Here is a 72,089-nt window from a genome sequence, read left to right as displayed (position 1 = left end):
GTTGTAAAAAAAATTAGTTTCATCTGGGCTAAAAAAAGTATGCAATTTTATTTCATCTAGTACCACTGTGTCAAGTAGCCTTGTGCTTGGAACATGTATGGGGTACCTGTAAAAAAAAGTACTCAAATTTTGTGCGGAACTAGGGTAGTCATAGACGCTACCCGTTATCTCAGAAATGAGCAGCTTAACACCCACTTTTTTGTGATTCACTTTAAGGGTGAGAGGTATTTATATCCGTGGCGTCTATGTCGATTGATACGTTCCAGGTAGGAGTTTTAGCCACATATGCTACTATTGTCGTCTATGGGATTTGATTTGGTAGTATACACCCTTTTGGGAAATAAAATAAAATGGTTTCCAGCAATATGTTTGGGAATCAGTTAGTAGGTCTACTTCTTTAATCTTAATTTAAAATGTGTTTCGGTGTCATTAAATACAATTTAATATTCCTTTCCTTTCCATCCATATATTAGATCATAGTAGTAGTAGTTAAACAAAGGAGTCGGTTATAGAACTTCGACTGCCGCTGGCGGACAGCAAGATGCTGAATGGCCATTAATTTACCATTAAACTGGAAACGCCTGGGATCAGAGTGGCGGGGACAGAACGGGATCTGTACGCACACTTCCGCTTACGTTGATTAATAGAAGATTAGTATCTGCATAAAGACAATAAATTACCCACACTATATGGAAAGACAGACAAGATAATGCCGTCTCCTGTCTGTATTTCATTTATTGCGACTAAAGGCGACTTATCACTGTGTGTTGTTAAATCCCTTCATCACAGCATTTATATCTTTATTCCCTGTGGAAAGTGCTGGTGGTGGCGGTCACTCGTTGGTGGCTTCATCAAGTTGAGTTAGAGGGTGCAGACGAACTCACTTTAGAAAATGTCCCCCCCCCCCCCCCCGACTCCCCCCAGTCCATTGCTTTAAAACATTACAGCATGCACGGGCGTTCGGGCCCTGGTTGGAGTGAACTAGGTGCTTGATTGGTACCAGTCGATGGAACACTCATGCACGCTTCATTGCTCGCTAAGATTCCTCTGTTACATCGTCAACCTCGTCAAATAACCACGATATCAAACCGTAGTAACCTGATATTCTTTATATACTAGTATCTGCATGGTTTATTATTATTATTATATATATATATATATATATATTATATATATATATATATATATATATATATATATATATATATATATATATATATATATATAAACATTAAATGATTCATTTAACTGTTCATTAACAGTTGTTTTTATTAATTTTAAACAATACAGAAAACAGCTAAACCGATCTACTAGTTTCTTAGCATTGCCGAAAAGTTAAAAGTTTGTTTTCTTTAACGACACAACTAAAGCACATTGTTTTATTAATCATCGGCTCGTGGATGTCAAACATTTAGTTATTTTGACATAATCTTAGAGAGGGGACCTTCTACATTTTTCGATTGGTAGCAAGGGATCTTTTATAAGCACCATCCCACAGATAGGATAGTACATACCACGGCCCTTGTTACATCAGTTGTGGAGCACTAGTTGGAACGAGAAATAGCCCAAATGGACCCATCGACTAGGATCGACCCTGCAGCGACCGCGCATCAAGCGCCGCTTTTACAATTTGGTCTACATCTTGCCCGTTGCCGAAAGTAGTGCAACACTGAGATTTATGCAGTCGTGAACGTCGGTTTTGTAAATCATGTTATATGACCTGTGGTGAGTCTAGACTGGCGAATGATGTTTCTAGGGAATGCTCCCCGAAAACAAATTAGTTTTAAAAAAAAAAGTTGATGTGAGCAGGTGGTTCGATACCTGATACCCCCCCCCCCCCACACACACACACACACTGCACACGTGCCTGCGAACATCTAGGGCATTATCAGTAATACAATGGTAATATAATATAACACAGATCCTATTCAAAACTGACAAATATCCGTAAAACATACTCTGAGCTAAACTGACATAATTAAGTTACATACAAATAAGACAATTGGGCAAATACAGAGATCTACGAGGTAAAATTAAAAAAAAGAAGAAGCATGTATATAAATTTCACGCCGCTCATGCCTGGCACTTCAAGTTGCGAAATTTATACTCACCCCTTATTTTCCAGGTTAGATAGTGCTCGATTTTCTATAAAGTAGTAAACCATGATGGAAAACACACAAAACCCCCAGTAATTATCATTCAATCTATCAGTTCATCAGTTTCACAATTTCGTGGTTGGCCAATTCCATTGGCAGAGAGCATCGTCTGTTGTTGCCGCCGTATTCTGACGCGGAAGCATATGGCCATCATATAGTATATATCATATGGCTATTATATAGTATATATCATATTACCATCATATAGTATATATCATATGATTATCATATAGTATATATCATATGACCATCATATGGTATATATTATGATTGATATGACTATCATATAGTATATATCGTATGACCATCATACATCATATGACCATCATTTCTATGATTACAGTTCGTTTTCTGCAGATAGCGATACATAGTTAAACAATAACAATAACATCAATAAACAAAAAACAAAACAAAAAAACCCCGCACCAAGCACTTGTGATAAATATATGTATGATGTCATATATACCCGTACTATCGTTTCAAAAACGAAACTCGTAATAATACATAAATAACACAATCATTGGAGAGGCTAATTTAACTTGTATTTTTTCTAATATTATACCGATGGAACGGAATAAGGAATTTCACCAACACTAACAGGAAAAGACAAACTACTAGCAATAAACCTCATATATAATACCGATCAAGAAAAACCACATACAAATTTGTAAACTGAATATTACTCAAATGGTGGGTGAATCTTGGCGGTTGAATCGACCGGCTGCACCATTAGTGTGGCGGTGGTAGAGACAAAGCAGTCTTCTCTCGACTCCCCCGCGTGACTATCAAGTGGATTTACGCTTCAAGAATATCTACAAGAATACTGATGGTAGTATTATAGTTAATAATTACTGGCCAGGGATAACCGGGCGGATATAAAATTGTGATGTAAGTAATGGAGAATGTACAACGGGGTGTAGATCCGTGAAAAATAATTATTTCGCACCGTAGGGCCGAGTAAAATTATTTTTCATAAATCTACACTTTCAAGTGCAATCTCCAAGTTAATCCATAATTCATTCAATCAAATTACATGATTGCTAAATTAACTTCTATTTTTTTTAAAATGAAAATATTGGTTAAAATGGCAAAGGATATTTACAAAACTAATAACCCAAAACGTTAGAATCCTTTCGGATCTAACCTGAACGATTCGGTCACGAAATCATCAGCAGTGTAATATTTGATTTTCGATTTAGTTTCCAACAATCTTCGCAGTGTTCCGCCAGAATATATTACTGTCATTTGTATCAGCTTTATAAGGCTTACATTACAGATTCATTTGAAGATGCAGATGTTTGGTCGCGTAGGCTAAAGCGTTGAACGGCGCTGGACTTCTTTTGCGTTCATACCTCGATAAACCGAAAAAAAGAAGACATGCCTCCTACCCCCTCTACCGCACTACCTTTCTGCAAGTAGCTTGATAATTCAGGCTACTATGTTTACACTGCGAATTTCAGGAAAACTCACGTGCACAACTTAACAATAAAATTGACATATAGTTTTACAAGCTTGTATACTAAGTTTAATGATAAATTTATGGGACAATGCGTAACAGCGTAACCCCCCCCCCCCCCAATTTACAGTGACTTAAAAAAAGTCGTCTGCTTTTGGTACAGCGACAGCGAAATACATAAATGCTGACCCAACGTAGGGATATTTCTGCATTGGAGAAACATTACTCTTAGGTTTTAGTTTATGTTCGTTTTAACTGAACTCTAATGCAACTTAATTACTTACTGTGATTAGTTCTCATTTATAAAGGTGTTGATGCCACTCATAGTTATCATTGGATCTCTGTATTCCTATGCAACATGGGTATCAATGAAACTTACGCAAACAATATTACAAAGATATTAATTGCTTCAAATTATATTTAAAAACATCATATTAATAAAATATGTAATGAAATTTAATTATAAGAATTGACCGCAATTATTTTTTGGCTCATGCAAGTACATGTATGACCCCACAAAACCCCCGCCCACAAAAAAACAAAAAACAACAACAACAAAAAAAAACAGAAAAAAAAAAGATAATGTGCACACTTTTGTCTGACGGTGTTTTTCGGTTCATACTTGCGTGAGCCAAAAAATACTTGAGGTCAGTTCTTAATTGTTTTGCAATTGTTAATTCTTGAAAAATAATCTACACCTAGAACAATAGTGTGACGTCACAGGTATGGATTAAAATGGTGATACTATATGACTAGTTCTGTCGTAATATGATGATATGGTTGTTATTTAATAAATAGTTAGATTTAAATTGTTCTGTTGTAATATGACTGCTGTTATACTTGTATATTGTTAACCATGAGACTGAACCAAAATCAAAATAATCCCAAACTGTTTTCATTCTGTATTTTATAACAATCAGCAGATTAATAAAGACTTGAAGATGGAAAACATCATTTAATCATGTATTCTCAGGCTGAAATTACACTTTTGGTTTATTTTACATGAGTATCATTCTCTGTTACTCATTTTGCAAATAACACGTCAACACCGTAACGCCGGTCAGCAAAGACAGCCTATGCTGTTTAATGATAAACCAAAACAGTGTTACATGATTCGTTCCAAGTAGAGGAAACCACAATCTTTTCAAATGATATTAACGAAAAATGCCGTCAATTTCAGTTTTCTGCAAATGATCAGGCAAAAAAGGAATAGGTCACTGCGTATGTTTATTCTCTGTCAACACCGTAACGGGCATAATTAATATATTCATGTATTAAATGAATATGATTCATTCAGAGATAATCATAAATACATGCTTCGAAGATAGCTTGGAAGTTCAATATAGCTAATCGACAATAATGAGATGAAAATTTGTCTTTTTGTTAAATTTTGTCAACACCATAACTGTCAACATCGTAACATTCTGACGTTGCGATTTTGCTCAAGTGTCTAAATAACCACATGTTCAACATGAAATAGCTTTAACATGTCTGAGGTGTCGCTAAACCAATATTCCTTTACATTCCTATTGTTTTGGCCATTTAATTGTGTGAACATGCAATAATTGCGTCCAATATTCTGTTTTTGTGGCAATTGGACGTTTTCTCAGTGTTCCTTGTTAAAACAAATGAAATATGTTCATGCTATTTTGCTCTTTGATGAGCTACTCAAGAATATAAATCAGTAATTTTCATCACGTATAAAATATTTCGATTTTTTATTAAAATAAAACAAAGTATGTCAACACCGTAACATGGCAGCCATTGCTATCAGACCCTGTTTTAAAAAACAATATTTTTTTTTACAAAGGTACTACTGTGCAAAGTGACACCTTCTGTGAGAATGGCCCATGAATTGAGAAATGAATATTAGTAATATAAATAAGAATATTAAAATATGTTAAAGGGACATTCCTGAGTTTGCTGCATTGTAAGATGTTTCCGACTAATAAAATACTTCTACGATTAAACTTACACATTAAATATATTTTCTTGTTTAGAATATCAGTGTCTGTACATTCACAGTGTTTCTGGTCGTCTTAATATTTGTAAGGAGCCCAAACTGGATTCTGTTTTCAAATAATTTCGTACGTACGAAACAAATAATATTTTAGGAAATAAAATTAAATTTAACTTAGTAAAAATAGTAGAACCATCAGAAACACGTTTAATATACAGCCACTAATATTTTATGCAGAAAAATATATTTGAGCTGTAGTTACAATCGTTAAAAAGGCTCTGTTAGTCGATAACATCTTAAACATTGCAGCAAACTCAGGAATATCCCTTTAAAGGAGACACTTGTTATGTTTTATTATTCATGGTCTGTAATAAATAACACGACCATTGGAGAAGCCAACGTGTTTTATTCCATTATTATACGGATGGAACGAAATAATGCATCACACCGACATTAACAGGAAGGACTAACTAAAGGCATAATGCTAAACCAGTGCCAGCAGGTTAACCATGTTACTGACATCCAATCTCACATTACTGACATCCAATTTAACACCACTGACAATCAATCTCATATTACTGACATCCAATCTCACATTACTGACATCCAATTTAACATTACTGACACCAAGTATCAAATTACTGACATCCAATCTCACATTACTTACAATCAATCCCATATTACTGACATCCAGTCACACATTACTTACATCCAATCTCACATTACTGACATTCAATCTAACACAACTGACATTCAATCACACATTACTGACATTCAATCTCACATTACTGACATCCAATCTCACATTACTGACATCCAATCTCAATCTCACATTACTGACATCCAGTCACACATTACTAACATCCAATCTCACATTACTGACATCCAGTCACACATTACTGACATTCAATCTCACATTACTGACATCCAATCACACATTACTGACATCCAATCTCACATTACTGACATCCAATCTCACATTACAATCTCACATTACTGACATCCAACCTCACATTACTGATATTCAATCTCACACAACTGACATTCAATCACACATTACCTCTTACACGCGTGCAACTACATACATTTACCATGCTCAAACACCTGTTTACGTCTTACACGCGTGCAACTACATATATTTACAATGCTTAAAACATCTGTTTACGTCTTACACGCGTGCAACTACATACATTTACAATGCTTAAACACCTGTTTACGTCTTACACGCGTACAACTACACACATTTACAATGCTTAAACACCTGTTTACGTCTTACACGCGTCTAACTACATACATTTACAATGCTTAAACACCTGTTTACGTCTTACACGCGTGTAACTTAAAACACTTACAATGCTTAAACACCTGTTTACGTCTTACACGCGTGTAACTACATACATTTACAATGCTTAAACACCTGTTTACGTCTTACACGCGTGTAACTACATTCATTTACAATGCTTAAACACCTGTTTACGCGTTACACGCGTGTAACTACATACATTTACAATGCTTAAACACCTGCTTACGTCTTACACGCGTGCAACTACCTACATTTACAATGCTTAAACACCTGCTTACGTCTTACACGCGTGCAACTACCTACATTTACAATGCTTAAACACCGTGCTTACGTCTTACACGCGTCAAACTACCTACATTTACAATGCTCAAACACCTGCTTATGTCTTACACGCGTGCAACTACATTCATTTCCAATGCTTAAACAGCTGCTTACGTCTTATACGCGTGTAACTACATACATTTGCAATGCTTAAACACCTGTGTACGTCTTACACGCGTGTAACTACATACATTTACAATGCTTAAACACCTGTGTACGTCTTACACGCGTGTAACTACATTCATTTACAATGCTTAAACACGTGTTTATTGATTCCTTTAAAATATAAAGTTAAATGTCTTTTCCAAAAATGCATTTACGGTACCTGCGCTTGTTGTTAACTTATGCACCACAATACCAACCATGACGACTGGACTAAACCCTAGTCTGATATTATGTTGTTCAGACTGATCCGGCTTCTCAAGATCTGTATTTTTGCACAACACTAGATCTACACCTTCCACATCTAATGACTGTCACTCCAGGGGTTTTCTTGACGGGATGCAATATATCTCGTCCCTACAAGCTGTGCACTTTAACGGCCTTAACGAGGCCACACACATGGACATATAGATCGGACTTTAAACTTTTGGACCGTTCGTTCACAATTTTATGTCAAAATTACCCTTTTTCTATATTATTAAATAGTCCGATCCTCTCTTCTTTCTCTCATTTATTTTTGGACTGTTCTTCTAAAATGCTCCAAATTATATAAATATTCGGCGCAGCAGTCAATTCCTTTTTAATTTTGGCTAGTTAACTTTATAATTAAAAAAAAGAAGGTTTTTTCCCCCACTAATTGCTATTCCAAAGTTCTGTCCATTCCAATTCACCCCCCCCCCCCCCCCCCCTTCTGTCCCGGACCCAGTCACTGGCTAAGTTAGATATTGTACCCGGGAGAGACGTGCTTGAACTTTTATTTGTATATAGACACGTTAATATGTTATCCAATCCAATCCTATGCGTCACATAAATGTATAGATCACAGAGTAATCGATTTATTGGATGGTATTACCTTCTATTGGGTGATATTACTGTAGTTACCGGGTCATCACTTAGGTGAAGCCAACTGTATGTCTTTAAAGCGAGAACGCACAATGTGATTTGTGCTATTACTGTGTGGCATAACGCATGGTGTTTTCACCAATGGGTGTGTAAGAAATTATTGTTATTATCAACGCAAGGCATGTTAAACCATTAAGCCGACTTTTTATTATGATGTAACAGACATAATATACTCTTCAAAAAAAGAAACGCAAAAGGGTACAAATGGGTTATAACTCCGATTTTATGTTTCCTACCGGTTCATGCTTTGTGAATATAAGGTCATTGCATGTCCCAAACACATTCCCACGGTTACATTCGATAAAACGCAGCTACTGTACAATAAAGTTCCAAAATGTGAATATTCGCAAAAACGCAGCCACGTGCAAACCATGTCACCACTGCACGTGCGTTGTCTGCATGTGCAACATGAACACCGACAGTATAAAAGTGCAGGGTGTTCGCTTGCCTGGCCTCTGTATCTGGCCGACAGTTGACAATCCAGGACATGCCACGTCTCAGTGAACCGCAGAGAAACAATGCCATCGGCCGACTAGACGCAGGCGAATCCAGAACGGCCGTTGCCAGGGCATTCCATGTGTCCCCAAGCACCATCTCCAGACTGTGGGACCGTTACCAGCAACATGGATCAACACGTGACCTCCCTAGATCCGGTCGACCACGGGTCACTACCCCCGGGCAGGACCGCTACATCCGGGTACGCCACCTTCGGGAACGATTGACTACTGCCACCTCCACAGCCGCAGCAATACCAGGTTTGCGCAGGATATCCGACCAGACCGTACGGAACCGCCTACGTGAAGTAGGAATTCGTGCCAGACGTCCGGTTCGAGGTGTCATCTTAACACCACAACACCGTCGACTCCGACTGCAGTGGTGCCAGATTCATCGACAATGGCCTCAACTGCGATGGAGACAGGTGTGGTTCAGTGACGAGTCCCGATTTCTGCTCCGACGTCATGATGGAAGATGTCGCGTGTATAGGCGTCGTGGTGAACGTTATGCGGCAAACTGCGTGCAGGAAGTGGACAGATTCGGCGGGGGTAGTGTCATGGTGTGGGCAGCCATCTCACACACTGGCAGAACTGACCTGGTCCACGTGCAGGGCAACCTGAATGCACAGGGCTACATTGACCAGATCCTCCGGCCACACATCGTTCCAGTTATGGCCAACGCCAACGCAGTGTTCCAACATGACAACGCCAGGCCTCACACAGCACGTCTCACAACGGCTTTCCTACAGAACAACAACATTAATGTCCTTCCTTGGCCATCGATATCACCGGATTTGAACCCAATTGAGCATCTATGGGACGAGTTGGACCGACGCCTCCGACAGCCCCAGACCCTGCCCGAGCTGGCAGCAGCCTTGCAGGCCGAGTGGGCCACCATCCCCCGGGACGTCATCCGTACTCTGGTTGCTTCAATGGGCAGGCGGTGCCAGGCAGTTGTCAACACACGCGGAGGCCACACCCGGTATTGACTCCAGATGACCTTGACCTTGGTGGTGTGTCCTATCACTTACTCACAATGGACTAGAGTGAATTGTGAACAATCCTGCAACATTTGGTAATTATCGGACTCACCATTCAATAATTAAATCAATTCTCCAAATGTTACGACAATGTGGTTTTGCGTTTCTTCTTTTGAAGAGTATATATATATATATGTGTTTTCCCATCCACCTGAATGTGGCAGCGAAGATTTGCGAGTTGTAATATTGGCCAATATTGGTTTCAAGTTGGCTGCCAATTAATTTCGATCGTCTTGACACAGCAACCAAGATCTGCACACATCTCAATAATTTTCATGCAGATGGCTGACGCGGACCTGGGCTATGGTTGTTTTATGTGCTGGAGTGTGCAATGATTATGATTTCAACAGACATGTTAACAGAAAGCACGCCCGCATTGTCGACATTGATTTGGTGATAATGTGTTTAATTCTAGATCTGTTTCATGGGAACATGCCGCCATGACCTTGTGTACAAGGCGGGATGTAACTCAGGCTTAGGGCCAACACCTGAGGTGCTACATAGTTTAATAAAACGGGGCTAGACGTGGGTCATTGTTGGCGTGCTTGTATCAGAAAACAATTCAAACACTTCTGCCGTGGGTATAGCCGATAAGTTCGCTAGAATTCTGTCATCGACAGGCAAACAGGGTTCTGATTAGCAGTCGACCTCCCCAAATCAGATTTGAAGGGCATAATATTTTAAAACACCGACACTAGCTATTAGTGTAAAACATACTGTTTAAAATAAGTAGGAGATATTTAAATATAGCATTAAATTATGCAGATTTTTCATTATATACTTTAATAGGAATTATTAGAAAATCACAAGGGGTTATTAGACAAAATATTAGCGTGAAATGTTCATGTCTCGGTAATTTGGCATAGCCAGATGAAACACAAATTGATGCCAAAGGTAGAACGTATCAATTTCACGTGTTTGCTTCAGGGGTTAATTAGAGATGAAAAACCCGCAATTCCTCAAACATGCACGAATCCGGCGAGGCACGCTCCGTATCAATAATCGAATCTGATGTTTGGGATATCGTGGCCAACACCCAACTCGACCTAAGTGATCGACTGATGTTCACGTTGTCTAAGGCGTCGCTCAATGATGTCGGGGCTGAGAGCTGACTAAGGACGTGTGTTGATGTTTTGCTGTTGCATGGATGTTGTTTCTAGACCACTATGATAAGCATTTCTTCATTAACAAAATGTTGACCAGCGTGACTCGCGGAGTGGGTGCGATGATATTGTCTCAATATTACTTGCCTACGACCCTCCCTTGAACAATAGGCCTATGAAGTCAAACCCGGTCATTACGATCATGAAAGTCTAAAAGTGTACCTGGATTCGTCCGAAAACCTAACTCTGGCTCAGCGACGTGCCCCCATTGTGTCTCGCCGTCCAAGAGGTTGTGACGTAAGAACAGCGCGCGGCGAGTTCATGTACAAGTAGACCGTTTCGAATTGTCTGACCCGAGACTCCACCTCCAGCTGTAAAATGGAGGAGGTTGGCTATGTCAAATGCAGGTTGGCCTCGATTCCTCAAAGTGTAGGTTCTGAGGAGGCGACTTTGAACTGGAGTTGTGGCCCACGTTTTGAGTCATTCGATGTCGGGTCCACACACACGACAAATGAACGACTAAGACACGTTGAGTGTTTGGGCAACAATTCGCTGTGTTGTTGTCTATGTCAAACACAAGCGAGGATACTGGCACAGTGCGTGCAGAATGTACGCAAACACGATTCGGAGTGCTCACGTGATTCACGTTTGTATGAACGGCTGCGTTTGGGGGATGCATTGAGTTAAAACGTTGTCCTGCATAATGCATATTTATATTGATATCTTATTTTTTTTAATATTAGTAATTATCAAAAATAGATTTCAAATATCCCTTACTTATTTTGAACAGAACATATTTGGCCGTGTACAGCTTTTTACCGTTTAATTACACTTAAGTTCAATTTCTTGCTTAAATTATCAGCTTTGGTAAATCCCAAAATCCCAATACAAAATATGGTCGTCCTGGTGAATTTAGGAGCAATTGAAAAGGTACGAGCATACGATTTGGTATATTGCGCATTGAACTCAATACATCTAGTATATAAGCTTGACAATTTTATGGCTTGTTTTGCTCTTGGTTTCTAATCTCAGTAATAATGTTAAACTGAAGTCGCATCGTGGAAATACCGCATTTCGTAGAGCAATGTTACAATCATTGCGAAAGTAGGCTCTGAAAAAGAAAGAAAGAAAGAAAGAAGTGTTTTATTTAACAACGCACTCAACTCATTTTCATTGCGGTTATAATTAGAGATAATTAGATAGGAAACCCGCTACCTCATTCCATGGGCTACTCTTTTCAATTAAGGGATCTTTAATATGCATCATTCCACAGATAGGATAGTACATATCACGGACTTTGTTATACCATTGTGGAACGAGAAATAATCTAAATGGGTCCATCGACGGGGATCGACCCTAGACCGACCGCGCAGCAGGTGAGCGCTTCGGACCATGTCCCATCCCTTCAGGCTCTGAAGACGATAGTAGTGATCGTGAACCGGCAGCCAAGTCGATACAACATACTATAATAACCTACTATAATAGAACGTGTGGCTGTCGCCAAGATGGAACAACCGAGAAAACAGAAATGGTCTCATGCCACACTTGTTGATATCTAGTTATGATTAACGTGAAATGCGACATGTTGCCTTGTGGGATGTAGGCAGAGTGAACCAGAAATATATCATTCGTACAGTCTGCAGATTACTCACCACTTTTTGCAGTTGTACAATCCGCGCTTCAACTGTGCAGTGGTAGAATGTAAGTAGTTACTGAGTTCGTGCAGTGGTAGAATGTAAGTAGTTACTGAGTTCGTACAGTGATGTAAGTAGTTACTGACTTCGTGCAGTGATGTAAGTAGTTACTGAGTTCGTGCAGTGGAAGAATGTAAGTAGTTACGGAGTTCGTGCAGTGGTAGAATGTAAGTAGTTACTGAGTTCGTACAGTGGTAGAATGTAAGTAGTTACTGAGTTCGTGCAGTGATGTAAGTAGTTACTGAGTTCGTGCAGTGATGTAAGTTGTTACTGAGTTCGTGCAGTGGTGGAATGTAAGTAGTTACTGAGTTCGTGCAGTGGTGGAATGTAAGTACTTACTGAGTTCCTGCAGTGATGTAAGTTGTTACTGAGTTCGTGCAGTGGTAGAATGTAAGTAGTTACTGAGTTCGTACAGTGGTGGAATGTAAGTACTTACTGAGTTCGTGCAGTGATGTAAGTTGTTACTGAGTTCGTGCAGTGGTAGAATGTAAGTAGTTACTGAGTTCGTACAGTGGTGGAATGTAAGTACTTACTGAGTTCGTGCAGTGATGTAAGTAGTTACTGAGTTCGTGCAGTGATGTAAGTAGTTACTGAGTTCGTGCAGTGGTGGAATGTAAGTAGTTACTGAGTTCGTGCAGTGGTAGAATGTAAGTAGTTACTGAGTTCGTGCAGTGATGTAAGTAGTTACTGAGTTCGTGCAGTGGTGGAATGTAAGTAGTTACTGAGTTCGTGCACTGGTAGAATGTAAGTAGTTACTGAGTTCGTGCAGGGGTAGAATGTAAGAAGTTACTGAGTTCGTGCAGTGGTAGAATGTAAGTAGTTACTGAGTTCGTGCAGTGGTAGAATGTAAGTAGTTACTGAGTTCGAGCAGTGATGTAAGAAGTTACTGAATTCGTGCAGTGGTAGAATGTAAGTAGTTACTGAGTTCGTGCAGTGGTAGAATGTAAGTAGTTACTGAGTTCGTGCAGTGGTAGAATGTAAGTAGTTACTGAGTTCGTACAGTGATGTAAGTAGTTACTGAGTTCGTGCAGTGATGTAAGTAGTTACTGAGTTCGTGCAGTGGTAGAATGTAAGTAGTTACTGAGTTCGTGCAGTGGTAGAATGTAAGTAGTTACTGAGTTCGTGCAGTGGTAGAATGTAAGTAGTTACTGAGTTCGTGCAGTGATGTAAGTAGTTACAGAGTTCGTGCAGTGATGTAAGTAGTTACTGAGTTCGTGCAGTGAGGGAAGTAGTTACTGAGTTCGTGCAGTGATGTAAGTAGTTACTGAGTTCGTGCAGTGGTAGAATGTAAGTAGTTACTGAGTTCGTGCAGTGATAGAATGTAAGTAGTTACTGAGTTCGTGCAGTGGTGGAATGTAAGTAGTTACTGAGTTTGTGCAGTGGTAGAATGTAAGTAGTTACTGAGTTCGTGCAGTGGTGGAATGTAAGTAGTTACTGAGTTTGTGCAGTGGTAGAATGTAAGTAGTTACTGAGTTCGTGCACTGATGTAAGTAGTTACTGAGTTCGTGCAGTGGTAGAATGTAAGTAGTTACTGATTTCATGCAGTGATGTAAGTAGTTACAGAGTTCGTGCAGTGATGTAAGTAGTTACAGAGTTCGTGCAGTGATGTAAGTAGTTACTGAGTTCGTGCAGTGGTAGAATGTAAGTAGTTACTGAGTTCGTGCAGTGGTAGAATGTAAGTAGTTACTGAATTCGTGCAGTGATGTAAGTTGTTACTGAGTTCGTGCAATGATGTAAGTAGTTACAGAGTTCGTGCAGTGGTAGAATGTAAGTAGTTACTGAGTTCGTGCAGTGATGTAAGTTGTTACTGAGTTTGTGCAGTGGTAGAATGTAAGTAGTTACTGAGTTCGTGCAGTGATGTAAGTAGTTACAGAGTTCGTGCAGTGATGTAAGTAGTTACTGAGTTCGTGCAGTGATGTAAGTAGTTACTGAGTTAGTGCAGTGGTAGAATATAAGTAGTTACTGAGTTCGTGCAGTGATGTAAGTAGTTACTGAATTCGTGCAGTGATGTAAGTTGTTACTGAGTTCGTGCAGTGATGTAAGTAGTTACTGAGTTCGTGCAGTGGTAGAATGTAAGTAGTTACTGAGTTCGTGCAGTGGTAGAATGTAAGTAGTTACTGAGTTCGTGCAGTGATGTAAGTTGTTAATGAGTTCGTACAGTGATGTAAGTAGTTACTGAGTTCGTGCAGTGGTAGAATGTAAGTAGTTACTGAGTTCGTGCAGTGATGTAAGTAGTTACTGAGTTTGTGCAGTGGTGGAATGTAAGTAGTTACTGAGTTCGTGCAGTGATGTAAGTAGTTACTGAGTTCGTGCAGTGGTAGAATGTAAGTAGTTACTGAGTTCGTGCAGTGGTAGAATGTAAGTAGTTACTGAGTTCGTGCAGTGATGTAAGTTGTTACTGAGTTCGTGCAGTGATGTAAGTAGTTACTGTGTTCGTGCAGTGGTAGAATGTAAGTAGTTACTGAGTTCGTGCAGTGATGTAAGTAGTTACGGAGATCGTGCAGTGATAGAATGTAAGTAGTTACTGAGTTCGTGCAGTGGTAGAAAGTAAGTAGTTACTGAGTTCATGCAATGATGTAAGTAGTTACTGAGTTCGTGCAGTGGTAGAATGTAAGTAGTTACTGAGTTCGTGCAGTGATGTAAGTAGTTACTGAGTTCGTGCATTGGTAGAATGCAAGTAGTTACTGAGTTCGTACAGTGATGTAAGTAGTTACTGAGTTCGTGCAGTGATGTAAGTAGTTACTGAGTTCGTGCAGTGGTAGAATGTAAGTAGTTACTGAGTTCGTGCAGTGGTAGAATGTAAGTAGTTACTGAGTTCGTGCAGTGGTAGAATGTAAGTAGTTACTGAGTTCGTGCAGTGATGTAAGTAGTTACAGAGTTCGTGCAGTGATGTAAGTAGTTACTGAGTTCGTGCAGTGAGGGAAGTAGTTACTGAGTTCGAGCAGTGATGTAAGAAGTTACTGAATTCGTGCAGTGGTAGAATGTAAGTAGTTACTGAGTTCGTGCAGTGATAGAATGTAAGTAGTTACTGAGTTCGTGCAGTGGTGGAATGTAAGTAGTTACTGAGTTTGTGCAGTGGTAGAATGTAAGTAGTTACTGAGTTCGTGCAGTGGTGGAATGTAAGTAGTTACTGAGTTTGTGCAGTGGTAGAATGTAAGTAGTTACTGAGTTCGTGCACTGATGTAAGTAGTTACTGAGTTCGTGCAGTGGTAGAATGTAAGTAGTTACTGAGTTCGTGCAGTGGTAGAATGTAAGTAGTTACTGATTTCATGCAGTGATGTAAGTAGTTACAGAGTTCGTGCAGTGATGTAAGTAGTTACAGAGTTCGTGCAGTGATGTAAGTAGTTACTGAGTTCGTGCAGTGATGTAAGTAGTTACTGAGTTCGTGCAGTGGTAGAATGTAAGTAGTTACTGAGTTCGTGCAGTGGTAGAATGTAAGTAGTTACTGAATTCGTGCAGTGATGTAAGTTGTTACTGAGTTCGTGCAATGATGTAAGTAGTTACAGAGTTCGTGCAGTGGTAGAATGTAAGTAGTTACTGAGTTCGTGCAGTGATGTAAGTTGTTACTGAGTTTGTGCAGTGGTAGAATGTAAGTAGTTACTGAGTTCGTGCAGTGATGTAAGTAGTTACAGAGTTCGTGCAGTGATGTAAGTAGTTACTGAGTTCGTGCAGTGATGTAAGTAGTTACTGAGTTAGTGCAGTGGTAGAATATAAGTAGTTACTGAGTTCGTGCAGTGATGTAAGTAGTTACTGAATTCGTGCAGTGATGTAAGTTGTTACTGAGTTCGTGCAGTGGTAGAATGTAAGTAGTTACTGAGTTCGTGCAGTGATGTAAGTTGTTAATGAGTTCGTACAGTGATGTAAGTAGTTACTGAGTTCGTGCAGTGGTAGAATGTAAGTAGTTACTGAGTTCGTGCAGTGATGTAAGTAGTTACTGAGTTTGTGCAGTGGTGGAATGTAAGTAGTTACTGAGTTCGTGCAGTGATGTAAGTAGTTACTGAGTTCGTGCAGTGGTAGAATGTAAGTAGTTACTGAGTTCGTGCAGTGGTAGAATGTAAGTAGTTACTGAGTTCGTGCAGTGATGTAAGTTGTTACTGAGTTCGTGCAGTGATGTAAGTAGTTACTGTGTTCGTGCAGTGGTAGAATGTAAGTAGTTACTGAGTTCGTGCAGTGATGTAAGTAGTTACGGAGATCGTGCAGTGATAGAATGTAAGTAGTTACTGAGTTCGTGCAGTGGTAGAAAGTAAGTAGTTACTGAGTTCATGCAATGATGTAAGTAGTTACTGAGTTCGTGCAGTGGTAGAATGTAAGTAGTTACTGAGTTCGTGCAGTGATGTAAGTAGTTACTGAGTTCGTGCAGTGGTAGAATGCAAGTAGTTACTGTGTTCGTGCAGTGATGTGAGTTGTTACTGAGTTCGTGCAGTGATGTAAGTAGTTACTGAGTTCGTGCATTGGTAGAATGCAAGTAGTTACTGAGTTCGTGCAGTGATGTAAGTAGTTACTGAGTTCGTGCAGTGGTAGAATGTAAGTAGTTACTGAGTTCGTGCAGTGATGTAAGTTGTTACTGAGTTCGTGCAGTCATGTAAGTAGTTACTGAGTTCGTGCAGTGGTAGAATGTAAGTAGTTACTGGGTTCGTGCAGTGATGTAAGTTGTTACTGAGTTCGTGCAGTGATGTAAGTAGTTACTGAGTTTGTGCAGTGGTGGAATGTAAGTAGTTACTGAGTTAGTGCAGTGATGTAAGTAGTTACTGAGTTCGTGCAGTGGTAGAATGTAAGTAGTTACTGAGTTCGTGCAGTGATGTAAGTTGTTACTGAGTTCGTGCAATGATGTAAGTAGTTACTGTGTTCGTGCAGTGGTAGAATGTAAGTAGTTACTGAGTTGGTGTGGTGATGTAAGTAGTTACTGAGTTCGTGCAGTGATGTAAGTAGTTACGGAGTTCGTGCAGTGGTAGAATGTAAGTAGTTACTGAGTTCGTGCAGTGGTAGAAAGTATGTAGTTACTGAGTTCATGCAATGATATAAGTAGTTACTGAGTTCGTGCAGTGGTAGAATGTAAGTAGTTACTGAGTTCGTGCAGTGATGTAAGTAGTTACTGTGTTCGTGCAGTGGTAGAATGCAAGTAGTTACTGTGTTCGTGCAGTGATGTAAGTTGTTACTGAGTTCGTGCAGTGATGTAAGTAGTTACTGAGTTCGTGCATTGGTAGAATGCAAGTAGTTACTGAGTTCGTGCAGTGATGTAAGTAGTTACTGAGTTCGTGCAGTGGTGGAATGTAAGTAGTTACTGAGTTCGTGCAGTGATGTAAGTAGTTACTGAGTTCGTACAGTGGTAGAATGTAAGTAGTTACTGAGTTCGTGCAGTGATGTAAGTTGTTACTGAGTTCGTTCAGTGATGTAAGTTGTTACTGAGTTCGTGCAGTGGTAGAATGTAAGTAGTTACTGAGTTCGTGCAGTGATGTAAGTAGTTACTGAGTTCGTGCAGTGAGGGAAGTAGTTACTGAGTTCGTGCAGTGATGTAAGTAGTCACTGAGTCCGTGCAGTGGTAGAATGTAAGTAGTTACTGAGTTCGTGCAGTGATGTAAGTTGTTAATGAGTTCGTACAGTGATGTAAGTAGTTACTGAGTTCGTGCAGTGGTAGAATGTAAGTAGTTACTGAGTTCGTGCAGTGATGTAAGTAGTTACTGAGTTTGTGCAGTGGTGGAATGTAAGTAGTTACTGAGTTCGTGCAGTGATGTAAGTAGTTACTGAGTTCGTGCAGTGGTAGAATGTAAGTAGTTACTGAGTTCGTGCAGTGGTAGAATGTAAGTAGTTACTGAGTTCGTGCAGTGGTAGAATGTAAGTAGTTACTGAGTTCGTGCAGTGATGTAAGTAGTTACTGTGTTCGTGCAGTGGTAGAATGTAAGTAGTTACTGAGTTCGTGCAGTGATGTAAGTAGTTACGGAGATCGTGCAGTGGTAGAATGTAAGTAGTTACTGAGTTCGTGCAGTGGTAGAAAGTAAGTAGTTACTGAGTTCGTGCAGTGATGTAAGTAGTTACTGAGTTCGTGCAGTGGTAGAATGCAAGTAGTTACTGTGTTCGTGCAGTGATGAGAGTTGTTACTGAGTTCGTGCAGTGATGTAAGTAGTTACTGAGTTCGTGCAGTGGTAGAATGTAAGTAGTTACTGGGTTCGTGCAGTGATGTAAGTTGTTACTGAGTTCGTGCAGTGATGTAAGTAGTTACTGAGTTTGTGCAGTGGTGGAATGTAAGTAGTTACTGAGTTCGTGCAGTGATGTAAGTAGTTACTGAGTTCGTGCAGTGGTAGAATGTAAGTAGTTACTGAGTTCGTGCAGTGGTAGAATGTAAGTAGTTACTGAGTTCGTGCAGTGGTAGAATGTAAGTAGTTACTGAGTTCGTGCAGTGATGTAAGTTGTTACTGAGTTCGTGCAGTGATGTAAGTAGTTACTGTGTTCGTGCAGTGGTAGAATGTAAGTAGTTACTGAGTTCGTGCAGTGATGTAAGTAGTTACTGAGTTCGTGCAGTGGTAGAATGCAAGTAGTTACTGTGTTCGTGCAGTGATGAGAGTTGTTACTGAGTTCGTGCAGTGATGTAAGTAGTTACTGAGTTCGTGCATTGGTAGAATGCAAGTAGTTACTGAGTTCGTGCAGTGATGTAAGTAGTTACTGAGTTCGTGCAGTGGTAGAATGTAAGTAGTTGCAGTGATGTAAGTTGTTACTGAGTTCGTGCAGTGATGTAAGTAGTTACTGAGTTCGTGCAGTGGTAGAATGTAAGTAGTTACTGGGTTCGTGCAGTGATGTAAGTTGTTACTGAGTTCGTGCAGTGATGTAAGTAGTTACTGAGTTTGTGCAGTGGTGGAATGTAAGTAGTTACTGAGTTCGTGCAGTGATGTAAGTAGTTACTGAGTTCGTGCAGTGGTAGAATGTAAGTAGTTACTGAGTTCGTGCAGTGATAGAATGTAAGTAGTTACTGAGTTCGTGCAGTGGTGGAATGTAAGTAGTTACTGAGTTTGTGCAGTGGTAGAATGTAAGTAGTTACTGAGTTCGTGCAGTGGTGGAATGTAAGTAGTTACTGAGTTTGTGCAGTGGTAGAATGTAAGTAGTTACTGAGTTCGTGCACTGATGTAAGTAGTTACTGAGTTCGTGCAGTGGTAGAATGTAAGTAGTTACTGAGTTCGTGCAGTGGTATGTAAGTAGTTACTGATTTCATGCAGTGATGTAAGTAGTTACAGAGTTCGTGCAGTGATGTAAGTAGTTACAGAGTTCGTGCAGTGATGTAAGTAGTTACTGAGTTCGTGCAGTGATGTAAGTAGTTACTGAGTTCGTGCAGTGGTAGAATGTAAGTAGTTACTGAGTTCGTGCAGTGGTAGAATGTAAGTAGTTACTGAGTTCGTGCAGTGATGTAAGTTGTTACTGAGTTCGTACAGTGATGTAAGTAGTTACTGAGTTCGTGCAGTGGTAGAATGTAAGTAGTTACTGAGTTCGTGCAGTGATGTAAGTAGTTACTGAGTTTGTGCAGTGGTGGAATGTAAGTAGTTACTGAGTTCGTGCAGTGATGTAAGTAGTTACTGAGTTCGTGCAGTGGTAGAATGTAAGTAGTTACTGAGTTCGTGCAGTGGTAGAATGTAAGTAGTTACTGAGTTCGTGCAGTGATGTAAGTTGTTACTGAGTTCGTGCAGTGATGTAAGTAGTTACTGTGTTCGTGCAGTGGTAGAATGTAAGTAGTTACTGAGTTCGTGCAGTGATGTAAGTAGTTACGGAGATCGTGCAGTGATAGAATGTAAGTAGTTACTGAGTTCGTGCAGTGGTAGAAAGTAAGTAGTTACTGAGTTCATGCAATGATGTAAGTAGTTACTGAGTTCGTGCAGTGGTAGAATGTAAGTAGTTACTGAGTTCGTGCAGTGATGTAAGTAGTTACTGAGTTCGTGCAGTGGTAGAATGCAAGTAGTTACTGTGTTCGTGCAGTGATGTGAGTTGTTACTGAGTTCGTGCAGTGATGTAAGTAGTTACTGAGTTCGTGCATTGGTAGAATGCAAGTAGTTACTGAGTTCGTGCAGTGATGTAAGTAGTTACTGAGTTCGTGCAGTGGTAGAATGTAAGTAGTTACTGAGTTCGTGCAGTGATGTAAGTTGTTACTGAGTTCGTGCAGTCATGTAAGTAGTTACTGAGTTCGTGCAGTGGTAGAATGTAAGTAGTTACTGGGTTCGTGCAGTGATGTAAGTTGTTACTGAGTTCGTGCAGTGATGTAAGTAGTTACTGAGTTTGTGCAGTGGTGGAATGTAAGTAGTTACTGAGTTAGTGCAGTGATGTAAGTAGTTACTGAGTTCGTGCAGTGGTAGAATGTAAGTAGTTACTGAGTTCGTGCAGTGATGTAAGTTGTTACTGAGTTCGTGCAATGATGTAAGTAGTTACTGTGTTCGTGCAGTGGTAGAATGTAAGTAGTTACTGAGTTGGTGTGGTGATGTAAGTAGTTACTGAGTTCGTGCAGTGATGTAAGTAGTTACGGAGTTCGTGCAGTGGTAGAATGTAAGTAGTTACTGAGTTCGTGCAGTGGTAGAAAGTATGTAGTTACTGAGTTCATGCAATGATATAAGTAGTTACTGAGTTCGTGCAGTGGTAGAATGTAAGTAGTTACTGAGTTCGTGCAGTGATGTAAGTAGTTACTGTGTTCGTGCAGTGGTAGAATGCAAGTAGTTACTGTGTTCGTGCAGTGATGTAAGTTGTTACTGAGTTCGTGCAGTGATGTAAGTAGTTACTGAGTTCGTGCATTGGTAGAATGCAAGTAGTTACTGAGTTCGTGCAGTGATGTAAGTAGTTACTGAGTTCGTGCAGTGGTGGAATGTAAGTAGTTACTGAGTTCGTGCAGTGATGTAAGTAGTTACTGAGTTCGTACAGTGGTAGAATGTAAGTAGTTACTGAGTTCGTGCAGTGATGTAAGTTGTTACTGAGTTCGTTCAGTGATGTAAGTTGTTACTGAGTTCGTGCAGTGGTAGAATGTAAGTAGTTACTGAGTTCGTGCAGTGATGTAAGTAGTTACTGAGTTCGTGCAGTGAGGGAAGTAGTTACTGAGTTCGTGCAGTGATGTAAGTAGTCACTGAGTCCGTGCAGTGGTAGAATGTAAGTAGTTACTGAGTTCGTGCAGTGATGTAAGTTGTTAATGAGTTCGTACAGTGATGTAAGTAGTTACTGAGTTCGTGCAGTGGTAGAATGTAAGTAGTTACTGAGTTCGTGCAGTGATGTAAGTAGTTACTGAGTTTGTGCAGTGGTGGAATGTAAGTAGTTACTGAGTTCGTGCAGTGATGTAAGTAGTTACTGAGTTCGTGCAGTGGTAGAATGTAAGTAGTTACTGAGTTCGTGCAGTGGTAGAATGTAAGTAGTTACTGAGTTCGTGCAGTGGTAGAATGTAAGTAGTTACTGAGTTCGTGCAGTGATGTAAGTAGTTACTGTGTTCGTGCAGTGGTAGAATGTAAGTAGTTACTGAGTTCGTGCAGTGATGTAAGTAGTTACGGAGATCGTGCAGTGGTAGAATGTAAGTAGTTACTGAGTTCGTGCAGTGGTAGAAAGTAAGTAGTTACTGAGTTCGTGCAGTGATGTAAGTAGTTACTGAGTTCGTGCAGTGGTAGAATGCAAGTAGTTACTGTGTTCGTGCAGTGATGAGAGTTGTTACTGAGTTCGTGCAGTGATGTAAGTAGTTACTGAGTTCGTGCAGTGGTAGAATGTAAGTAGTTACTGGGTTCGTGCAGTGATGTAAGTTGTTACTGAGTTCGTGCAGTGATGTAAGTAGTTACTGAGTTTGTGCAGTGGTGGAATGTAAGTAGTTACTGAGTTCGTGCAGTGATGTAAGTAGTTACTGAGTTCGTGCAGTGGTAGAATGTAAGTAGTTACTGAGTTCGTGCAGTGGTAGAATGTAAGTAGTTACTGAGTTCGTGCAGTGGTAGAATGTAAGTAGTTACTGAGTTCGTGCAGTGATGTAAGTTGTTACTGAGTTCGTGCAGTGATGTAAGTAGTTACTGTGTTCGTGCAGTGGTAGAATGTAAGTAGTTACTGAGTTCGTGCAGTGATGTAAGTAGTTACTGAGTTCGTGCAGTGGTAGAATGCAAGTAGTTACTGTGTTCGTGCAGTGATGAGAGTTGTTACTGAGTTCGTGCAGTGATGTAAGTAGTTACTGAGTTCGTGCATTGGTAGAATGCAAGTAGTTACTGAGTTCGTGCAGTGATGTAAGTTGTTACTGAGTTCGTGCAGTGGTAGAATGTAAGTAGTTACTGAGTTCGTGCAGTGATGTAAGTTGTTACTGAGTTCGTGCAGTGATGTAAGTAGTTACTGAGTTCGTGCAGTGGTAGAATGTAAGTAGTTACTGGGTTCGTGCAGTGATGTAAGTTGTTACTGAGTTCGTGCAGTGATGTAAGTAGTTACTGAGTTTGTGCAGTGGTGGAATGTAAGTAGTTACTGAGTTCGTGCAGTGATGTAAGTAGTTACTGAGTTCGTGCAGTGGTAGAATGTAAGTAGTTACTGAGTTCGTGCAGTGGTAGAATGTAAGTAGTTACTGAGTTCGTGCAGTGGTAGAATGTAAGTAGTTACTGAGTTCGTGCAGTGATGTAAGTTGTTACTGAGTTCGTGCAGTGATGTAAGTAGTTACTGAGTTCGTGCAGTGGTAGAATGTAAGTAGTTACTGAGTTCGTGCAGTGATGTAAGTAGTTACTGAGTTCGTGCAGTGGTAGAATGTAAGTAGTTACTGTGTTCGTGCAGTGATGTGAGTAGTTACTGAGTTCGTGCAGTGATGTAAGTAGTTACTGAGTTCGTGCAGTGGTAGAATGCAAGTAGTTACTGAGTTCGTGCAGTGATGTAAGTAGTTACTGAGTTCGTGCAGTGGTAGAATGTAAGTAGTTACTGAGTTCGTGCAGTGATGTAAGTTGTTACTGAGTTCGTGCAGTGATGTAAGTAGTTACTGAGTTCGTACAGTGGTAGAATGTAAGTAGTTACTGAGTTCGTGCAGTGATGTAAGTTGTTACTGAGTTCGTTCAGTGATGTAAGTAGTTACTGAGTTCGTGCAGTGGTGGAATGTAAGTAGTTACTGAGTTCGTGCAGTGATGTAAGTAGTTACTGAGTTCGTGCAGTGGTAGAATGTAAGTAGTTACTGAGTTCGTGCAGTGATGTAAGTTGTTACTGAGTTCGTGCAGTGATGTAAGTAGTTACTGAGTTCGTGCAGTGGTAGAATGTAAGTAGTTACTGAGTTGGTGCAGTGATGTAAGTAGTTACTGAGTTCGTGCAGTGATGTAAGTAGTTACTGAGTTCGTGCAGTGGTAGAATGTAAGTAGTTACTGAGTTCGTGCAGTGGTAGAAAGTATGTAGTTACTGAGTTCGTGCAATGATATAAGTAGTTACTGAGTTCGTGCAGTGGTAGAATGTAAGTAGTTACTGAGTTCGTGCAGTGATGTAAGTAGTTACTGAGTTCGTGCAGTGGTAGAATGTAAGTAGTTACTGAGTTCGTGCAGTGATGTAAGTAGTTACTGAGTTCGTGCAGTGATGTAAGTAGTTACTGAGTTCGTGCAGTGGTAGAATGCAAGTAGTTACTGAGTTCGTGCAGTGATGTAAGTAGTTACTGAGTTCGTGCAGTGGTAGAATGCAAGTAGTTACTGAGTTCGTGCAGTAAGATGTAAGTAGTTACTGAGTTCGTGCAGTGATGTAAGTAGTTACTGAGTTCGTGCAGTGGTGTAAGTAGTAACTGAGTTCGTGCAGTGATGTAAGTTGTTACTGAGTGTGCAGTGATGTAAGTAGTTACTGAGTTCGTGCAGTGATGTAAGTAGTTACTGAGTTCGTGCAGTGGTAGAATGTAAGTAGTTACTGAGTTCGTGCAGTGATGTAAGTAGTTACTGAGTTCGTGCAGTGAGGGAAGTAGTTACTGAGTTCGTGCAGTGATGTAAGTAGTCACTGAGTCCGTGCAGTGGTAGAATGTAAGTAGTTACTGAGTTCGTGCAGTGGTAGAATGTAAGTAGTTACTGAGTTCGTTCAGTGATGTAAGTAGTTACTGAGTTCGTGCAGTGGTAGAATGTAAGTAGTTACTGAGTTCGTGCAGTGATGTAAGTAGTTACTGAATTCGTGCAGTGATGTAAGTAGTTACTGAGTTCGTGCAGTGATGTAAGTAGTTACTGAGTTCGTGCAGTGGTAGAATGTAAGTAGTTACTGAGTTCGTGCAGTGATGTAAGTAGTTACTAAATTCGTGCAGTGATGTAAGTTGTTACTAAGTTCGTGCAGTAGTAGAATGTAAGTAGTTAATGAGTTCGTGTCTCGATACCGGCTTCAAACCCGATTACTGCTCAGTAGGAAGGTGTAAGCTTACGGTCAATAAAACAAACTTCGGTTTCACTAATCCATACTGGTGACGTCACACTGTTGTTCTAGACGTGGGTCTAGATTATTTTTCAAGAATCAACACCTGTGAAACAATCGAGTTTGAACTTTTTATGAGGTCAGGTCATGGATTCGAACCCAGTACTGACAGGATTTGTACATTATAAACAAGCACAACGCTTTAGGCCACGAGGCCAAACATCTGCATTGATCAATAAACATGTAATTTAAGCTTTATAGATAGTACTAAACCAAATAACTTCCCACAGCTGGTGACTTGAAGACACCCACACCCATAATACAGGATTTCTTCCCATCACTAATGTTCAGGGCCCCGTTCCACGAACAAATTGTAGCTAAGGTTAATTGTAGTGACTAAGGTTAATCTTACGGTTGGCATACGTAAGAATTACAACCGTTCCACGAAGCAACCTTTGATCGATCGTAAATCCTCTTCCCCTACTATCATGACGTAATTTACAATTAAAATCTTTTGTTATTAAATAACAAAAAAATCGATTGTACTCAGCTAGAGTTATGTCTCTTTTCGCATTTGTTTGACAGACGACAGTAATATTATTATCGTCTGTCAACGTCAAGAGTGAGGCAACATGTCAGGAGGTAAACGAGTGAGAAAATCCAACTATACTCATTCCAAATTAGAAATATTAACTGACGAAGTTATGAGTAATCATTCAGTATTATTTTCTTCGTTTTCTTCAACCGTAACGAACAAAAGAAAGATTGACATTTGGGATGGAATAGCAGAAAAGTTAGTGTTTTTAATTTTAAAATAATATTGCTTTTTTGTATAGAATTACGTAATTTAGGGAACATTAAAAATAACTAAATAATAGTTGGGTGTTATGGGCCCTACACATTGCTGTGAGGCTATATTATATATAGTCCGTGTAATCATTCTGTAAGAAGAAAAAAATTGTAGGCCTAAATGTTACTTTGGTTCAACTTCATTTCCGCATTCTTGTAATACTACGTCACCGAAATCTTTCATTACGTCATGTATCGTTTATAAAACATGTCATCAACCAAATAAGCAATGAAAAGCAATGATTCCCCCCCCCCCCCCCTTCACCCGTCCGCTACCTATGGCCCTGAGCTAAATGATACCAACAGTAGAAATAACTAATTTTCATCCAACAGTGTTAAAGACGACTGCACCACATACACTTTGTAAAGTTGTTTTTGCTTCACAAACAGGTAGCCTAATTAATGACATTTGCTCGAAAGAACTATCCGCCCATATCGGTTTATACTGGTGATTATAGACCTAACACTTGTTGACAACACCATACACACGTTCGTCGAAACTGCGTGTGCTCCTTCCCCTCCAAAACATGGATTTTTCAACATTATCAACTTACTTTCATTTACTATAGGATGAATGCCAGTACTGCTGGTGGCAGGAATGGTGTTGAAGTGAGAAAGAAATGGAATGACTACAAGTAAGTCTGCGAACGTGTACCTCTCTCCTTCCCTCTCTCTCTCTCTCTCTCTCTCTCTCTCTCTCTCTCTCTCTCTCTCTCTCTCTGTGTGTGTGTGTGTGTGCGTGTAGGCCTATGTGTTAAATACAGTTGCTACAATGTTCAAAATATGAAACATTATTAATCATTGCACTATTTTATGTGTGATTATTTTACGCTTTGAATTCAGCTGACTTGAGTCCATGGAAGAGATGGAATGCCCAAATATTGTTCCTTTCTTTTCCTGTTGTGAAGAATTCATAACATAAAACCTATTCCGAATTCAATGCCTGAATTTATTACAAATTGTCTTACAGATAACATTTTGTTCACATTTCTATAATATACACAAATATGATTTGATGACAAATACTAATTAATTTTAAATGTAAAATTTTATTTAATATTTTCAATTTTGTTATTGCATTGAAATGACAAATGAACAAAAATGCATGCAATTCAATTTCATTTCAATATTTATTGGCACATAACAATTTTATTTTTAAAAACCCACTCAACAGAACAAATTAAAGTGCAGTTATTGAAACAGAATTTGTAATTAATGTATGAACATTGCAGATGTCAGATACGGAAGAAAGCCACCACTTGGAGAAGAGAGTCAACAATGACAGGGGGAGGGTCTGCACCACCCAATCTCAATGCCATTGAAGACAAGGTAAACTATAATTAGCTTTTACTCAAATACACACGAGTGCAGGTAAGTGACTTTCTGAAATATATTTGTCACTTTCAACAGGCCTATAGGCTATCACATGCAGGTGCTTTCTAAATTCATCAAGTTAAACAGATGCCGATGATGTGATCTTTGAATAATACAACAATGATACATTTTCAATGAAAAAATGTGGATATATTTAATGGTAATGTTATACCCATGTTACGGGACTCTGGATGATTATCAATGTTACTTTAATTTTCTTTAATTATTATTTCTTTGTATCAATAACTAACCTAAGTTTGCAGTCACAGATTGCTTGAACGTTCATTGCATGAAACCCTTTCCTACAAACATACACTTCCTCGTCATGTGTTGGCCTTTTTATGGCAATTAATGTCCCATCAATAGCCCCAATTACCCTAGGGAACCGACAGATTTGATAAAAGCCATGTTTGATTTCACGTAGTTCATGGATGTTAAAGTTAATATTATCTAATGTGTCGCAAATGCGACGGACAGTACGGTGCAAACATCGACAAACACTTGACCGTGCCACTCCATGCAGATCCGCAATTTCCGAAAAAAAACCCACCCTTACTCAAATAACGCAATGTTATTAATACATGAATCTCCGGTGATACGGGCTGTGAACGCCGAGTCGCCGACTGCAAGCTTTCCCTCACCATGTCGGTCAGCGACAAAATAGCAATACGAGGCATTCTGTATCTAGCAATCAATTCATTATCGGAAAGAGTGTCCAGTAGCCTTGTCCTATCCCTAAAAACACGTTCCTTTTTATAATCTTTTTCTGTTTCTTCCGTCAATAGAAAAAACGTAGCCATTTCAGTTTTGCAGCATTCAGTTTACGGTCGCGATAGTAGCAACTAAGGTTGCTCCTGACCTATTGTTAATTTTCACCGTAACTTACGACGATAGTAAGCTACGCCGCTTCGTGGAACGTGTTGGCCATCGTAGGAAAAGGTTATGGTCGCGATAGTAGGTACTTACGACGATAGTAGTGCTAAGGTCGCTTCGTGGAACGGGGCCCAGGACATTAAGTCATTACTTCATACAGGTACAGTCATGTTGATTTTTCCTTCCTCAAACAGTGTATTTTTTTAATACTGATATTTCTTTGATGTGCCTGTTAAGGTCTTCATAATCTAGGGGTCAATCAAGTACATGTATTTTAATGGAATTCTTTAAAGGTACTCTGAATATACTTGTTGTCTCTACATATATACCTGAGCACACACACACACACAATTGACAAACATCTTCAGGAGTTTGATTTAAAAACATTTTGTTGTTTAAATTGACATATTGCGTTTGTACAAAACTGTATACAATATATATGCCTTATGCAGTGTACTTTATATTAGGTTGCACTGTAGAGTTGTCAGTTTATGTCAGAATACATCAAATCCTGGTTGTCACAAAAACACATAGCTGGACACTTTTTGAAAAATGTATTTTATTAGTAAGGTATAGGTAGCACTAAACCAAATAACTTCCGTCTGGGTCAACGTTCCAGGTGCACCCAACTTTTGATAGAGAAGTTAACACCACAAGTCCTGTGATTGGTGATAAATGTGAGTGTGTTGGTTGTAAAAAAAATATTGGTTTCATCTGGGCAAAAAATGTATGCAATTTTATTTCATCTAGTACCACTGTGTCAAGTAGCCTTGTGCTTGAAACATTTATGGGGTACCTGCAAAAAAAAAGTACTCAAATTTTGTGTGGAACTAGTGTAGTCATAGACGCTACCCGTCTGAAATGAGCAGCTTCACCCCCCTCCCCCCAATTTATTGTCTGATTCACTTTAAGGGTAAGGGGTGGTAGTATTTATATCGTGGCGTTTATGTCGATTGATACGCTGCCGGTAGGACTTTTAGCCACATATGTTACTATTATCGTCTATGGGTTTTGATTTGGTAGTATACACCCTATAAGCCTGATACTAGTGGTAGTAATATATTCTGACGGAACACAGCGAAGATTGTGGGAAATTAAATCGTAAATTACAGGTTACACGTTTAGCACGTGCATCACGCTTAATGCCATCCATCCATTGCTGAGGCTTTCCTGATACAGGTTAGGTCCGAAAGGATCCTATGGTTTTGGATTATTAATTTTGTAAATATTCTTTGCCATTTTAACCAATATTTTCATTAAAAAAAGATAAAATAGTAGTTAATTTAGCAGTCATGTAAATTGTTTGAATGAATAATGGATTAAGTTGGAGAATGCACTCACTACGCAGCTCGTCAATAATTTTTCACGAATCTACACCTCCTCGTACATTATCCATATTATAGACACGGCGGAGCAGAAGGCTGAGCCACAATAATTCTGAATACACAAAAACATTATTTACATTTACCAGCATAAATTTATCACGATGAATTAATATGATTTGAAGAATGCAACAATTTGCATTTCAGGACATCTAGTTTTCAAAAATGTGCGGTGCCCCCAAGAATGTAAAACCAGTCAGTTAAAACTTTAATTTTTGATTAGACCACACAGTAACTGTTGTTCATGTTCGTTGTATGTAATTATTTTAATATACGGCTGTGGTGTTTATAATTCCTCTATTCAGTGTATAACATAATACACGTATGAAATGTTATTTTCATGTAATTTATGAAAAATGCAATAACAGTGTTGCATTCACCAACATTTATCGAGATTAATTTTATTTGTAGAATGCAAGAAGTTGCATGTCAGGACATTTAGGGTTTTTTAATAATCCGAGAGAGTATTCCCCCGAACTCCCATATTTTTTAAATGTAAACACTACCAAGAACGTCTAACCAATTCCATTAAAGTTGTAATTTAATTAAACACAGTGTCCTGTATATTACAGTAACTTGGAAATATAACATTGTTATTAATATTCATATTTGCAATTGATTCGACTCTACAGCTTTTCATTTTAAGTAATTATGTGGTTAGAAAGATTGAGGATTATTCACATTAACAGCTGTTTGTCTGATCACTAGTTCTTGGATTGTTGTATTGTTACAGCTTAACACATACTAGAGGAAATTGAATTGTCGTCTGTGAAGCTCTGCAGATATGGGTAATGCTCCAAGGAGGAGATGGAGTACACCAATCGCTGTCGGTTTTTGTAGAGACTGGAACATTCGTAGACTATTGTGATGGAATCTCCGTAAGCTCTCCCAATCTGAGCCACTCAGCTGCAGTACTTCCAAGCCAAACAGGAGTCTTGGTAGTACATATGCTTGATAAATATTATATGATATTTTTGGGTAAAGACTATTTGTACCATGTAGACCAGTATTGATGAGACTATACATTTTTCTTCTTGCCAAACCGATACCATCACTAATGTTTAAATTAGATTCACTGGAAGTCGCACGGATTAATCCCAAGTGGATTGTCTGCTCACTAGCACATATTTCATTATCATCTATAGCCCAGTATTCTAGAGTATTAGTTTTGGCATTAGTAATTACCTTGCTGTTACTTGGGTGTAACATGTAGCGGTGTTGTTTTGAATATCTACTGGCAATATTAAGCATTAATTGCAATTCACTTTGATTGTGTGATAACAATGCAACATCATCGGCACATGTAGGGCATCCAGTATACAGAGTACCAATGTAGAGACCAATACTGTTCTGTTTTAATTCATCAAGTAAACTGTTTATGTATACTTTATAGAGTTCAGATGTTATACTGAATTCATCTGAAGCTTTTCCTGTATTCAAGTTACTAATTGCACACTCAACTTCGTCACTGGTGACATGACTCATTGATGCCGATCCTTCCAAATACATGTCACTAATGATATCATGCCTAATATTAGACAGAGATTTAACGTTATTGTCATTATTGTTGTCTTGTGGGACTGCCAAGTCTTCATAGTAAGATAAATGATGTTCTCCTTTATACGCAATGCATGCAGTTTCAGAGCAAACAGATTTATTTCTAGCAATGAGTCTGTAAAATAGCTTAGAATTTGGATTAGACATTATTTGGTTGTAGAAGTCCTTTTTTTCTAGACATTTTTCCTGCTTAACTTGCTTACGCAATAGTTGTTTTTAGACATTTGTTTTTTGAAGGTCTAACTCTCCAGACACCGAACATAGCATGACTGTGGTGTTTATAATTTAAACGTAAACTATACACATGTATACAAACATTATACATCATGAAAAAGGCATTAAAAAGTGTTATATTATCCATCATTTGTCATAATGAATTTTACCTTTTTAGTCCATGGGCCAGAGCCGAAATTGGTATCACCTCGGCGGGCAAATTCTCATGGTGTTTTTTAAATAGCCCTATGCCTGTAGTTAATAAATTAGTATGATAGACTTTTTTAAGGAGTAGCATTTTAGTAGATATCGCCCCACAAACATAGTGAGGCGAGGACATATTTTGGGGTAGGGATAACAAAATGTATTACCACTTTGCAACCAATGAACATAGCCACACACATTAGCACTAAAAATGTTTATAATACACGCTTCGACACACTGATATATAATATATACACATTGGTGTAACAATTAGGTCACCAGAGTTCAAAAGGTCATGACATTTTGTTGATTTTAAAAATCCGACACCTTCCTTGGCACTAATGTACTATTGCTTCATGTATGAGGGACATATTTTAACTTAACTGCATAGAATGTGAATGATAGACACCCTGTGAGTAATTAAAGGGGTCATTGTTAAATTGTTTTGAAAAAATGTGTTTTTACAACAAACGACAGAAAGACATATTTACAAAACTAACATAAAAGTGTGAAAAACCCATAATTACTTTGCAAGCAGTCAACAAATACTTACACACTATCAGTAACAATTTGAAAATAGTTTACAATTGCTTTACATTTCAACTTTTAAAATGGACCACTCGTCCAAGATACTTTCTGGTCGCCATCCGATATTTTCAAGATGGCCTCTATTGAAAAACCTATTGATACTAATATTTCAGAACCCATATCACCTAGGCTTGTAGCTTTACTTTTAATCTAACATAGAGTTTTGCGGGTAATGAATGACGTTATATCATTCACAATATTACTAGATTTACTTTTTAAATAAAAAAAGTGAAATACTTATTGAGGAACAATGCTGCAATGACTATTGTGATTCTTACCATCTTTTTGCTTTTGTATAATTCTATTCTCATTAAAAAGTGGAAAATGCCTTAGGTTTGAACTTGGATTTCCAAGATGGCCGCCATACAATAGCTATTAGTACCAATATCTCAGAATCCTTGCCACCTATACTCACTTTTGAGGCAATCAATGCAGGTATATCAATCAAATTATCACTAGATGGATTTTCATAAAAGTAACATACAGTAATATACAGTCGAAATATTCAGGAAAAAGATGCAATGTGAACTGTGTGTCTTATCATCGTTTTGCTTTGGTATCATTCTGTTCATGCAAGAAGTTTCTATTGAACACTTTACTTCTCACAGTAACAAATACAGTTTTCAGTGCATTTCGATGAAACCTATTTGCATGCCCATCTAGTGTCACATCCACTCGGTAACAACACTTAACCAATTCACTGTAGTCTTTGGAAGCTAAAGTTAGGGTATTCCACAAAAGAACGTAGAACTAGCGGTCTTTATCAGATATACTTCCCAACTCTCTGGACTGGGTGCATTTTTTTTAAATTGATGGAACATAGTGTTAGCTTGATAAGTAACCCGTATTGAGTGATGTAGTTTTTAGGTAGTGATGTTCCAATAATCAGTTTTAATCAAACATTATGTTATAATCGATTATAAAAGTATATATCCGATTGTGTGGGGAAATGTAAACTGTAATTATTCCTCTAGTCTAGATGATGTAATTGATGTAAATAAGTTGGAGTTTGTGTTTGTTTTCATGTCTACATACAAAAATGTCATTAATTATTAAACTATAAATGATTAGTTATTAAAGGTAGATTGGCGAGTTGTAGGGTGTATTTCAGTGAGCATGACGACAGGTGCATTGTTCTAATAATTCAAATTATTTATTATGTTCATACAATTTTAATCGATTATGTATTCTAAAGTTAATTTGTTGGTGACAACCGAGTAGAACTGATAATCGATGATGGAATTCCAACCGATTTCCAACACTAGCAGCAGGGCATATTCGGTGGGTGGAATGGACTCCATTGTCATCCTATTCTCGTAATACAACAATGTCTTTGCTTCGTCAACATGTTCCTCAGCGCTGATCTTATTATAGAAGATTACTGTGAAGATACGCCTGTTTAATTCCAATGTGAAGTCGGTGCCACTGTATGGAGCAGAAACGTGATGGGTAACTAACACCACCATCAAGAAAGTACAGATCTTTATCAACAGCTGTCTAAGAAGAACCCTCCAGATCCGATGGCCAGACACAATCAGCAACATAGACTTGTGGGAGAGAACACACCAACTGGAGATGAGGTTAGAAGGAGACGATGGGGATGGATTGGTCATACGCTTCGAAAACTAGCATCGAATATCACCAGGCAGGCTCTGACATGGAACCCACAAGGCAGAAGAAAAAGAGGCCGCCCAAAGAACACATGGCGAAGGGACATCCAGGTGGACACCAAGAAGACAGAATACACCTAGAGGCAGCTTGAAACCAGAGCCCAGGACAGATAACTATGAAAAACTGTAGTCAGTGGCCTATGCCCCAGAAGGGACGACGGGCATAAGTACGTTCTGTAAACTGTTGTATTAGCTACAAGTGGGGAGCATTTACAATTACTTTGGTGTAAGGGTTGAGTACCATGTAGGTAAATTCACAAGTCACATCAGGATAAGCTATCATTTTACCTTTTCCAGTGAAAGCAGAGGTAATGTCACATCATGTGAAGTTGTGGAACATAGGCAGTGCCAGAGGTTTTTCTTTATACAAGTCATATTATATACCATGATGCCTGCTTCCTCGAATACCATTTCCTCACTTTGTCTTATACTGATTTGATGTTACACGTGATGCATGTCTTTTGGAACATTCTACATTGTATGAACACATACTCACCACTTGTCTGTTATCTGGTAACTACAACATTTTAGAAAACTGGGCGGACGTTTTTCATGATCCAACGAACAATCAGACACTTAGACTGCCCCGAAGACAATTAAATAACCATTGCATCTAGTGCCGCAGTTATTCTTCTTAGTAAATATACTTCTATAGTTTTGCTATTGGAACGTTTCACAGTTAACTTGTATGCTGAGCTAAGACTAGTGACCTGGAATGTGTTGGCAAAGCAAGGAAAGTGTTGGTGAAGCAAGGAAGAGGTTGTACTGAAGAAGACGAAGAAGAAGACAATGGAAACTATTTCACCCACCCAGGATGGGGGAGGACAGCCAATGCTAAGTTCCTGTGTGGGACACCACCTATGAGACGAGAGCCTGCAGTGAATTGGTTAAGCATGCTTACAAGAGTCTGAGTGGATGTAGGACTCGATGTGCATGCAAAATGCCCATTGGAGCGCATTGAATTGTGCGTTTGTGAGAAGTAAAATATTCAATAGAAATGTATTTCATGTGCAGCGAAGTATGGAACCAGCGAAGCATCTTGAATGATATATGCCTCTATATATTGTAAGTCGCAATCAAGTCAATCTATGCCGCGACTACCATTATCCATTATGTATATTATCCATTTCTAAGGACGGCACATGAATTAAAAGTCTAGTGGCTGCTTTTTTATGGTCACATGGTGGCACTGAACAATTGGGCCATCGAAGAATAACAGTGACACCATATATAATGATTATTTACTTGATGGCAGTATGCAATCTTGGCGGTGAGCGATCACAAAAAAAACCCTACCAATTAGACCTACCTGGTTACTAAATACCTGACATTTGATGAGTGTGCCGAACGTGTATTTGTTTCATATAACACAGAACATTCCAAAATACGTTGTTGTATGGGATACATGCATTATGAGTAGCATCAAATAATTTAGAGAAGATGAGTAAGATAAAGATATTGGAGGCACTATTGTAGGCACTATTGTGTGTGTGTGTGTGTGTATATATATATATATATATATATATATATATATATATATATATATATATATATATATGACGTCTTATAATATGACATAACGTCTTATCTGCTTCCTTTGGGAAAAAAAGTAAAAGGACGTCTTGGGGGTTCATGTAACTGCTACTCTGGTGTGACTCGTGCCTTTATCTACATGATACTCAACTCTTACCGTAGTAACTCTCAGATAAGACCAGTGACCTGGAACAGGTTGACGAAGAAAGGAATGTGTTGTAATGCCAGAATAGGAAGAAAATGGAAACTATTCCACCCACCCAGTATGCTCCCATTGCAGCACTCAAGACGGTGTGCTTACCAAGCTAATACTATGAGTCACCAGTGAACAATATAAACAACATGCACCCACTCCCGAAGGACGAGGAAGGATTTTGGATGGCCAGTGCATGGTTCTTGTGTGGAATACCCTTTAGCTAACTTTAGCTTCCAAAACCTGCCTCAAAACGATGGTAAACTAAGACTCCCCAAACACATTGCAGCTTTTGTCCTGAATAATTTGTCTGTATATTTCGTTCATTTCATAAAACACCCATCTAGTGATAGTTTGCATGATATTACTGCACTCATTACCCTCTAAACTCTTCTTCTTCTACGTCGTACGCTCAGACAGGGACCCCAGTGGCTCGAACAAAAGCTGCTGTATTCCGTAGGTTCTCCAAGGGGCCAAAGAGTTTCTCCTTCAGGGGTTCATCTGAAGGCCAGACTGAATTTCTCTGGTTCTGGTAGGTGGGACAATGTTCCACAGTCATGGATGCTGTACCACACTGGCAAGTTCCACTGTTTCCCACTCGGAATTTCCTCAAAACTCTAAATTAGACCACAGGTCAAATTGGGAGCCTAGGTGGTATGAGTGCTGAGATATTGGAATACCCTAACTTTGTCTTCCAAAGCCTGCACTGAATTGGTTAAGTATGGTTACAAGAGTCTGAGTGGATGTGGCACTAGATGGACATGTAAATAGATCCCTTCGAAGTAAATTGTTCAATATAAACTTATTCCATGAACAGAATGATATCAAAGTAAAACGATGGAAAGATTCACAAGTGACTTTGACTTTTTCCCTGAGTAATTCGACTCTATATTTTGTTATGTGTATATATATATAAAAATCAATCCCGTGATATTTTGATTGATATAACTGCATTAATTACCTCAAAACCCAAAGTTAGACCCCCCAAAATGAGAGTATAGGTGGCAAGGATTCTGAAATATTGGTACTAATTGCTATTGTATAGCGGCCATCTTGGAAATCCACGATGGCCACCATAATGTATCTTGGACAAGTGGTCCCTATTAAAAGTTCAAACCTAAGGCAATGGACAAACATTTTCCACTTTTTAATGAGAACAGAATGATACAAAAGCACAACAATGGTAAGACTCACACTAGTCATGAATTCAGTATTCTTCCTCAATATGTTGTCCTCCCAATCATTTGAATAGATCCACTGAGTTGATTCGATCTTGCGAAGCAAGCACCTCAGGCGAGCACACATCCGACTGAGCTAAATCCCTCCCCTTGTAGTAACTAATGCTTATACGGAAATCAGGGCACCCTAGAAATTCTCAGGGTTAATCTCCTCACTCCGAATGTGAAGTATCACCATGTACAGTAACTAATGCTTATACGGAAATCAGGGCACCCTAGAAAGTCTCAGGGTTAATCTCCTCACTCCGAATGTGAAGTATCACCATGTACAGTAACAACACATCTTTCCATTTCAACTTATTTTCGTGCTTATATCAAATCAAAGTTCAAGCACGCTGGCCTGGACACACACCTCAGCTGTCTGTCCAGGACAGTTGGTTAGTTGGTAGTGGTTAATGAGAGAGAAGAGGGTGTAGTGGTCTTACATCTACCCACTGAGTCGTTAAAACTCGCTCTGGGTGAGAGCCATTACCGGGCTGCGAACCCAGTACCTACCAGCCTTATGTCCGATGGATTAACCACGACGCCACCGAGGCCGGTAACAGCACTGCTTATGTTCATGTTACTGATCACACCAAGACTGGGTGGTTCTGTTGATGAGGGAGTCGGGTACACTTGCTTAGTGTGTCTGTTGAATGATTCCTTAGCACCAGGGACGTACCTACCCTACACCAATTAGAGTGTCCGGTATAAATTAAACCAGGGCACAGTAACAGAGGGATCATCTCCAGCTAGACAAAAATAGGCATCTGTAGTGCGACTTCTCGTATATTAGAGTGTCCGGTGTAAATTAAACCAGGGCACAGTAACAGAGGGATCCTCTCCAGCTAGACAAAAATAGCCATCTGTAGTGCGACTTCTCGTATATTAGAGTGTCCGGTGTAAATTAAACCAGGGCACAGTAACAGAGGGATCCTCTCCAGCTAGACAAAAATAGGCATCTGTAGTGCGACTTCTCGTATATTAGAGTGTCCGGTGTAAATTAAACCAGGGCACAGTAACAGAGGGATCCTCTCCAGCTAGACAAAAATAGGCATCTGTAGTGCGACTTCTCGTGTAAATTAAACCAGGGCACAGTAACAGAGGGATCCTCTCCAGCTAGACAAAAATAGGCATCTGTAGTGCGACTTCTCGTGTAAATTAAACCAGGGCACAGTAACAGAGGGATCCTCTCCAGCTAGACAAAAATAGGCATCTGTAGTGCGACTTCTCGTATATTAGAGTGTCCGGTGTAAATTAAACCAGGGCACAGTAACAGAGGGATCCTCTCCAGCTAGACAAAAATAGGCATCTGTAGTGCGACTTCTCGTATATTAGAGTGTCCGGTGTAAATTAAACCAGGGCACAGTAACAGAGGGATCCTCTCCAGCTAGACAAAAATAGGCATCTGTAGTGCGACTTCTCGTGTAAATTAAACCAGGGCACAGTAACAGAGGGATCCTCTCCAGCTAGACAAAAATAGGCATCTGTAGTGCGACTTCTCGTGTAAATTAAACCAGGGCACAGTAACAGAGGGATCCTCTCCAGCTAGACAAAAATAGGCATCTGTAGTGCGACTTCTCGTATATTAGAGTGTCCGGTGTAAATTAAACCAGGGCACAGTAACAGAGGGATCCTCTCCAGCTAGACAAAAATAGGCATCTGTAGTGCGACTTCTCGTGTAAATTAAACCAGGGCACAGTAACAGAGGGATCCTCTCCAGCTAGACAAAAATAGGCATCTGTAGTGCGACTTCTCGTGTAAATTAAACCAGGGCACAGTAACAGAGGGATCCTCTCCAGCTAGACAAAAATAGGCATCTGTAGTGCGACTTCTCGTATATTAGAGTGTCCGGTGTAAATTAAACCAGGGCACAGTAACAGAGGGATCCTCTCCAGCTAGACAAAAATAGGCATCTGTAGTGCGACTTCTCGTATATTAGAGTGTCCGGTGTAAATTAAACCAGGGCACAGTAACAGAGGGATCCTCTCCAGCTAGACAAAAATAGGCATCTGTAGTGCGACTTCTCGTGTAAATTAAACCAGGGCACAGTAACAGAGGGATCCTCTCCAGCTAGACAAAAATAGGCATCTGTAGTGCGACTTCTCGTGTAAATTAAACCAGGGCACAGTAACAGAGGGATCCTCTCCAGCTAGACAAAAATAGGCATCTGTAGTGCGACTTCTCGTATATTAGAGTGTCCGGTGTAAATTAAACCAGGGCACAGTAACAGAGGGATCCTCTCCAGCTAGACAAAAATAGGCATCTGTAGTGCGACTTCTCGTATATTAGAGTGTCCGGTGTAAATTAAACCAGGGCACAGTAACAGAGGGATCCTCTCCAGCTAGACAAAAATAGGCATCTGTAGTGCGACTTCTCGTATATTAGAGTGTCCGGTGTAAATTAAACCAGGGCACAGTAACAGAGGGATCCTCTCCAGCTAGACAAAAATAGGCATCTGTAGTGCGACTTCTCGTGTAAATTAAACCAGGGCACAGTAACAGAGGGATCCTCTCCAGCTAGACAAAAATAGCCATCTGTAGTGCGACTTCTCGTATATTAGAGTGTCCGGTGTAAATTAAACCAGGGCACAGTAACAGAGGGATCCTCTCCAGCTAGACAAAAATAGGCATCTGTAGTGCGACTTCTCGTATACTAGAGTGTCCGGTGTAAATTAAACCAGGGCACAGTAACAGAGGGATCCTCTCCAGCTAGACAAAAATATGCATCTGTAGTGCGACTTCTCGTGTAAATTAAACCAGGGCACAGTAACAGAGGGATCCTCTCCAGCTAGACAAAAATAGCCATCTGTAGTGCGACTTCTCGTATATTAGAGTGTCCGGTGTAAATTAAACCAGGGCACAGTAACAGAGGGATCCTCTCCAGCTAGACAAAAATAGGCATCTATAGTGCGACTTCTCGTATATTAGAGTGTCCGGTGTAAATTGAACCAGGGCACAGTAACAGAGGGATCCTCTCCAGCTAGACAAAAATAGGCATCTGTAGTGCGACTTCTCGTATATTAGAGTGTCCGGTGTAAATTAAACCAGGGCACAGTAACAGAGGGATCCTCTCCAGCTAGACAAAAATAGGCATCTGTAGTGCGACTTCTCGTATATTAGAGTGTCCGGTGTAAATTAAACCAGGGCACAGTAACAGAGGGATCCTCTCCAGCTAGACAAAAATAGGCATCTGTAGTGCGACTTCTCGTGTAAATTAAACCAGGGCACAGTAACAGAGGGATCCTCTCCAGCTAGACAAAAATAGCCATCTGTAGTGCGACTTCTCCAGCCAGACAAAAATAGCCATCTGTAGTGCGACTTCTCCAGCTAGACAAAAATAGCCATCTGTAGTGCGACTTCTCCAGCTAGACAAAAATAGCCATCTGTAGTGCGACTTCTCCAGCTAGACAAAAATAGCCATCTGTAGTGCGACTTCTCCAGCTAGACAAAAATAGCCATCTGTAGTGCGACTACTCCAGCTAGACAAAAATAGCCATCTGTAGTGCGACTTCTCCAGCTAGACAAACATAGGCATCTGTAGTGCGACTTCTCCAGCTAGACAAAAATAGCCATCTGTAGTGCGACTTCTCCAGCTAGACAAAAATAGCCATCTGTAGTGCGACTTCTCCAGCTAGACAAACATAGGCATCTGTAGTGCGACTTCTCCAGCTAGACAAACATAGGCATCTGTAGTGCGACTTCTCCAGCTAGACAAAAATAGCCATCTGTAGTGCGACTTCTCCAGCTAGACAAAAATAGCCATCTGTAGTGCGACTTCTCCAGCTAGACAAACATAGGCATCTGTAGTGCGACTTCTCCAGCTAGACAAACATAGGCATCTGTAGTGCGACTTCTCCAGCTAGACAAAAATAGCCATCTCTAGTGCGACTTCTCCAGCTAGACAAACATAGGGATCTGTAGTGCGACTTCTCCAGCTAGACAAACATAGGCATCTGTAGTGCGACTTCTCCAGCTAGACAAACATAGGCATCTGTAGTGCGACTTCTCCAGCTAGACAAAAATAGCCATCTGTAGTGCGACTTCTCCAGCTAGACAAACATAGGCATCTGTAGTGCGACTTCTCCAGCTAGACAAACATAGGCATCTGTAGTGCGACTTCTCCAGCTAGACAAAAATAGCCATCTGTAGTGCGACTTCTCCAGGTAGACAAAAATAGCCATCTGTAGTGCGACTTCTCCAGCTAGACAAACATAGGCATCTGTAGTGCGACTTCTCCAGCTAGACAAACATAGGCATCTCTAGTGCGACTTCTCCAGCTAGACAAACATAGGCATCTGTAGTGCGACTTCTCCAGCTAGACAAAAATAGCCATCTGTAGTGCGACTTCTCCAGCTAGACAAACATAGGCATCTGTAGTGCGACTTCTCCAGCTAGACAAAAATAGCCATCTGTAGTGCGACTTCTCCAGCTAGACAAACATAGGCATCTGTAGTGCGACTTCTCCAGCTAGACAAAAATAGCCATCTGTAGTACGACTTCTCCAGCAAGACAAACATAGGCATCTGTAGTGCGACTTCTCCAGCAAGACAAAAATAGCCATCTGTAGTGCGACTTCTCCAGCTAGACAAACATAGGCATCTGTAGTGCGACTTCTCCAGCTAGACAAACATAGGCATCTGTAGTGCGACTTCTCCAGCTAGACAAACATAGGCATCTGTAGTGCGACTTCTCCAGCTAGACAAAAATAGCCATCTGTAGTGCGACTTCTCCAGCTAGACAAAAATAGCCATCTGTAGTGCGACTTCTCCAGCTAGACAAACATAGGCATCTGTAGTGCGACTTCTCCAGCTAGACAAACATAGGCATCTGTAGTGCGACTTCTCCAGCTAGACAAAAATAGCCATATGTAGTGCGACCTCTCCAGCTAGACAAAAATAGCCATATGTAGTGCGACCTCTCCAGCTAGACAAAAATAGCCATCTGTAGTGCGACTTCTCCAGCTAGACAAACATAGGCATCTGTAGTGCGACTTCTCCAGCTAGACAAACATAGGCATCTGTAGTGCGACTTCTCCAGCTAGACAAAAATAGCCATCTCTAGTGCGACTTCTCCAGCTAGACAAACATAGGGATCTGTAGTGCGACTTCTCCAGCTAGACAAACATAGGCATCTGTAGTGCGACTTCTCCAGCTAGACAAACATAGGCATCTGTAGTGCGACTTCTCCAGCTAGACAAAAATAGCCATCTGTAGTGCGACTTCTCCAGCTAGACAAACATAGGCATCTGTAGTGCGACTTCTCCAGCTAGACAAACATAGGCATCTGTAGTGCGACTTCTCCAGCTAGACAAAAATAGCCATCTGTAGTGCGACTTCTCCAGGTAGACAAAAATAGCCATCTGTAGTGCGACTTCTCCAGCTAGACAAACATAGGCCTCTGTAGTGCGACTTCTCCAGCTAGACAAACATAGGCATCTCTAGTGCGACTTCTCCAGCTAGACAAACATAGGCATCTGTAGTGCGACTTCTCCAGCTAGACAAAAATAGCCATCTGTAGTGCGACTTCTCCAGCTAGACAAACATAGGCATCTGTAGTGCGACTTCTCCAGCTAGACAAAAATAGCCATCTGTAGTGCGACTTCTCCAGCCAGACAAACATAGGCATCTGTAGTGCGACTTCTCCAGCTAGACAAAAATAGCCATCTGTAGTACGACTTCTCCAGCTAGACAAAAATAGCCATCTGTAGTGCGACTTCTCCAGCTAGACAAACATAGGCATCTGTAGTGCGACTTCTCCAGCTAGACAAACATAGGCATCTGTAGTGCGACTTCTCCAGCTAGACAAACATAGGCATCTGTAGTGCGACTTCTCCAGCTAGACAAACATAGGCATCTGTAGTGCGACTTCTCCAGCTAGACAAAAATAGCCACCTGTAGTGCGACTTCTCCAGCTAGACAAACATAGGCATCTGTAGTGCGACTTCTCCAGCTAGACAAACATAGGCATCTGTAGTGCGACTTCTCCAGCTAGACAAACATAGGCATCTGTAGTGCGACTTCTCCAGCTAGACAAAAATAGCCATCTGTAGTGCGACTTCTCCAGCTAGACAAACATAGGCATCTGTAGTGCGACTTCTCCAGCTAGACAAACATAGGCATCTGTAGTGCGACTTCTCCAGCTAGACAAACATAGGCATCTGTAGTGCGACTTCTCCAGCTAGACAAAAATAGCCATCTGTAGTGCGACTTCTCCAGCTAGACAAACATAGGCATCTGTAGTGCGACTTCTCCAGCTAGACAAAAATAGCCATCTGTAGTGCGACTTCTCCAGCTAGACAAACATAGGCATCTGTAGTGCGACTTCTCCAGCTAGACAAAAATAGCCATCTGTAGTGCGACTTCTCCAGCAAGACAAACATAGGCATCTGTAGTGCGACTTCTCCAGCTAGACAAAAATAGCCATCTGTAGTGCGACTTCTCCAGCTAGACAAACATAGGCATCTGTAGTGCGACTTCTCCAGCTAGACAAACATAGGCATCTGTAGTGCGACTTCTCCAGCCAGACAAACATAGGCATCTGTAGTGCGACTTCTCCAGCTAGACAAACATAGGCTCTGTAGTGCAGCTAGACAAACATAGGCATCTGTAGTGCGACTTCTCCAGCTAGACAAAAATAGGCATCTGTAGTGCGACTTCTCCAGCTAGACAAAAATAGCCATCTGTAGTGCGACTTCTCCATCTAGACAATAATAGCCATCTGTAGTGCGACTTCTCCAGCTAGACAAACATAGCCATCTGTAGTGCGACTTCTCCAGCTAGACAAACATAGCCATCTGTAGTGCGACTTCTCCAGCTAGACAAACATAGGCATCTGTAGTGCGACTTCTCCAGCTAGACAAAAATAGCCATCTGTAGTGCGACTTCTCCAGCTAGACAAACATAGGCATCTGTAGTGCGACTTCTCCAGCTAGACAAACATAGGCATCTGTAGTGCGACTTCTCCAGCTAGACAAAAATAGCCATCTGTAGTGCGACTACTCCAGCTAGACAAAAATAGCCATCTGTAGTGCGACTTCTCCAGCTAGACAAACATAGGCATCTGTAGTGCGACTTCTCCAGCTAGACAAAAATAGCCATCTGTAGTGCGACTTCTCCAGCTAGACAAAAATAGCCATCTGTAGTGCGACTTCTCCAGCTAGACAAAAATAGCCATCTGTAGTGCGACTTCTCGTAAATAGCCATCTGTAGTGCGACTTCTCGTAAATAGCCATCTGTAGTGCGACTTCTCGTATATAGGCATCTGTAGTGCGACTTTTCGTATATAGGCATCTGTAGTGCGACTTCTCGTATATAGCCATCTGTAGTGCGACTTCTCGTATATAGGCATCTGTAGTGCGACTTTTCGTATATAGGCATCTGTAGTGCGACTTCTCGTATATAGCCATCTGTAGTGCGACTTCTCGTATATAGCCATCTGTAGTGCGACTTCTCGTATATAGCCATCTGTAGTGCGACTTCTCGTATATAGCCATCTGTAGTGCGACTTCTCGTATATAGGCATCTGTAGTGCGACTTCTCGTATATAGCCATCTGTAGTGCGACTTCTCGTATATAGCCATCTGTAGTGCGACTTCTCGTATATAGGCATCTGTAGTGCAACTTCTCGTATATAGGCATCTGTAGTGCGACTTCTCGTATATAGGCATCTGTAGTGCGACTTCTCGTAAATAGGCATCTGTAGTGCGACTTCTCGTATATAGCCATCTGTAGTGCGACTTCTCGTATATAGCCATCTGTAGTGCGACTTCTCGTAAATAGGCATCTGTAGTGCGACTTCTCGTAAATAGGCATCTGTAGTGCGACTTCTCGTATATAGGCATCTGTAGTGCGACTTCTCGTATATAGGCATCTGTAGTGGGACTTCTCGTATATTGTCGAGGTGGGGGCTCTCCCTGCCCTCTTCCACCCTGAATGCAAGTGCAGTATATGTCAAAATAGGTTTGTTGTACCATTTCCTCTCCCCTACTAATACTGAGCAATCAAATAAATACACAGTACGAGTCTTCGCGAGCGGCATATTCTAGTCTAACATGCATAAAAGACCAAAATGAAAAACAAAACCTAAACACATATTATCCTAGAAAAATTAATAAACAAAAATAAGTGCGCCGATGTTATACACAATACATATAAAAAAACATCAATTTAGTACAATTTGTATTTACAAATGGACAATAGCACCTAATTACAATATATGGATTGCACGTAATAAATTTCCCATTACTAAACAACAATAGCACCAAGGGTGTCCAATGACGAAAATAATTAACCTGGTTATCGCAGTCTTTATATATCGTTACATTCGAACGTTGTCACAAAAGGAAGATATTTGCCAACAAAGAAACAATATTATTCTCTCAAATGTCAAATGCAATGAGACTATTCATTGTGAAGAACTACAAACACCGAGACGACCGAGACTAATTTACTGTACATGTTCTTCGCTGATGTTACAGCTTTTACTCGCCATCATGAGTTTGGTTCAAATGTTAATCTAATGAGTTCTACTTTTGTTAAAGATGCACAAATGCAGTTCTGTATTCGTGTATGTTGTAACGACCAAATGCTCTCATTTTCAGACCCGTAAGAAGCCCAAAATTATAGGTAAGGCCCACGATGACTCCATGACGCACAAACAATGTTTTTAATAGATAGGTTTTTGCTGGATTCTGGGGTATCTGGAAGCACAAATTGAAAGAAAGAAATGTTTTATTTAACGACGCACTCAACACATTTTATTTACAGTTATATGTCGTCAGACATATGGTTAAGGACCACACAGATTTTGAGAGGAAACCCGCTGTCGCCACTTCATGGGCTACTCTTTCCGATTAGCAGCAAGGGATCTTTTATTTGCGCTTCCCACAGGCAGGATAGCACAAACCATGGCCTTTGTTGAACCAGTTATGGATCACTGGTCAGTGCAAGTGGTTTACACCTACCCATTGAGCCTTGCGGAGCACTCACTTAGGGTTTGGAGTCGGTATCTGGATTAAAAATCCCATGCCTCGACTGGCATCCGAACCCAGTACCTACCAGCCTCTAGACCGATGGCCTAACCACGACGCCACCGAGGCCGGTACTTTGTTAAAGATGCACAAAGAAAGAAAGAAATGTTTTATTTAACGACGCACTCAACACATTTTATTTACGGTTATATGGCGTCAGACATATGGTTAAGGACCACACAGATTTTTAGAGGAAACCCGCTGCCGCCACTACATGGGCTACTCTTTCCGATTAGCAGCAAGGGATCTTTTATTTGCGCTTCCCACAGGCAGGATAGCACAAACCATGGCCTTTGTTGAACCAGTTATGGATCACTGGTCGGTGCAAGTGGTTTACACCTACCCATTGAGCCTTGCGGAGCACTCTCTCGGGGTTTGGAGTCGGTATCTAGCTTAAAAATCCCATGCTTCGACTGGGATCCGAACCCAGTACCTACCGGCCTGTAGACCGATGACCTAACCACGACGCCACCGAGGTCGGTTAAAGATGCACAAATGCATTCTGTATTCGAGTATGTTGTGACGACGAAATACTCTCATTTTCAAGCCCGTAAGAAGTCCAACATTATAGGTAAGGCCCATTTTAACTCCACGACGCACAATGTTTTAAATAGATACTTTTTTTGCTGGATTCTGGAAGCACAAATTGATGTTTTCATAATATTAAATTTTGAGCACGATTAACGACACCATGCAAGTATGTTTTCTTTAAATTAATGCCCTTATTTTGGTTGAGGTGGAGACAGAATTTACAGTTTGTGAAGGAAACTTCCCGAGCCTCCATAACAACGTTTATTCTGAACGTTAGTACCACCGAACGGCTACATAGGGTTGCACGTGAAGCACTACTTGTTTTAACAGCGAAGGCACCAAATAGAAATATCTATTTTTTCTTCTCGGACAATCTAATCAAATGTTCAGTCAGATTGAAATCAAAAATATTGCCGGAAGACCCTTCATGGATCTGACGTAACATAAAACCGCCGAATCCCATGTCACGGTGACCTTTTCATTCCTATAATCAACCACCTCTGGCAGAATCATGCCTGCAATTTGCACACATTCGGAATCATTTTGAATACATTAGCCGCATTCTCACTTACACCTAAAACTAGTTTAACTAAACCAGTTTAAAATGAAGTGTGAACGGGATCTGTTCAGAATACCGGTATAGCTGAAACACTTTCGTATGTGGTTTACTTAAACTAATATAACTAAAACAGTTTAAAATTGATGTAAGTGTGAACGCAAAGTGTTTTAGTTAAACTAGTATTTATAAAGCGGAAGTGACGCTATTAAGCGCCTTAACAACGGCCTAACAGACTCCTAATCCATTTTATTTTGATGTTTTGCGCAAGTGCGGATACCCACACTTCCGTCTGATACCAGTTTAGCTATTACACAAGTGAACGCTCGTCATTTCCAACCAAAAGTGATTTAGCTAAACCAGTGTAGTTAAAGCAATTTAACTTGTGTAACTGTCCAGGTCACGTGACAAGATGGTGGTCAAGTGTTTTTCGTTGTCAAGATTTTTCGGGTAAAACAAACATTATCTGGCCTACTCGATGAGTAAAGACCCCATAACAGCAACTCAGGTAAACTTTGTTGATTTTACAAAGTCCCCAGAACATGGAAACCCTAATATTCAACTGCTAGACCTAACAAACCGTCAGATGCAACAATCACCATTCCAGCCAGGTCCGACAATGTCATGTCCGCCATGTTTGTCCAAACAACAACAACAACAACAACAGCAACTATTCACTCAGTTACCACAAACAAATGTTAACACGCAACTAAGCGGTATAATGGGACCCCTCATGTGGGAACAAACACTCGGTGATCAAATCACTAGATTGGCTATGACTGTAAGTGAAATACATAAACGAACTGAGAAAATTGAAATCATTGAAACGAAAATGTGTACCATCGAAAACACGCTGAGTCAACTGAGTGCTGGTATTAAATCTGCCCATGACCGCATCAGCAAAGTAGAAGACAGCTGCCAATTCATCAGTAATGGATTTGATGCAATAAACTCTGAAACTAATACACTTAAACAAACTGTTCATAACCTTTCAAAAAACACGAACATAGCTCAGGAAGACATGCGCTACCTGTCGAAAGGTATGAACGACATGCAGATTGAAAATAACAGACTACATGACAATATTCTCTATCTCCAGCACCGGTCCATGCGATTTAATCTTTTATTTTATGGTCTACCCGATGGTGGACAAAGTGAGAACACTGAAACTGTACTGGCGTCTTTTCTCGAAAAGGAAATTGACATTACCGATGCACCCGTCCAAGTGACACATAGACTAGGCCCGTTTCGTGAGTCCCAGACCAAGCCCAGAACAATTGTGGCACATTTTGTAAAACTGAGTGATAAGGACAAAATCAAACGCGCAGCAAAAAAACTTGCAGGAAAACCATACGGAATTAGCGATCAGTACCCCCAAGAAATCGCTGAGAGAAGAAAACAGCTTTACCCATTATACAAAGAAGCCAGGAAAAACAATAGAAGGGCATTCCTGAAAGTTGACCGCCTTTTTATTGATGGACAAGAAGTATTTCCTGAACAAAGGTACCATGGACCAACACCCATATACACATCTACAACTGCTCAAAGGAAGACATCACCACCAAAGTCATCCCCACCTAGGAAAAAACACAGATATGTCTCACCCACCCCAAACACACCTGTACCTACCTCTAATAGATTCACAGGTATGCCAGAAGATGCAGAAGCTGAAAGCTAGGACAGGCAAGGTGGACTGCATATTTTGAAAGCACCTAGTATCCATCAGAACTGCCCAATACCAAATACAGGTATAAAGGAATATCCTTACCACAATGTGGGTGGTCTACAAAACTATGGACCTAGTGTTATTCAATCTAGGTGTGACTATGCTGATACACTTTTGTCAGTACATAGTGATATTCCCATTATTAATCCTACAAGTGACTTACCCATACATAATTCACATAACATCAGAGACACAGACTCTTACTTTACTTACCCTGGTCATGATAAAACTGTTGCAGACTGGCCAGAACATGGTGATGAACATGCTGATCACTATTCCTATGTACATACATATAACCGAGTTGACAAAGTACATGACCATGTTAATGAATATATAACAGTAGATAATGAACTGGTTACTAACCTCTCCCCAAATGTATATACTGATACTTACCCCAATCATCACACTGATATAAGTGCATGTATACCTACACACAATGAGCCAATAAGTAACAACACTGCTAATATATTATCAGTGAGCAAATTTCAAACCCCTTTACATACTGATAACTACCTTATCCATTCTAGTTATCAAAACAATCTCACTAATGCTATATATGTTAGTAACTCACACCCTATTATAAGAACTGATACTTACCCAACTACATGTACCTATCACAGATGTAATAATGTACCTGAGGGTAATCCACATACACTTTATGAATGATTTAATTATTCACAAAATATAGTGATATTGATACTGATATTGCCCATGACAAGTGTCAAAATACAGATATGTTATCTCAAGAGTTAATTATTTATAATAACAGTATTAATAATGAACTTCTTGTGAATATGTCACATAATCTTGTACATGTTGATACTCATCTTTATAATTACTCACAATATAGTAATAGAGATCCAAATATGATCTCACATAATAAATTAACCATTAACTGTGATGCTAGTGACCTTGTGAATAAGTCAAACAATTCTGTACATATTGACACTTACCCTGGTAATTATTCACAAAATAGTGTACATGCTGATGCTGATATTACCTATAGCTACCATAATAGTCATGCAACTATGATTGCAGATAGTAATACTACTTATGGTTGTCAAAATAGAGAGACAGATACCATTCCACATAATGATTTAATTTTAACAGTTCTGCTACTGACCTATTTGTAAATAATTTACCAAATGTTGTACATACTGATGCTTACTTCCCTAGTTATTCACAAAATAGAGTACATGTTGATACTCCTTACAACCATATAGGTAAAGGTAGTTCACATAATGAGTTAATAGACATTAATGCCTACTCCAACTTACACCATTCTGAACAGACTGTGATTTCTGACCTCCATGTTAACAATCCAATTAGCATTTCAACTGTGAGTAACTCACAAAATCTTGTAAATACAGCTACTCACCAGAATCTTGGTTATGCAGAGCAAACTATCATATCTAACCAATCTAGTAGTATCACTTACCAAAATAATTTACCTTTCATTGTAAAGCAACCCCATACTAATAGTAATACTCACTGCAGAAATTTACTTCACACAGAAAATCAGCCCCAAGATAGTATTCAGAACAAGAAGACAGAACATTCTGTTGAAAATACACAAGTTACTGATGGGACAGAATACCCTGATATTAACACTGACTGTGTCAAGTTAAAAATTCTAAGTTTGAATGTCTGTGGGTTAAAAAGTAAACTAATTATACCTGACTTCTTATCCTTCATTTCAAAATATGAAATTTTATGTTTCACTGAAAGTAAAACTGATGACTCTGACAGTATGCTAAAACTTATTCCAGGATACACAACTTATTTCAATAATAGAAAAGGTATAAGGTCATCCGGCGGCATTGTTATTGGTGTAAAAAATGAATTATCTAATATTGTCAAAGTCACCGAACAAATATCCTCTCAATATATATCTTGGTTTAGTATCACAGACATCCAAACTCAGAAAGGTGATGGTAATTGCTTAACAGTAGGTGTTGTATATATCCCACCTACTGGATCACCATATTTTAAAGAAGACACTTTTGACATTATAGAAAATGAAATCTCTCAAAATGTAGAATCAGGAAAACCTTTGCTGTTATTGGGTGATTTCAATGCCAGAACCAAATGTTATCCTGATTATATTACTCTTGATGATGATATCTTTATTGATAATATTGATATGGAAAATTTCCTAAATGATATATCAAAGCTGGATAATATCGATATTCCTAGAGATAGGGCAAGCCAGGACAAGGGAAGGGTTAATGGACATGGGGCAAAACTTGTACAGCTGTGTAAAGTACATAATATATATATTCTAAACGGTAGATGTGGAAATGATAAAAACATAGGGAAAGTAACCAGCAAAGACTCAAGCCTGATCGATTACGCAATCGGTACCTACCATGTTTTTGAAAATGTAACTGATTTCGATATCTGTGATTTTGACCCACTTTTCTCAGATATTCATTGTGCATTAGCACTTACATATAAATGCAATACTTACTCAAACACGCATGTTGATATTAGGAAGAATATAAGTGATGAAGTCGCGCCCAGTAACATTCGTAAGTGGATCCCAAGTAAACGAGAGGAATATATCAATAATATCGATAATAACTTAGTTCAAACAATCCTCTTAGTACTGGACGATGAATCTGTTGATATACAAGCACGTGTTAACCAAGCAGCCGACACGCTGAAAAATCTATTTTTAGACTCGGCAGTCTCAACATTTGGTCAGGTGCGTGCTCGCGCTAACAACCGTGATAAAAAGTCCACTGCTAATAAGCGACCCTGGTTTGGGGTAAGATGTCAATATTTGCGAAGGCAGTATCATGAATCAAAAACATTATACTCAAAACACAAAACAATAGAAAATAAAAAGAGGTTAATTAATGCCAGTAAGTCCTATAAGAAATGTATTTCTAACGCATACTCACAACACAGATTTAAAACTGAAAGGAAAATGAGAACATTACGACTAGACGATTCCAAGGGATTCTATAAAATATTAAAGGGACCACGCAAATCGGACATAAACGTTCCCCCAGTAAATGAATTCTTCAATTTCTTCAGTAATTTAAACAAGGGCGAACCGAATGAGGATAATACACCCGAATTTAATATGGACGAAGCACTAAATGAAGTAAACAATGACAGTATTATTAATGGACAATTCAGCGAAGATGAAATTTTAAAAGGCATAAAACAACTTAAAAATGATAAAGCTGCTGGTATTGACAAAGTCGTTAACGAGTACATTAAATCAACGGCAACAATTCCCTTGCCAGTTTACGTTAAACTTTTTAACATACTCATCGAGCACGGTGTTTTGCCGGAGGAATGGCTCAATGGTATCATCATACCAATTTTTTAAAATAAAGGAAACCGCCTATCGCCTGAAAACTACAAACCGATCAGATTGCTTTGCTGTTGTTCTAAGTTATTTACATCTATACTCAATAACCGTTTAAATATATTTATTGAAGAAAATAATATCATGAGTCAAGTCCAGGCTGCTTTTCGTAAAGGCTACTCCACAACAGACCACATATTCACCTTACATAATTTGATAGATATCTTGAAAAAAAGAAAAAAGAAGTTGTACTGCGCGTTTGTTGATTTTCAGAAAGCTTTCGACATGGTTTCACGAACTAATCTATGGCAAAAGTTATTATATAATAATATAAACGGCAAATTCTTTAGAATCATACACCAGATGTACCAAGGCCTTAAATCACTTATATATGTAAACAACCAACACTCCGGGCTATTTCCATGCAACAACGGTATCCGGCAAGGCGAAAATTTATCACCTGTTTTATTTTCTTTATATTTAAATGATTTAGAAGACTACTTATTCAATCATGGATGTGAAGGGCTTTCCCCTATCCCAGATAATCCCGAAAACCCAATTGACGTTGGTCTTCAACTTATCTGTCTGCTATATGCTGATGATACAGCCCTCTTAGCAACAACTGCATCTGACCTACAGCATACGTTAAACACCTTTTATGAATATTGCAAGACATGGAAACTTAAAATTAATATCACTAAAACGAAGGTAATTATTTTTAACGGTACAGCTAAAGACTACAGACATATTTTCAAGATAGGAAACACTGCTTTAGAAAAACATTAAAGAGTATAAATATCTAGGAATTACATTTACTAATAAAAATAACTTCCGAATTACAAAGATGAGACTTAAACAACAAGCTACCAAAGCAATGTATTTTGTACTTGCAAAAGCCAAAGAACATTTTCTGTCAGTCGACTGTAAACTTAAAATGTTCGACTCGATGATCCTTCCAGTTTTACTACATGGGTGCGAAATTTGGGGACATGAGAAAACTGATATCTTAAACGCTGTCCAAATACATTTTTTCAGACATATTTTACCAGTAAAAAAATCGACACCACTATTTATGTTATATGGAGAGCTGGGGAGAATGCCTATCGAGCTAACTATATACAGACGAATGGTCTGTTATTGGGCACGAATTGTATCGGGGAAACAATCTAAACTATCTTTCTTATTATATAGAGCAATGTTATTAGACCATCTTAGCAATAATACCAATTATAACTGGATCACTACAGTAAAAAATATCCTGAATAATTTAGGAATGAGCGATGTCTGGCTTTCCCAATCTTTTGTATCAGTTAAGGTCCTCTCTCAACAAATAAAAAATAGACAATATGACCAATATTTACAAACATGGAGTAACGAAATAGAACTCTCATCGAAAGGCACTACATACAGATATTACAAAGAACACCTCAGTCTAGAAAAATATTTTACTATTATCCCTGAAAAGATGTGGACAATTATTTTGAAATTCAGATTATCTAATCACTATTTGCCTATTGAAACTGGACGCTGGAATAACATACCCTAAGAAAGACAGGCTATGTAACCTATGTGATGAAATAGACATTGGTGACGAATACCATTATATTTTCGTCTGTAAATATTTTCATGATTCCAGGGTCCAGTTTCTACATCCATATTATTATACACGACCAAATACTTTCAAATTCAAACAACTCATGAACAGTAAACGAATCAGTGTATTAAAGAATTTATCAAAATTAATAAATGTTATTACTAATATCTTTAAACGCTCAAAATGCACCCAAACTAACAGTATTTAAGGATTGTACTGTTTATACTGGAAAATAACTTATTTACTGCATATATTGTCAACCACCATCTTGTCATGTGTATATTGTGAAGTGAATGTGTGTACATATATACATTTATATTGTAAATCCCAAATGTATTCTTATATATATATATATATATATATATATATATATATATATATATATATATATATATATATATATATATATATATGTTTCCTTTATATTATGTAGCCCTCCTATGCCGTTGCTGAACGGCCAGAGTGTAAATAAATTCTGTTCTGTTCACGCCCACTTTTAACAACACATTTGGAATAGGAGCGGCAAGCAAATGCGGGTTTGGCAGAAATGAGGACCAGTATTGGAAGCAAAACGTATATGATGATTGATGTACATGGAGATTACTTGTCCAGTTCGGACAATACACATATCACGGTCAACAGAAATCGATTTACAGCTTTCTAGACGATTCGTCCGCCATACACCTTTCATCCACTCCATTCTTATACTATTCATATATAAATATATTTTCATTTGTATGACTTTAAAGCTATATTAATTCCATTTTTCTTCTGTAAAATGGCACAGTTCGTCATTTATTGACGGCGGATGTATTATGATACATTTCACTCACTTCCTAGGCCGAAAACATACCTAAGGCTGGGTCTGGGCATGTTCTAGGCCTGTATACCTCTTCTGCTGCCAAATGTTACCAATGTCCCAACAATAATATTAGTAATTTCTTGATGGTGACTTTATTATCCAGTCCCTACGTTTGTCATTTATAAATTATATAGGCTATACATCATAATTAGGTAGACTCATACTATCCAAGAATAATAACATACATATTATACAAATATCACCTTTGCTCCAGAAAATGCTTGTTTAGTTTTTAATATTGTCAAATTGATTAATTCGATACGACTGATCAATTCCGTATAGACGATAAACATGAATTAATACGATGTTAATGTGTTTGAAGGGGCGGAATTGATAGTCGTTGGTGGACCCTTGTAATAAAACAACCACAAACTGCAAAAGTCCCGCGTTATAAACAATGCTCAAATATGTAGACAGCGAAATACCTCTTTTAATTTATTTAGTCCATCTACTAAATTTGCGATAAATTAAGCATGAAGAGACGTCCTATAATGATTATCAGTTCTGGAAAAAATCGACCCGACTTCATTAGTAAACAAGCTGACCTGAATTTATTAGTAGACGAATTGACCCGGGTTTATTAATTAGTGGTCAGTGCTGTCGTCGGTGATCGAAGTGTAAACTGAAGGATGTAACTCGGTGGGAGAGCGCTTGCCTGAGGTGCAATGGGTCGCAAGATCAATCACTCTTCGTGGACCCAGTGGGATTTCCTTCCATCCCATCCCTATCAATGCCCTACGACTGGCACACCAAAGGCTAATGTATGTGCTGCTCTGTCTGTGGGATAGCGCATATAAAATACCCTTTGCTGCTTCTCATTAAGACTAGCCGCATAATCTGGACCGAATGTCGAAATAACCATAATAGTGTGTTTAACGTGCTGTATGACCTCATTCCTATCCAGTGGTTGATTAACATCACCAACCCTAATTATTAGTCAGTGGAAAATAATGATGACAGGTTATTGCGTCTTATTTTTACACTTAAATACACATTAGTTTCAGCTTGTTGTTTAAATTATCAAGTTTGATAACTCTGTATGTCTGTAGCTGTAGGGTTAGTGACTTTAATATTAAACAACAACCACAAACAACAACAACAACAACAAAGTATCAGTTCTAAAGCTCTAAAATCACCTTACATGCATCTTACGCATTTAAGGTTATTAAGGCGCTAAAGTCACCTTATGTGCCCAACTATCTAACGCATTTAAGGTGATTAAGGCGCTAAAGTCACCTTATGTACCTAACTATCTTACGCATTTAAGGTGATTAAGGCGCTAAAGTCACCTTATGTGCCTAACTATGTTACGCATTTAAGGTGATTAAGGCGCTAAAGTCACCTTATGTGCCTAACTATGTTACGCATTTAAGGTGATTAAGGCGCTAAAGTCACCTTATGTGCCTAACTATGTTACGCATTTAAGGTGATTAAGGCGCTAAAGTCACCTTATGTGCCTAACTATGTTACGCATTTAAGGTGATTAAGGCGCTAAAGTCACCTTATGTACCTAACTATCTTACGCATTTAAGGTGATTAAGGCGCTAAAGTCACCTTATGTGCCTAACTATCTTACGCATTTAAGGTGATTAAAGCACTGAGATCGCTTTGTAAAACGTGGCCCTAAAACCATAAAGAAAAGTTTAACAATGTTTTGTTTTACACCACTAGAGCACATTGATTTATTAATCATCGATTATTGGATGTCAAACATTTGGCAATTTTGACATATAGTCTTAGTGATGAAACTCGCTGCATTTTTTAATTAGTAGTAAGGGGTATTTTATATGCACCATCCCACAGACAGGATAGCACATACCACGGCCTTTGATATACCAGTCGTGGTCCACTGACTGGAACGAGAATTGCTCCACCGACGAGGATCGACCCTAGCCGGTCGGTGTAGTGAGCGCTTTGCCTTTAGGCTATGTCCCGACCATACACCATATGGAAGACCCGACTCATAGTGGATATACAGAATCACAACGATATACACACATTAATATTGTAAGCAAGAAAACTAAATTAGTATGTAATTTTAATCGTTAAAACACCCTATTAGCTGGGAACATGTTACAATGACTATACAGTCAGGAATGTCTCTTTAATATGGACCAATGTAACGGCTTCGATTTAAATATGTTCCATGCCCCAGTCTCTGTTTTCTTTCGGTGCCAATACCAATCAGTATAACTCTACCCTACACAACACTTCAAAGTTTTCCCAGATAAGGCTTGGTCTATTTAAGGACACATAAAACACCTAGCGATTACAGAGTATGTCATTTATATTAACTGAGAATGGAAGTTGGAACCAGTAGAGTTGCACTGGTGTTTCAGTGCTGTTCCATTGGGGTTGTCATTTGCGTATTATAGAACGGTATTTAACGAACGTAGATGTCTTGCATACCTTACGCCCAGCTTGTTTCATCTGATTTAAAAACAGCATAACTTTATTTCCGTGCTTTTATCCAATTAGCATGCTGTCTATAAAAACAAGAATAATTTTTCTGCTTTCAGATTAAAGTTAATCATGCATTAGATTGAGAGTCCGGTAATGTTGATAACTATCGGACCAAGTCTTCTTTTGGCGCGCCGATATCTGTCAGCCAGTATTGCTCCGCTTGTCAAGTGCCCAACTGCAGGATGTGCTCTGACCACTATGGTTCTCTTCGGCAATGCCAATTTCTTTTTCATTCAGGCGGTACATATGGGATCTGAGATGACAATGATTGGTCGGTAAACTGAATAATTTGGTCATCTAGTGCATCTCCAGATCGTATTGCGTGTGTTCTGGAAGGTCTGAGCAAGTGTCGATGGGTTAGCTTAATAGGATAAACGAAGTAATAGACTCTTAGTGGAGGTTAGGGATGGGATGCTATTATTGATTAGTAACAATATATATATATATATATATATATATATATATATATATATATATATATATATATATATTATTTGCACTTTTCCATATATAAGCTTAAGGTATCATATCACATGTATTTTGACATGCCAGTCGTCGAGCTCTGCTAACATCTAAAACATCCACTGTTCTTAGGTGATCAGCCATTTAGGAGATAATCGTATGGCGATTTTAGATTTGTGGGTGTTAGATGAGGTGAACAATGAAACATATGTGTGCATCACATAGACAGTAACACCCGCAAATATAAAATCTCCGTATGGTTATTTCAATTGTAGATTAAAATGTTTTCCCACAGAACTAGATAAATGTCACGTAGGTTTAAAGCTATACCGCTAAAATGTAACTGTATACCCTTGAACAGTTAACTTGGTATGTCCCACTTTCTAATGACCCCCATTAGCATTGCGGATGTTGTTGTTATTTGATTCCCGTAAAACCAATCACATCACAGAACGTACTGCCCATCAGTTTACAATGATAATTCAAGTACTAACCAAGCTCATCCATTCCAAGTCTGGAGCTCGTCGCGGTAACACGTGTTTGTTTCGCCTGTGCACACTGCACGTGCTTTCGTGTGCTCTACTTTGGAATCCTCCACTTTTGTCAACGAAATGGTTTTCTGCTGGGATATATGCGGCCACTGGAACTGATTTCAAACGCTAGGACGCTTCTCGTTTCGACAGCAGCACCACCAGGTTGGATTTGTTTTAGCACGATTCCTTGCCTGACGTCATTTTTCCCCGACTGAATTTAGTCGACACGTTTTTCGGTGACTCGTATTCACGACGCCCATTATACAGAATGTCACGATTGTTCGCGTTTAGTCTCGACATGTCCCAGCCTGTCCAAGCAGCACTCTAAGAAGACTTTACTTTGTTTTATATTGATACCATCTCGTATCTTCCGGAGTTGGGCCCGTCCGCACCACTATACCAACCCATGACGACTGGACTAAACCCTAGTCTGATACTCTCTCGTTCAGACTGATCCGACTTCTCAAAATCTGTATTTCAGCACATCACTAGATCTACTACACCTTCCACATCTAATGACTGTCACTCTAGGGGTTTTCTTGACGGGATGCGTACATATAGATCATAATTTAAACGTTTAGATCTTAGATTTTTTTTTTTTTTTTTGTCTATATTATTAAATAGTCCGATCCACTTTTCTTTCTCTCTTTTATTTCGCACTGTACTAAAATGACCAAATTATATAAATATTCGGTCTAGCAGTCAATTCCTTATTGTTGGCTTCTTGACTTTAAATATTTGTTCCCAAATTCTACCTTTTTCCATCTCTCCCCATCTTCTCGGACCCATATATTGTGCCCGGGAATGATGTGCATGAATCGTAATTGCATATAGGCACGTTAATAAAAAAAAAAAAATGTTTTATTTAACGACGCACTCAACACATTTTATTTACGGTTATATGGCATCAGACATATGGTTAAGGACCACACAGATATTGAGAGAGGAAACCCCTGTCGCCACTTCATGGGCTACTCTTTTCGATTAGCACAGCAAGGGATCTTATATATGCACCATCCCACAAACAGGATAGCACATACCACGGCCTTTGTTTCACCAGTTCACGTGAATATGTTATCCTATCCTACCGAGCTCATCATAGTATAACATAACATGGTGTTTGTATTTCAGGTGATGGGTTGTTGTAAGGTCATGGTGGCATCCAGTGTATCGGCTCAATACAAGACACCCTTTACCCACACATATGTACAGCCAATTCCACCCTCTAAACAACATATGCCAGTACCATAGTAGGTGGCGCCATCTTGGAACTATTTTCACCTGTACATGTTTCAGCCACGACATCCGACTGGTTGGGTTTGTGATGTTAGAATCTTTAGACGTTCTTAATATACATGTATAAAAAAGATAACATATGTCATATTTAGTTTGTGGTTATGTGAAAACGTTCAAATGCTGTATTATTAACACCGCACAGGCAAGAGAACAGTTAAATATTTAACAAATATATGCTACCCAAAGGACATGAGTTTTTTGTGGTGTTTATTTATTTTTAAAAATATAAATAACCCTTTCCATATCAGTTTGATTGCTTAATATTGATTATTTCATATAAACATAAGGATAAAATGTCCCCTCTTAACGAGGAACTCACCTAATTACGTATAATATAACATCAGTGAATGGAGAAGTAAAAGAACAAGAAATAGCCGATGAGTGGGGGAAAAAAAAGAGAAATGTGGAAGTATTGGTTCCATGCATATATCTGAAGGCGTCTCATCCGTCACTCTTCATAACATACATTTTTTTTAAAATAATGTTTTCATGATATGACAAAATGATTGCAATTTCACCGATAATTGGCTAGATAATACACAGTTTTCTGTTTCTTATAAGTAATAAATAATAGTGCTGGGAATCGGTTGGAATTTCACCATCGATCATTTATAATCGGTTTGCACCAACCGAGCAACTTTAGGTTACACAATCGGTTAGAGTTATACAAACATAAGAAGGATTTGAATTAAAAGAATCCTGCACCTATCATTGTGTTCTCCAGGATAGACCCTACAAATTGCTAATTTTGCCTTTAATAAGTATTTGATGTCATGTCATGTCATGTCATATGGTTTTACGTGCACATTCAGAACAAGCTGTTGTAGCGCACGCCTGTCATGGGCACAATAGCCGGCCTTGGCTGGCTCCTCCGTCCATGACAGGAAAGGTGGGGGGGGAGGGGAGGAGGGACCGCCTGCACTGGCAGGTGCAAGGGAGCACCAGCAGTCAGGGGGTGTGGTGCTGGTGCTATGGAATTTTGAATGGAGCAATTATATGCCAAAGAGGAAATTGATTGAGGAAATTTGGCGCAATTTTGAACGGTCGGTCAAAAAGTAATTGGCAGAGCTAGTATAGGTTTTGACATTAGTGAATCGATAGTAGCTCTTTAATTAGACCTCTAAGATGCTGTGGTGTCTCCCTAGGTTGCCCATAGGGCCTGACCTCTTCTGGTCGTGGCATGACAAAGTATGTATTATAGTGTTTCTATTTGTACACCTGAAAACAAACACCAATCCAAACATATTTATATCAATTCCAGCATCTAAACTCAAGGAACAAATTAAATTTAATATTTTCCCACACAATCGATTATGAATTTTTGTAATCAATTATCACATCGGCAGAGATAAACCGATCAATTTTGGATTATAATCGATGATTGGAACATCACTAATAAATAATCGCATTTAAAAAAAGTGTTTTAAGTTCCCACAGCAATTTATTGGTAATTTTACCAACACCGTTAAATGCACTAGTCCACGTTTTATACACCCGTCTATGATAGGTCGTATTATGGTATGGCGTTGTCCGTCCATCTGTCCGTCATGCCGGCTGTTAGCTTTTTTCTTGTCCAGACCATATCTTCCATACAGATGCATACAGGACCATCACAGCTGACATGTAGGGACAACTTGGGATGGCGGTGTGACGGTACTATTACTAGGTCACTGTGACCTACTTTACACGATCTACTGCACACAACAGTAAATCCTTGTCCGAACCATATCTTGCATACAGATGCATACAGGACCATCACACCTCACATGTAGGAATAACTTGGGATGGCGGTGTGACGGTATTATTACTAGGTCACTGTGACCTACGTTTCACGGTCTACTGCACATAACAATAAATGCTTGTCCGGACCATATCTTGCACACAGATGCATACAAGACCATCAAACCTCACATGTAAGAACAACTTGAGCTGGCGGTGTGTCGCATACTATTACTAGGTCACTGTGACATACTTTTCACGGACTATTGCACATAAATCATTGTCCGGACCATATCTTGCGTACAGGACCATCAAACCTCACATGTAGAAACAACTTGGGATGGTTGAGTGTCACATAGAATTGCTGGGTCACTTTGATACAAATAAATAAAATAATGTGTCTATATTGTGAACATCATATGGTTTTCCATCAAACTCCTGACGGGCGTAACATGTACCTCACCAGTACTCTTGTTAAACTGTAACATATTTTATTAATACAATAGACCAGCATGACTACACATCCTTAATAAACTTACATTTAGGCTGTGAAGAGTTCGCCCCGGATGTTTATATCATTCATACGTATCATATGATAAAAGTTCAATAGACAAAAACTTTTCCTTTTTTTAAATCTCTAAATACGGACAAATGTCCCATCTGAGAAATTCCCGTTGTTATAAAATTAATAGAAGTAATATAAAATATTAAATGTTTCAATGAATTGAATGTATGTAAAAACAGTAATATATAATAGGGTTTATAACAGCACTATGTTACAAAATATTAATAACAAGATTCATGAAGATAACTGTTACAATTAATCATAACAGTTTAGAGCGCTAAAGTGTAAAATGTAATTAAAACCCTCTCATACACCCCAATAGAAAAAAAGAGAGAAAAAAAGCAGAGGTGTCCAAAACTAAATATTTTACATGATCAACAAACGCTGATTTGGATCCATTGTGTATATTTCCGCTCTGCGGCTTTTGACAAACGGGCTTTTATCAGATATTGGGCTGGCTGGTTACTGAATATTTTACAGTTATGGACAAAGCTCTATATATAACATGGCCGATATAGTCACGGTGCCGTGCTGGAAGAGTGGGATGTAGCTCAATATTAGTCAGTTCGCCCATGAACGACAGGTCGTAGTATCGATCACTCACGGCGAACTTGGCAAATTTTTATTCCATTCCGACCAGTCCCCCACGACTGGTATATCAAAGGGCGTAGTATGTGCGTTCATTTCTATATAAACGTGCATACAAAAATTCCCATCGACAGGAGTAGAATAACCTATGTAAAACATGCCACGAAGACAACATGAAACAATAATTCTGAGAGTACTGTTAAAGCAATACATGTCACCTACGGGCCCAACACATTTTCGTATCTCCAAAGTTCAAGGATCACAAATCTGTGAAAAATTAGTAAATCGCTATGAAAGTCAAACTTGATCTATAACAGTACATGATAAAATTATACACAAAATGTCAGCCCAATTTCTTGAATCATTGCAAAAAGAAGTTAAAGTTTGGTTTGTTTAACGACACCACTAGAGCACATTGATTAATTAATCATCGGCTGTTGGATGTCACACATTTTGATAATTCTAACACGAAATCATCAGAGGAAACCTACATGTTTCCAAATGCAGCAAGGGATCTCTTATAATATGCACATTCCCACAGACAGGAAAGCACATACCACGGCATTTACCAGTTGTGGTGCACTGGTTAGAGAAAAAAAAACACAATCAGTTGAATGGATCCACCGAGGTGGTTCGATCCTGCGAGCACTCATCCGACTGAGCTAAATCTCGTCCCTGCAAAAAGAAAGTCCGGAAAACTAATTTTCGTATCTCCCGAGTTCAAAGACGATAATCTTGTGAAAAATCAGTAAATTGTCATGAAAGTGAAACTTAATCTCTAACGGTATATGATAAAGCTATATACAAAATGGCAGCTCATTGTCTCGAGGCACTGTGAAAACATTGCCGGAAAACTATAAGTGGGACAGACGGACGGACAGACAGACAGACATGTGGATAAACGCAATATTGTATTCATAGTCTTCTGTTATGATTAATGTTTGGTTATGCCATGCGGATCGGTGCTGCCAACTGACACTTTAAGTTTTAAAATATGAATAGACTATCTGCAGCGCTAGAATAGCAGGCAAATCTCTCTCTCTCTCTCTCTCTCTCTCTCTCTCTCTCTCTCTCTCTCTCTCTCTCTCTCTCTCTCTCTCTCTCTCTCTCTCTCTCTCTCTCTCTCTCTCTCTCTCTCTCTCTCTCTCTCTCTCTCTCTCTCTCTCTCTCTCTCTCTCTCTCTCTCTGAAGAATAAACCGACAACTTACGACAGATAAATGATTGGTCTGTTCATTGCTTTCTTGTTTTTGAAACAATATCTTGATCAGTTTAACGCTGGAATGTAAATTTATAGGTATAAACGTGTTGGGTATGCAAACATAATACATATTCTGACGCTGTTTGTGTAACCTGCTCGTTCAAACAGACAGGCCAGAAACACGCATACCAGTCTATATCGGGATCTGTAACACAACTTTAAAGTGATATGCTATACTGTTTTGTTTTTTCGGACTATATATATCTCGGGCCTGTTTGTTTAGGTCATTAATACTGTTTCTGTTTTCTAGGTGAGTGTGTGGAGATTGTATCTTATTTTGGTGTTAATATCCTGTCGTGATGTTTCAATTATAGATTATAATTAAACATTTATCAGTTTCGCTCTATGAATGTGATGATCGTTTATCAAAAATCCATAATGGATTGTGTGGGGGAGATGCTAACTGTAATTATTGTTCCTCCCGTTTATATGATGGGATTGGTGTAAATATGCTGGAGTTGCTTTGATTGAAAACATATTTCAACACATTTTAGTTACGGTTATATGGCGTCGGACATATGGTTAAGGACCACACAGATATTGAGTGAGGAAACCCGCTGTCGCCACTTCATGGGCTACTCTTTTCGGTTAGCAGCAAGGGATGTTTTATATGCACCATCTCACAGGCAGGATAGTACATATCACAGCCTTTGTTACACCAGTTGTGGAGCACTGACTGGAACGAAAAATAGCCCAATGGGCCCACCGACGGGAATCGATCCTAGATCGATAGCGCATCAGGCGAGCGTTGTACCACTGAGCTACTTCTCGCCCCCTCGTTATAAAATAAGTGATCAAAAGCTATACTAATACATTTAACTAAGAAAGACATGTTGAAAACAATATTCTGTACAACAATTTGAAAACAATATTTGTTACTATAAAAACACACACTCATGTACGATTAAGTCATTAGATGTTAAGCTTAATTTTTGTAAATATATTGTGAGATATATATTGGGAGCAAGTAATACAGTTGGATTTATAATATACCATTGGAATTCCAGAAATATAAAAACAACAACAAAACGAAGAAGAAGAGAAAAGACAAAATTATTTTCAACAGAAAACATATTTTATTGCACAAACAACAAAATAATTGGCACAAGTTTTCCAAGTTACTAGTCCCTCTCCTATATACACACTCAATATAATATAAAAATGGCGAAAATTACATAATTATAATATAATAGTAATATATACATAAATGTACACAGTTAATTTATATAAATGTAAATATAAGATTTATATATAAATTTATAACAATAACAATCAAATTGCTGAAAAGAGAATATTATACACAAGAGGATTTTGAAAGCAACTAAACATACACTGAAAGAAGCAAAGAAGTACATTTGCACTCCTTTTAATCAAAATGAGGTGTTTGTTTAATACGTTTTTGGACACAAATAAATAGTTGTTTTTTATTATAGAGATCACTAAAGGTATTTCGTCGATATAAAAGCAGTTTTCCCACACCAAAAGTATGTCTGAACCACATCTACCATTGGTGTTGATCTATTTCCCCGACTTTTTATCATGTAACAGACCCTTTGTTCTACACTTTCTGGAATACAATCAGTTAAGAAATGGAAGCTATTCTTTTCATTATTTTAAAAACAGTGTATAATGTGTTTGCTTTTCTTCTTTCTATTAGTGTAGTCAAACCTGTTTAAATATATAACAAATGGCGTGATGTAAATGTTGTCATGACAGTGATTATTCTAGCTGCTCCTAAATTTTAAAAATATGTCTGTAGCTAACTGGGAACAGCCATCACATACCTCAGAAGCATATTCTAAAACAGGTCGTATTCAAGTTATATATTCTCATTAAAGTTTGACGATTTAATAACAGTTTGTATTTCCTTGATACCGAAATCACTACTAATGCCGATTTAATCACAGTTTGTATTTCCTTGAATATGACTGGACCATTTTGCATCAGCTGAAAGGGTTAGGCCTAAATATTTCTGTATTTGGGATATTTTTTCATTAAAGTTGTGGCTCATTAAAGGTGCTATGTAAAAATATTTATTAATATTTGCATTCAAACATAAAGTTTATACCTTCAGCGATAACAATTAAAGGCAAATAATTCCATTTACTAGTAGAGAAAAAGTATTTTAGGGAGGAATCTTGAGAGTGTGTCACACGCATTAACATACTATTTTATGAGTACACATTCAAAACACTACGACTTCCTCACAATTCTTTGCACACACTCACAAAGAAATAAAGATGATGACCATGCTATATATTTAGCCGCAAAGTATTCGAGAAAACCCTCTTGTCGTTCTGTATAATACTTTATAAAATTATTATTCTTGAGTTAATTATGGAATGATTATATGCGTGGGATCAATTAATTTGTAGTTATTTAATGCAAATAAATGTGAAAATAATTAAATATTGTAGTTTTAACTTTGACTTGGGACCTTCAAGGACCTTTCTTTGAGAAAATAATACATTAGGTTTGTTCGGACTAAACGCAACTAACCATTTATGCGACCATTCATAAAGTTTGGTTAAATTAATATTCAGATTATGTTTTAGGTTTAAAATGTCTCTAGATGATGTTCAAATAGTTGTACCATCCGCAAATAATCTCACTGCACAGTCTAGTTCAGAAAAGGACCCAGGACAGAGCATTGAGGCACACCAGCCTTTAGGATACCATAATTTGTTAGCGTTCCATTGATATACAGTTTCTGTTTTCAATCAGAAATATAAATGCTAATCAATTTTAAAAGACTACCAGTGATGCCATATTGTTTAAGTTTATAGATTAAGCCTCTTGTCAAAACCTTTGGACATTTATCAAAATCTTTGGACATTTTACTTTTTTTTATCTAGTTATTTACAAATTTTATTACATATATGTATCTCAATTAGTTGAAACTTGTAAAGTAAATTGTTGAATATGAAATAATTGTACAGGTTTTTCAATACTATTCTTTCGAATATTTTTCCAACAGAGCTAATTAATGTAATAGGTCTGTAGTAGTTGTAAACTGTCAGCGCCTTTTTAAATAATGGTTTTACATGGGCAAGTTTCTACCTGCTAGGAAATACGATGAAACTAAAGATTTGTTGAATAATAATTGAAGAGGAATTGAAAAAGACTTGGCAAATACATTTTAATAATTATGACTTATTTCATCCTGGCCACTTGCTTTATTAGGTGCTTTTTTTTTCATATGTACATAAAAAAAAATAAAAAAATAAAAAATCATTAAATAGTTATTAATTGTAAAACGCATAAAAAGTATCTGTAAGGTCTATCCTGGTTAACTTTTTTTGTTTAATCACCAGAGCACATTGAGTTATTAATCATCGGCTATTGGATGTCAAACATTTGGTATTTTGATATATACTCTTAGAAAGGAAACCCGTTACATTTTTTTCATTAATAGCAAGGGATCTTTTAGATGCGCCATCCAACATACAGGATAGCACATACCACGGCCTTTGATATACCAGTCGTGGTGCACTGGCTGGAACGAGAAATATCACAATCGGCCAACCGACGTGGATCGATCCCATACCGACAGCGCATCAAGCGGGCACTATATTGCTGGGCTACATCCCGCACCATCCTGATGAACACGACAATAGGTGCTTGGTCCTTATTATTAAAATCGTATGTTCATACAATTCTAACATACTGTGTTATCGGTTATTCCCAATTGATTCATCTTCGCAAGCCAAGGTACCATTCCCTATGAAGCATACTCTATGGATAATAGTCCATGAGCCAGACCAAACATTGGTACCATCTGAGTGCACCAAACATAAATGCTATAATTGTTTTAGTACACCCTACGACAAAATAAAAATGCATGATGGACTTTCCAATGCAGTAGTTGTAGCTAGTTATCACACTTTTAACATTTATCATTCAAGTGGTAAAAAAATCCGAGAAGTCCGTGTATTAGTGTTTGCCAAAACATTAATAAACCTTGTTCTTTGTGGTTTTTGCATCTTTTGCATCTTTCGGAAGTACTGATTAACGATCCGAGAGGTGTAAACTTGGAACCTTCAGCATTTGGAAATACTCAAGATGACGTCCGAGATGGCTGTCAAAACAGAACTGGAAACATCTTCAATACTTTATCAACTATGACGGAACTGTTGATGTTCGTGACAGTGTTTCAGGAATCAGAACATTAATTTTGAACTACTTCCAGTTAATCAAGACATTACATCATCATTTAAATCCAAGATGGCCAAGATGGTCGTTAGGAGTAAGACGTGGCCATATCGTTCATTCTGTTTTACCCTGAACAATATTTTTTACTTGAAATACAGGATTTTCTAGGAGACAAGGAATTCAGTGCTCGCATTCACTTTCTATAGAAAAATTATATCATTGCCAGCATTCAAGATGGCTAACAAAATGGCTGCAAAAAAAAGAAATGCGTTATATGCATCACTTAATTAATCTTTGTGAAACTAACTTCTGTTTTGAGGGTGTTCAATCCGTTTAAAACAAAAATATCTACAAGTAAATTTATCTAAAACAGCTTTTAGAATAATATTTCAAACCTTACACTGACCGTTATGTCTTAAGTGTGCACCAATCTATTTTAAACGATCTGGAATGTACTGCTGCATTATAGAGACCAAATCGTCAATGCCAACCTGGCTGTGATAAATAGGCAAGTCGCAACTAACAACTGTTGTTTTGGTCAAGACTGTGGAGTTAGTTTTTATCATTCCCAGTTTCTGTCTCTTGATAATGGATACATTACTCGGTCATCGAAAAAGGTTGGTTAAAAAGGTGCATTGAATAGGTTGGACGATTTCAGATGGTGCATGTCTTCACTCCACGTGTAATATATTTGTTTTCGAAGTGATCTAAAGCTTGGAGTGTTTTCACTAACCAACGTCTGTGACATCTGAATGTTATCTTCCTGGTGACTTATCCATATCAGCATCTAAGTCCTCAAGTTTAATAGGTTTAAATGCTTCAAACAGAAGTTTGGTAACTGCTGTTTTGCAACCCTCATGGGACAAATTGTCAAACAACCGTTGCACATGAGAAGAACGAAAGTGAAGTGGCTGAATACATGTTTTTAAAAAACTACTGTGTTACATCATCATATTGATTGTTGGCAGCAATCCTTTTGTTGTTATTTGAATCCTGTGAACATATAGCTACTAAGTTCATTTGGTGATGGTCGATCATTTGCAGGTATCACCGAAGCATTCTAGTATCCTAGTAAGTATCATATTATGTAAAGATAAACTGTCTTGATTGAAAAGGTGCAATGATAAATATATATCAATTATATAGATATAGGGAATGGGAATGATAAAATTATGATGGGTGGCTCAGTAGTTCTGAGCCTAACTATGACGGAGTTGGTTGATAATTATTTGTCAACATAATCCTCTTCGAGGTCCAGACTACTGCCAACGATACTGGAGTGTATGTATCCCACTGGTGTAGAAGGCTTCCTCTTGGTGGAGTCCTACACAGCAACCATTATGTCATTATCATTTGCTTAATGCTTGCCAGACAGTTCTTTCATCAAGTTTGGGAAGAGGTGGAAATGTGGTGGTGCCAAATCTGCTGGATGTTCCAATGACGTCAAAGCCACAGCCATGCATTACAGCCATGGCAACATAAGACTTGTGTATAGGTGCCTTGAAACATAGCATGTTGAAACCTTTGTCATACCCAGTTCATTTCATTGAATGTTCTCAACTCTCTCATGAGAGAAACGTACTGTATTCGCTATGTATCGTGTGGTGACTCGTCGATTATACTTGTATTTTATCAATATATTCCTTTGTGGTGGCAGTTGAAGATCTTCCTAGTCTTGAATCATCTTCAAGGCTCTCTTCTGCTTTTGAACTCTGTTGCCTACCTCTTAACAGGCAAAGAAAGGAGCATCATCCCATAAAGTTGACACCAATGTTGAAATTGGTCCTTTTATTTGGAGACACTTGATGACATCACAGAAGCCAGTTTTGACCATCTCCATCAACAGAGAATACCTAATCACTTTGATGCCTGCAGAAATATGCTACCAGGTAATGTATGTGGTTCAAGTGCAGCCTATATGCATACAGTAGTGTACGTAATACATGCCACCTGTCAATGGTGTTCTATACACCATCCGTAGTTAAAGTGAGAACTTTTTAGCCACCTGTAGTATAAATATTAATCACTTGTGATGCATATGTCCATTTATATTATCACAGCACGGTTAGTATTGTGAACTACTTGGCACACGTCATGCAACGTTATATGTGAATACGTTTTGGAAAAAGGATTGGTTTACCCTTACAACGTAGCAGTTGGTATCAAAATGATTGTTTTTGCAACTATTATGGAATTTTGGATGTATGCAACGATAACATTTCTTTATATTAGAAGGTAAATGCGGGAATTGAAATGCTTGCCATATGGAAAACCCTGTTTTTGAAGTATAAATTACTCTTAGGGGGAAGATATAGAATGTAAGATATGGCCATTTCTTACTCTTGGCGGCCATTGTCATAGCCACCTTAGATTTAAATAATGATGCAATATCTCAGTTAGAAAGATGTCGTTATAATTCAATAACATGGAAATCTCTTCCTAGTTGATGTAGAATGCGATAAATTACGATTTCCTTGTACTAGCTAATACATTGTCGGCCATCTTGGATTACAATGATGTTGTAATGCCTCAGTAAGCTGGGAATAGTTCATAATAAATTCCTGTTGAGTGTTGACAAGGGCATTTCAGTTTGTATGATTAAAATTAGCCATATAATGGCATGCACATTAATACAGAGAAATATTGTTAAAGTTTCAGAAAAATACCCCCTCTTTACTATCCTACAGAACAGTCCACAATGCTGTTTTGAGATCCAGAGACATACCCCTATCAAACAAGCATAGTTAAGTTTGGTGCCCTCGGATGGTGTCAAACAGTCAAATTTGGCGTCTCGGCTCATGAATTATAATGGAATGGTACCTTAGCAGTGGCGTAGCGAGGAGGGGCTACGGGTGCCATGGCCACCCTCAATCAAACCTTTCTTTTACTGTATTAAATTTTATAAAACCATACATACATACATACATACATACATACATATATACATAGTGTGGGCCCCCCACCCCCAATATAAAATCTTGGCTACACCAGTGTACAGTGGATTGCGAAAATACAACCCATTATTACTGATGATTGATGGTGAAATTCCAACTGATTCTCACCACTAATATCATTTGAAGGTTCAAGTACGCCAGCATGGGTAGACATTTAGGCGCCATGTCATGTTAAAGGAAATCTTCCACCTAGGGTGAGTTTAAATGGTTCAGTAGTACTATAGCGAAATCTCTTCACTAATCACTATTGTAATGACTTAACTAACTTCACTTTGAGTCAACGTCTCATTCAGTAAATATTTGAATGTGATTTTTGTTACATCATCCATCTCTGGATATGTATTGAAAACAAACAAAAAATATGTTTAGACATGTACATATTTTGTCACCAAGTATAGATACTGGTTCAGTTGACCCATAAAATCTTACTATTCACTGTTCTCGGCACTCGGTTGCGTACCCATGGGCAGATGTATACTTTTTTCTACGGAGGAGCTGCAACATCCTGTATTGATGGTGGGGATGCAACGTTTTAAAAAGGTCACCTACAGAATTAAAAAATACACTGACATTGATTTTAGTGCTTATAGCTAATTAAGTTCCATGTGGTTTAGGTAGATACGTCAGCTGTCTGTCTAGGACAGATGAAGAAGATACGTCAGCTGTCTGTCTAGGACAGATGAAGAAGATGCGTCAGCTGTCTGTCTAGGACAGATGAAGAAGTCGGTGTAACGGCCTTACAAATTCCAAACTCTTGGGTGGAGCCAGTACCGGAATGTGAACCCAGTACCTACCAGACTTGATTCCGATGACTAAACCACCACGCCATCCTGCCCTGTTGAGAGTTAAGTGAGCGTAGAAAGCTTGAACTTCGTTTAACGCCACCAATGAACACGCTGATTTATTAATCACATACTAGATGTTAAACGTTTGGTAATTTTGACACGTGGTCTTGAAGGAAATCCGCTAATAGCAAGGGGTCTTTTATGTGTACTTTCCCACAGACAGCAGTCTTTGATATACCAGTCGTTGGGCACTGGTTGGGACAGAAAAAGCCCAATCAGAGAATGGGGCCACTGAGGTGATTCGATCCTATGACACAGGCCACTCAGACGAGCACAGTACCGACTGAGGTAAATTCCGCCGTCTTTGTTGATGTGTGCACTCATTGCGCCGAGACCGATAAGAGAACGTTGGCGTATCGGCATGTGTGTTATCTTTACGTAAATAGTGCCCCATCTGTTTCAACACTATCCATCAAGGCTGCCGTTCTTCATACTAACATTGTAGTCTTATCTATTTCTGCTAATTTAATGCACGCATTCATTATTCCCAAGTTACTGCCACCTTCTTGGAGATGCAAAACAAAATCTTTCGCCTAGAGTTAATTACTCGATGCGCCCATGCAGCATTACGCCAATGCTGGGCTGTCCTTGGGGAAGTTAATCAAATTTACTCATTAATGTAAGATAGTGTTTCTTAATTATTTCACAATACTAAACAGAGCGTTCGTATAAAAATTGAAAACATAATCTTTATCAGTTATTTATAGAACTGAGTACAGGCGTTGGGAAGAAAATGTCTATTAAAACTTTTGTAAATGACCTGGCGATAAAAAACGTAACGCTGGAACAATTTTAAATAGATAATTATACATTACATGACGTATGGCAACGAATGGTGAAATAACCAGCTAAAGCGGAAGCTGTGAACCACGTACAGAGTGGGGTGTATCTTAGTGGTAGAACGCTTTCCTCAGATGCCATGGGTATAGTAGCCCAAAATGTCCCATTTACCAAGAAAAAAGTTAAAGTTTGTTTTGTTTAACGACATCACTAGAGCGCATTGATTAATTAATCATCAGTTATTGCGAGTCAAACATTTGGTAATTTTTACATATAGTCTTAGAGAGGA

At 38.9% G+C, this 72,089-nt stretch overlaps 1 protein-coding gene across 1 annotated transcript; it reads left to right on the top strand.

The window, feature by feature from the left end:
- Window positions 1-25,301: 25,301 nt before the first annotated feature.
- On the top strand, window positions 25,302-58,933 carry LOC121382647 (myb-related transcription factor, partner of profilin-like). The gene is made up of 4 exons (XM_041512179.1): window positions 25,302-25,703; window positions 26,329-26,394; window positions 26,992-27,088; window positions 58,774-58,933. Exons 1-4 carry the CDS (start codon window positions 25,543-25,545, stop codon window positions 58,891-58,893), a joined length of 444 nt encoding a protein of 147 aa, XP_041368113.1. The 5' UTR covers window positions 25,302-25,542; the 3' UTR covers window positions 58,894-58,933.
- Window positions 58,934-72,089: the final 13,156 nt, after the last annotated feature.

Source organism: Gigantopelta aegis, chromosome 10 (genome assembly GCF_016097555.1).
Source record: "Gigantopelta aegis isolate Gae_Host chromosome 10, Gae_host_genome, whole genome shotgun sequence".
Lineage (NCBI taxonomy): Eukaryota > Metazoa > Mollusca > Gastropoda > Neomphalida > Peltospiridae > Gigantopelta > Gigantopelta aegis.
Note: the sequence above shows the minus strand (reverse complement) of the source record. Positions and strands in the feature narration are given on the sequence as shown.

Excerpts from the sequence above, each read along its gene's own strand:
- LOC121382647 (XM_041512179.1), top strand. The coding sequence starts at position 25,543 with ATGTCAGGAGGTAAACGAGTGAGAAAATCCAACTATACTCATTCCAAA. Across the intron at positions 25,704-26,328 it reads TGGGATGGAATAGCAGAAAA|GATGAATGCCAGTACTGCTG; the intron begins GTTAGTGTTTTT and ends CATTTACTATAG. Across the intron at positions 27,089-58,773 it reads TCAATGCCATTGAAGACAAG|GTGATGGGTTGTTGTAAGGT; the intron begins GTAAACTATAAT and ends TTTGTATTTCAG.